Raw genomic sequence first — 72089 nt, 5'->3', positions numbered from 1 at the left:
GGTACTTATTCTAGATGGTGATCATGTTGAGTCTTTAATAATCAACACACATTCACAATGAGCCATCTTTCTTCTTCAGAGATAAGATTGAAGCTCCTGATGGTGATTTGGAATAGCATGTAAATTTCTTGGCCAAATTTTCTTCAATATATTCATTGAGTTCAGCCAATTCATTTTGTGATAAATTATAATTTGGTCCAAATGGTAGTTGTGCTCCTTAAAGGTCAATTGAGCAATCATAGGGACAATGTTCTAGAAGAGTATCTACATTCTTCTTCTCAAATACATCTTAAAATTCTTGATATTGGTTGGGAATGCCACTTGAAGTCTTTACATCATTAGAAATAGGTGTAGCATAAATGACACAAAGTGATCCTTCTTTTGTAACATGTAAGAAAGCTCTTGTATCTACAAACATAAGTTTAATTACACTAGACTTATGACTTTTTACTAGATTAATTTCACTCTAAATTATGCTTTTAGAGATGTCAAGGATACGAGAAATCCAATCTAGGTAAGGATTATATTTTTTTAATCATAATAAACCTAAAATAACTAGATTAGAAGGAGATCTAATTATATTAAAGATTATGCAACTACTATGATCATTTATTGCTACATCTATAAAAAGTATTTTATGAGTAACATCTCTAGAAGGCAACGGACAACCATCTATGACTTCTATGTGAACATGTTTGATTTTTTGTATTAATGATATTTTATGATTTTTAACAAATTCTATGTCTAAGAAACAAGTTGAGGCTCCTAAATCTATCAAGATAGAGGCTTTATAATTATTAGGTCCTAAATATACATCTATTATAAAATAAGTAGAGGGTTCTAAGGAGAAGATAGGACCTTTATTAGAAATTGTATAAGATTACAACCGCACGGTCTCTATAGAAGTTGGACAAATTTGTTTTCCAACACATTGTCTTTTTTGACTGATGTGCTCTTCATTTTGTGATTTTGTCACTTTTTTAGATAATATTGAGCAGTGTGTTTAGCTTCTCTATAATATAAGTATAATCCTTTTTAATGGCCATGAGTCTTTTCTTGCTCGATAAGAGGTTTAAAATATATTGCATCAATTTGTATATCCTTTTCTTTTGAATATATGTGTTAATAAAATATTGGTATTGCCATCAAATTGTAGTAACGTTCAGGTTTCTTTGTATGACTTTCAAATTAAAATTCAAAAAGTTGATTGTTGTATTTTACAGCAAAATCAATTACTTGAATCAATATTTGAAAATCAGGTAAGTTGAGCATCAATTTCTTTACTTCATATTATAATCCACAGAAAAATTACCTAATAAGTACAGCATCATTCCACTTGATATCAGTTATAAGTTGTCAAAATTGTAAAGCATATAACATTACAAATTGATTGCCTTGTCGCAAAATATGGATCTTCTTGGTTGCAATACGAATTGCATCATGTTCTCCATATATGGCCCAAAATTCTACCAAAAATACTTCTAGATTATCTAATATTGAATCTTGTTATTTAAGAAAAGATGAAAATTACAATAGTGCTGAACCTGAAAGAAGTGTATCATTGAATCTAACTTGTGATCTTGGACTTGAATAGCTTTGAGGTTGAAGTTCAATCACAAGTTGTACTTGATTGATAAATCCTCAAAATTTGGATCTTGTACCATCAAACTTCTTGAGCAGGGCAACTCTTGGTTCTCCAACACTTGAAGAATATTTCATCATAGATAGAGGGATATGATTTGGTACAGATGTTGAAGCAACTTTAATCATCTCTATATCCTTACTTCCTGCCATTTTTGTTGATCCTTGTGGTGGTAAGCTAAGTTGATGCATCACAAGCATCAACTCCTTCAATTATTCTTACATTTATACCATTGCACTTTTCATTTTAACAAGCTTTGTCATAATAATACTCAAAAAAATATCTAATATCACTTAAGTTAAGTAGAAGAAAGGACTTGAGGACAAAAAAAATATTAAAAACAATATCAGTTTAAAAGAGGATAATCTGCAACTTTTAATATGTTAATGTCTTATTATGAGAAAGCGATAATCTACTCTTAATCAAGACAAGACAAAGCTCTGATATTGTAAGTGTACTCTTATCAATCTATCAAGGACATAAACTAAAAGATAATACATAAACTAATGAAATCTATGTCAAAGAGTGATAAAATAAAAATAAGAAAATACATATATTAAAAGAAACTGGAAAGGTTTATTGCCAAAAGATAAGAAAACTTGAGACTCTTGAAACTAGACTAGAAGTAAAAAAAAAGTTGACAAAAGTGAAGAAGGCTTCACTCTTGGCTCTATATACACTATATAACTAGGGGTTATATAGTGATGTTCTATAGGACCTCCAATATGTGTTGACTTTGTAAGATACATGTCTTGACTTATAAGGCAAGTTTTTCTACGTGTAGTCTACATAATTAGCTTGGTCTTCAAGCTAACAACATGTGTGGCACATGGCTAACTTATTGACTATATTTTTAATCCAAAAAGTTAATTAAAGACACCTACAAAGACAAAGCAGCATCTATAAAGCTTCTAGGAAGCTTCTATATAAGATATTATAGAATTAACTTGCTTTTACTTACTTCTACTTACTTCTACTTATTTATACAGGTAATTATTGGCTTACATGTATATATCTATAATAGTGACCTAGCATGAACTTTAGTATCTTGCTTATGGAATTTTTGCAAACACTCTTTTTAGACGTCCTACATAAGTAAGTTCTATCTTAAACATAATTATCAATGACCTAGTATTAGGTATCCTTCGAAATCTTCATGGTTCAAGTGGCTCTTCATCTTGATGTCATCTCCGTGAGCTACTTCATTGAGGTGGTATAATCGACAGGGCAGCTATCTCTTGAGTATTCATATCATGTAAAGTAGACAAGACCAAAAGAATATAAACAGGCTATAGTTGTGAACTCAAGCTACTGACTTATATTATTCTAAATATTTAAAAAATACTATATCTTCAGAGGTTGTCTCCTCTCTTTCTTTATGAGGCCAAGAATTAAGATTCTTCATGGTGAAGCCATCTTACCAAGCTATTGTGCTTACTTTTTTTGCTTTTGATCTAGATGGATGTTGTTGATGGAACTTTTGAATCTTCATTTGTGCATTTATAAGATTGCCAATTGGTTCTTAGATGCAATCATTGATATCATATTCATGGTAATGGACCAAATATTCAATTCTTTCATATTTTATCCTTGAATTTAATACTTCTTTTACTTCAAATTCAACATGAACATTGATTTCAACTATAGGAGGTGGTGGTTATCTTTAACCTTATATGTTCAATTCTTTATACCTTTTCAAAAGTAAAACATGAAAGCCTAAATGAATCTTTATGGATGAAGGTAATTCCAAGCGATAAATTACGTTATTGATTTATTTTTGAATTCTAAATGGTTCCAATCTTCGATAGTCCAACTTATCACATGGCATGTTGATTTTTATATTGTGCCAAAGAAGCCACACTTTATTACTAACTTAAAATCGAAGATGTTCCTTCTTCAATTCATCCATTAGTAGATACTAATATTGTTGAGCCTTTTTTAGATGAGTCTTCAATGCTGCTTGAAGTTCGGCCATCTTTGTAGCAAATTTTGCTATTATTGGATTTATTAATTTTGAAGGCTCTATCAAAACTAACTTTGGATGATGACCGTAGTTTGTTATATGCAAACTCTACCAATGTCAAGTTGGAAATCTAATCCTCTTATTGATAGTTGATGGTGCATCTCAAATATTGCTCAAGAACTTCATTGATTTGTTATTGTATCACGTGATTTACTATCTGAGAATACATTGGGCATCTAATTATTTTAAATTTTTATATGTATCTTGTCTTAGATTCCAAAACTCCTTTATTTTATATAAAATTCAAAATATAGCAAAATTCCTTCAAAACATATTTTTTCTATGAATGGTTTTCTCTTCTAGAACTTTAGAAATTCATAACTCTTAATCCAACAATTCAATTTATTTCAAATTTATAAGTTAGGTAGAATTCACCTTTAAGTTTTACTTAAAAAAAATCCAATTGTAAATTCACTCCTGATCTTTTAGCATCTAAGAAACCCTAGCAAATGCTCTAAACCCTAATTTACAAGCACTTAAGCACTATTTTCTTAATATCTCAAGAATCTAATATTTAAATGCCATTAAAAATATTTATAAATTTTACTAATATAAATATACACATTTTCTAAAATTTTGAGCCAAAACCTTATCAAATTGCTCAAGATATAGCTCAAGTCACAACCACTAGTAAATCAGATCACTTAGTACCCTTAGATTGCATATGCTGACTTCAAAATCCAATATCTCCTTCACTTTGACTTGAAATCCAGCAAACAGTATGCAAAAAGTGTAGCTGCAAAAGTGCTCTCTCTAGTCGCAATCGCCAATCCTCAATTTCCCTTTGTACCCGTACATTATGTCAAAAAGAGTGATAGTAGCTCTCAAATCAATACTTTAATTTTGAGCGCCTATATCTCCTTCATATAAGCTCCAAATCATATAAGATTTGCACCAAAACCATAGTCAAAAACTTGAGCTCTTCAATCCTAGTCTTCAAAGTTCAAATGGCTCCAAAAAGCTAACCCTAATTCCTAATATGGCCTCAGGCAGCCTCCTTTAAGCCCATTGGACATGATTTTTAGCCCATAGGAATAGAGATTTATATCATCCATCTCCATTCATCCATATTGGTGCTCTTATTACTCCTTTTGCTACCAAAACTCTTCTTCAATCCTTTTTCTTATAAGATTTATATAATTTATGCTCTAAACAGCAAATAAAAGAATCAAAATAAGTTTTCAAAAGTCACCAATTTCTAACAAAGGTGACTCTAAATATTTAGAAGTTACTATCAACCAAAACCAATCTTTAAAGCCACTATCAAAAGAAATTAAAGTTATACAAATTCTATAGTAATCTTTTTAAACAACCTCTTTTTAAAGTAATAATTTAACCATATTTTATAACCAATTAAAATCTACTAACATAGCTCTCACTATATTACTTAGTAAATTATATATTAAGTATATAATTACATTATTTTCATATAGCAATCGAATCACAACACGACACTACTTTTTTTGGCCATCAATTTTTGGATGGAAGACAGAGAAAAGGTTGATGTCAATCTTAAGTAACTTAAAGAGAATCTTCCGAAACCTTGATACAAATTATGGCCCATGATCTAACATAATGACATTTAGTAACCCATAGTAACAATAAATATTGTCAATAAAGAGTCTTGCCATCTCTTCATCAATAATTGACTTTTTGCAAAATATAAAATATTCTATCTTGGTCATCTGATCAACAACTATTAAAGTAGTATGAAATGAGCTTGATGGTGGAAGATCTATAATAAAATCCATGGAAATAAATGACCATGGTTGACTTCAAATAGGAAAAGATTGAAGAAGTTAATATGGCCAATGTCGAGGATTTTTTGAACTTGAATAAGTATCACATGATGGTACAAATTCTTTAATGTCTTTCTACATTTTACGCCAATAAATTTTTTTGGATAGAAGTTACAAGATCTTATTAAATCCAAAATATCTAGCTATAGGGAAGTCATGGCACATTTGAAGAACTTGCAAGTAAGTTAGTCCTTCAAGAATGAACAAATATTTTTTAAAGAATAAGAAGTTATCTTTATACTTGAATTTAGAATATTCTTTAAAAAGGTTGTTGGCAAGATGCTTGATATTAAGAACAAGAAGTTTTGTATTAAAGGCTTTACAAACTTGATCAAAAAATGATAAATCCATAAGTATTGATACATTGGTTGCTCAAAGATGAAATTGCTTAGGTTTTAACTTGCTTGTTATTGATTATATGCTATCTCACATTTTTTTGATTCAACATATGAATGTCTTGATAATGCATCTCATAACTCTTGTTGATCCTTGAGTTGATACATGATGAAAAAGTCAAATTATCATAGAGATATACTCTAACATATTTGATGATAATTCAAGACTTGAACTGACATGAAATATTTAAGATTCTTATGATGTGTACATACAGTCACTTGTTGAGAAGTACCTTCAAGAAAGTGGCATCATTTTTGGAAAGAATTTCTAACGGCAAGCAGCTCTTTAACATGGATTTTGTAGTTGATTTCTATTACTAAGAATTTTTTAGAATGGAATGTAATTGAATGAAGTTTTCCATCTTCTCCATATTGCAATAAGACTGCTCTCAATACAAAGCCTAAGGCATTGATCTCTATAAAATAGGGCTTATTGAAATGTAAATGCATCAAAATTAGAGCTGTTATGAAAGCATCTTTTTAGCTTTGAAAAGCTTTCTTTACTTCGGGGCTCTAATTTAGCTTGTTCTTATATGTCAATTATATAAGTAGAGCAATGATCTTGGAATAATTTCTAATAAAAATCTTGTAGAAGTTTACAAATCCAACAAAGCATTGGACAGTATGTATACTTTTTGGCTTTATCCAATCAATGATTGCTTGTACCTTCTATAGATCCATAAAAAGTCTTTTGTTGGAAATAATATATCCAACAAATTTGACTTGAAGTACATAAAATATATACTTCTCCAGTTTTACATATAGCCTAATACTTCATAGCTTTTTCAACACAAGGTAGACATATTTTTTGTGGTCTTGCAGATTCTTAGAAAAGATTAGAATACCATCTAAATAAATCACAACAAAATTATCGAGATGCTTGCAAAATATGTCATTCAATAAGTATTAGAATATGGTTGATGCATTGATAAGTCCAAAAGACATGAAATTGTATTCAAAATATCCATACCTGGTGTAAAATGATGTCTTTTATTCATCTCCTTCCTTAATACATATCAAGTTATATATGCCTTATAGATCAATCTTTGTAAAGATCTTTGCTTGACTAAATTGATCAATAAGTCCAGATATCAATAGCAATAGTTATTGATTCTTTATTATGATTTTATTAAGACCATGATAATTGACTTATATCTATGAAGATCTAGCTTTCTTCTTCACAAATAATATTAGAGCACAACTAGCAACTTGGAATGTTGAATAAAATTTTTAGTTAGATTTTCTTCAATGTACTCTTTTAAAGTCGTAAGCTCATTTTGAGATAAATTGTAGATGGGTCCAAATGGTGGTTGAGCACCTTCTTGAAGGTCAATTACACAATCATAAGGATGATGCTTCGATAGGATGCCCACATTTTTCTTTTCAAATATATGTAAAAAATCCTTGTATGCCTCTAGAATTATTGTTGTAGCAACCACAGATTTTGATTGTACTTTTGCATAGATAACAAACGTAATACCTTGTTTGGCCACCCTCATAAATGATCTAGCTCCAATAAATAAATTTTGTTTATATTTTGGCTTGTTGGATGTTAGAAGCTTTTTCATAGATCTGGAGGTTCTATGATCTATTAGAAGAAATTTTAACTTTCGAGATATCCAATCTATTTGTGGATTATATTTTTTAAGCCATGAGAGTCCTAAAATGATTGGACTTGATGATAATCTGATGACATTGAATACTACTTGGCTTCTATGGTTATCAAAGATTATTTCTAATAGAATTATTTTATGAGTGATGTCTCCAAAAGATAAAGATAAACTATGTCTTACTTCTATATGTGCAGCTTTGGATTTTTTGACCATATAGATTTTGTGTAATTTAGAAAATTCTTTATTAATAAAATATGTAGAGGCTTTTAAGTTAAGTAATGCATGATACTCTAATTTTGTGACTCCTAACTATATAAGTATAGTAAAATAACAAGAAGAACTAGAAGAAAGTCCAGGATTTTTTTTGATTTGTGATAATAAAGAATTTAGCCACATGGTCTTTATTGTGGCTAGACGCCTTCTTTTTCTTACAAAGCTTTTGATGATGTAGCCACACTCCTCATTTGATATATAAGCTGGAATTTTTCTTAACAATTATTAACCTTGTGGCTAGCTTTTTTGCAATATAAGCATAGGCCAAATTTCCTTCAACACTTTTTTTCTTGCTTAAAAAGAGATTTGAAGCAAACTGCATCAATTTACATATCTTTTTTTTTCAAATGCTCTTTAGAATTGGATGGTGAAGAAGCCATAGAATAATTAATATATACATATGGTGTAATTGAAGAATATTTATCTTGTTGTCATTTAAATAAACAGTTATTGTACTTCACAGCTTGACTAATGGCTTTATTGACTGTTTGAGGATCTAACATAGAAAACATTAAGTTCTTGATATTGTCTCTTAATCTCCAATGAAATTGGCTCATCAACACATCTTCTCCTCAATTTATATTACATGTTAATTATCAAAAATTTAAAGCATATGTTGATGCAAAACACGTATCTTATTGAAGGCTTTGAATTTTAATTGTTAAAGAACAAACCTTATTGTATTCACCAAATGCTTCTGCAAATACTACCAAAAATACTTCAAAGTTGTACAATATATCAAAATTCTTTTCAAATAATAGAATAAACTAAGATAAATCTTGACCTGAGAGTAACATTCCAACCAAATCAATATGAGATGCTTTAGTAGAATATCATTGAGGTTGAAGTAAGGTGATTACTTGTACTTGATTTACAAAGCCACAAAATTTTGAGTAGGTGCCATCAAATTTATTTGAAAGGTTGATCCTTGATTCTTTTACTGTTATTGTTATTAGATCATTGCTTTGAGTGGATGCACCTCTTATGTTTAAAGTACACATAGTCATTTGAGAATTTGAAACCACTATTACTATTTGATGTAGAAGTTGAAGCACTTTGGTTCTTTGACCATTATATATGGTCATATATAGTTCTTAATTTTGCTTCGACAAAGTCTCTATCTTGATCTTCAATGCTTCAAGGATATTAATAATAGAATCTAATTTGATCTTTTTAAAATATATCATATTGACTTTTCCACCTATTGCCATAGCAAATTAGAAAAACACACGCATTCAAAAAAAAAACCTGATCTATGGTATAAAGAAAAAACCAAAAAAATATTGAAAAAAAAACAACATTAGTTTAGAGGAGGATAATCCACAACCTTTAGAATGCTATAGTACTTTCAAGAAGAGGGGATGATTCATTCTTTATCAAAAAAGATCAAGCTTCTAATATTATTATATTGTAGTATCGACAAATTATTAAGGACCATATACAAGACAAGGATTTAAGATCAAGAAATGGAGTTAGCTTGACATTAGAACAATAATTGAATACAAGACAAGTGTCACGGACACAAAAATATAGACTCGAGATCTATTAAGAAGTTCAAGAAGAACTCACAAGAACTAGATTAATCAGATGAATATAAGAACAACACCACAGAAGTGAGCTAGAGCTCCAAGAAATGTGTTGTCGAGACTGAAAAACTCTTCAGCCTTGATTCCAATATATACTCCTATTTAGGAAGCTTCTCAAGTAACTTCTACCAACTAGGAAGCTTCTAAAAGGTCCAGAGACTTACTTCTAGAAGGTTCTAGAAACTTATCTCTAGAAGGTTCTAAGGACTATGTCTCTAACATCTTCTACTAACTAAGAAGCTTCTAGAAGGTTCCAGAGACTTACTTCTAGAAGGTTCTAGAAACTTGTCTCTAGAAGGTTCTAAAGACTATGTCCCTAACATCACCCCCTCCTTTAGCTTCGAGGTCTCTGAGAAGCAATATTGTTGTTAATCAGTACCAACGTAAGAAAATGAAGATCAGTCGCATAACGTCTGCTATGAATACCAACTGTTGTTCACAAGGCAAGTGGTTCATTGGCCCTTGAAGCCAACAGTAGTGGCCCACTCTTTCAACTTCTGACCAAGCATGAACTTCTGTGTCCTCATTGTGAAATTGCCCTGCAAATATGCCTTCTGGCTGACCATCGTAAGTACGCTCGGACTCAAATACAATCACCAGTGATCGGTTACTCGGTATCCTCCATCGTCGTCGTGGTGTAGGCAGTTCTTCATCTTGAGGTCACCTTCGTGAGCTAGTCGGTTGAGATAATCTGACTGGCATAGTATCTATCTCTTGGCTATCCTTAGCAAAAGACCAAACTATGGCTACTGAAAAAATTCTATTTAATCTTGGAGAAAATAACTACATCAACTACGAATTTTAGTGGTGTTCTCTCCCTTTCTTATATTCTTGAGTGAACAAGCTTCAGAAAGCAGCTATCATCGAACCGGCTTAGATTTATGAGGATGTTGTTGATGAAACTCTTGTACTTTTTGTGGTGCATTGGCAAGATTTTTAGTTGGCTCCCACGTTCGCTCATTAATATTGTAGCCCCACCAATGAACAAGATACTCCAACTTGCTCCATCTTTGTCGTGAATCCAGTACCTTTTCAACCTCGTATTCCTCGTGGTTCTTGATCTCAATATTAGGTGGTAGACATTGCACTCTTCCAGAAAAAGACGACTCTCGATAAGGCTCCAACAGAGAAACATGAAAGACTGGATGTACCTTTATAGAAGCCGGTAATTCCAGATGGTACGCCACTAGATTGATTTGCTTCTGGATGATAAATGGTCCCAATCTTCGATAGTCCAACTTATCACATGGTCACTTGGTCTTGATATTCCATCGAAGAAGCCATGCTTTATCTCCAATTTTGAAAGTAGGTGCTTGATTCTGAAATCTATCTGCACACGCCTTGTAGGATTCTTGAGCAGATTGTAATTGAAGCTTCAAAGTATTTTGAAGCTCTGATAGTTGTTTTGCAAATCCTTGAGCTGTTGGATTGTTATTTGTTGACGGACTCAATAAATCAAGCTTCGGATGATACCCATAGTTGGAAAAGAATGGTGTGTATTGAGTTGACGCATGGAGGGTGTTATTATATGCAAACTCGGCTAGCGACAGATATGTGGTCTTATCGTCTTGCTGATAGTTGATGCTGCATTGTAAGTATTGTTCCAAGACTTAGTTGACCCGTTCCGTTTGGACGTCAGTTTGAGGATGAAAAGCCAAAGAAATCTTGATATCCACCTTCAGTATCTCAAAGAGAGATCTCCAAAACTTTGATACGAATTGGGTCTCTTGATATGATACGATATCATTTGGTAGTCCATGATATCGATACACATTATCGAGAAAGAACCTTGCTGTGACTTCACTAGATGATGCCTTCTTGCAAGGGACAAAGTATGCCATCTTTGTAAGCCGATCTACTACAACAAAGATGCTGTCAAATGAATTCGATGATGGCAGGTCTGTGATGAAGTCCATGGAAATTAAAGACCATGGTCGACGTGAAATCGACAATGGCTGTAGGAGTCCATAAGGGCGATGCCGAGGATTCTTGGATCTTGAATAGATGTCGCAGGAGAGGATAAAATCTTTCACATCCTTCCACATTTAGGGCCACTAAAAATCTCAAGAAATAAGCTCCAAAGTCTTGTTGAATCCAAAATATCCCGTAGCTGGAAAATCGTGGCGAGATTGAAGAACTTGGAGTCGTGCTAGTCCTTTAGGGATATATAATTGCTCCTCAAAGTATAAAAGATCTTCCTCCACCTTGAACTTGTCGTCATTGGCAGGCTGCTTAATATCAATGGCTACTGAATCTTCAATGGTCACGGCATGTACCTGATTCAGGAAGTCAGCATAAATTAGCACAATAGTAGCACAAAGCTGAAATTAATCTGACTTCAACAACGTCGTACATTGTTGATCAAACGCTGCTTCTCTGGCCTTTGGTACAAGATACGATCTCCTTGATAAGGCATTAGATAGTCTTTGTTGCTTTCAAGGTCGATAAGTGATAACAAAATCGAACCTAGATAGCAACATACTCCACCGAGCTTGACGTCAATTTAGAACTCGAGTCGACATGAAATACTCCAAATTCTTGTGATCTATATATACGATCACTGAGTGTGCAACTCCTTCTAGAAAGTGACGCCATTCTTGGAAAAAATCCACTATAGCAAGAAGTTCCTTATCGTGGATCTCATAATTGATTTCAGTATCAGAGAACTTTCGAGAATAGAATGCAACCGGATGGAGCTTCTTGTCTTCTCCCATTTGTGAAAGTACAGCTTCCAAAATAAAATCCGAAGCATCAGTTTCTAAATAAAAGGCCTTTATAAAGTCTAGATGTACCAAGATTGGAGCCGTAGTAAATGCGGTCTTCAGGTCTTGAAATGCCTTCTCCGCTAGAGGTTCCCATTCCACCTTATCCTTGCATGTCAACCGAGTGAGAGGAGCAGCAACTTGAGAGTAATTCTTGATAAAGATCCGATAGAAGTTGGCAAAATCAAGAAAGCATTGTACGTCTCTAACCGTCTTCGGAACCTCCCAAGACACGATTGCTTCGACCTTCTTAGGATCCATCTTCAAGCCTTCCATAGTCGCAACGAATCCCAAAAACTCCATCTCTATTTGATGAAATAAACACTTCTCCAACTTGGCATATAGTCCTCACTCGCGTAGTTTCTCCAAGATCAAACGAATGTGCTTTTCATGCTCTTCCTCGTTTTTGGAGAATATCAAAATATCATCCAAATAGATGACAACAAAATCGTCAAGGTGCTCTCAAAAAATATCATTCATCATATGTTGAAAGACCGCTGGAGTATTAGTAAGACCAAAGGGCATGACATTATATTCAAAATGGCCATACCTTGTACGGAACACTATCTTCCACTCATCTCCTTCCTTGATTCGTACGAGGTTGTAAGCTCCCCTTAGATCAATTTTTGTAAAGATCCTTGTACGTCCAAGTTGTTCTAAGAGACCAAAAATCAAGGGTAACGGATAAAGATTCTTTTTTGTTACCTTGTTGAGGCCTCGATAGTCCACGCACATCCACAACGAGCCATCTTTCTTCTTCACAAATAAGATGGGTGCTCTAGTTGACAATTTTGAATGACGGATGAAGTTCTTGGCTAGATTCTTGTCGATGTACTTTCGCAACTCCACCAACTCCGTCTACGATAGATTATAGATTGGGCCAAAAGGCAGTTGTGCTCCATCCTACAAGTCTATGGCACAATCATATAGTCAGTGTTCTCGTAGCATGTCTGCATTCTTCTTTTGAAACACGTCTTTAAAATCCTTATATTGCTCATGTATACTTGTTGTCGAGATCTTCTCTCTAGTAGTTGGAGCATCATAAATGAAAAATGGTGTGCCTTCCTTAGACGATCTTATAAATACCCTTGCTCCAATAAATAAGGATTTCTCTATTCGGGGTTTTTTACTAAGCTTGCTCTTGGATGATTTTGTAGGAAAGGTCATCTTCCGCAACCTCCAATCTATGGATGGATTATACTTTTCTAACTAAGAAAGACCAAGAATAATACAATTTGATGGGGTTCTAATAATATTGAAAATAATATGACTACTATGGCCCTTAAACGTCACTTCTATAGGTTTTGATTCATGGATGACACTACTAGACAATAAAGGTCACTCATCTATGATCTCAACGTGAACAAGTTTGGATTTTTGTACTAAAGGGATCTTATGACACTTCGCAAATTCTTTGTCTAAGAAACAAGCAGATACTCCTACATCTAATAATGCTAAGGTTCTCAGTTTCTGAGGGCCAATAAGCAAAGAGATTGTAAAGCAAAGGGCATGTTGAGTAGAAAGAAAGGAATCTAGTTGTTATTGCGATATTTCATTGTCTATTTGCACGGTTCCTATTGTGGTTGGGCATCCTCATTTTCCTGAACAAACGTGCCCCTAGTCCTGACAATACGTCGATTTTGCTTCTTGGGACAGTTTCTAACTTTTTGGCCTTCTTTACCACAATACAAGCACAGACCTTCCTCTATACGCCGCTTTTTTCTTCTATAGTAAGAGTTTTGACACGTACCACATCAATTTGCATGTCTTCTATCTCTGAATGTGAATTCACGCTGCTTGTCGACATAGTTGGGGCATGGCGAACCGTATGTTGTCTTGAACGTTGGTCTTGGCGACGTTGGAATAGGAAATTATCGCACTTCACAACTTGGCTAATAGCTTCGTTGAGTGTTTGTGGATCAGGAAGAATTAATAGCAAATCCTTCACATCATCCCTTAAATCCCAATAGAATTGACTCATCAACGCTTCTTTGTCCGAATTGATGTCGCATGCTAATTGCCTGAAGTTCGATGCATAGACTGACGTAGAGCGCATCCCTTGTTGTAGTGACCAGATCTTTGTTGTAGTCCATCGAACCTTGTCGTGTTCACCAAATACTTTCGTAAACACCTCCAAAAAGGTTTCAAAGTTGTTTAGTATGGACGATCGTTTCTCAAACAAAGGAGCAAACCATAATAGAGCTTGCCCTGTAAGTAAGGTTCCAACAGGCGTAACACATGACTCCTCTGTTGGATAGCGTTCGGGCTATAAAACTGCTATCAACTTAATTTGATTGACGAATCCTCGAAACTTGGAATGCGTACCATCGAACATGTCCAGAAGGCTAACTCGGGGCTCCTTATGTTGTAGAACTAGCGGTGCTTATCGAACCTGAGGCAAAGTTGCTTCTCCAAATGCAGAAGTTTGAGGCTGGTGCAACCTAGATTGTGCCATCCCAGATGCTCCATCATTATGAAGCCTTGCCACGACTCCTTCAATCTTTGCAGTTCTTTGCGATAACGTAGCAAGGGCATTCATGATAGCATCCAACTTGGACTCTGAACTTTTCGTCATACTAATGTCTTGGCCTCCGGCCATTCTAAGAGAAGGACAGAAATGACTCTACAAGAAGACAATATTGGTTTAGAAGAGGATACTCCGTAATCTCTAAAATACCTTAAGAGCTTCAAAAAAAGAGGTAATCCACTCTCTCCAAGAAGAATAAGACTCCAATATTGTAACAAAAGAAGTATCAGTTTAGAGGAGGGTAATCCACAACCTCTAAATTCCTAGTATACTTCCAAGCAGAGGGGTAATCCGCATTCTAACGAAGAAGAAACTAACTCTGATATCTGAGGTGATTGAAGTCTCGACAAACTGTCACGGATACAGAAATACAGACTCGAGATCTAACAAGAAGTTTAAGAAGAATTGGCAAGAACTAGATTAATTAGATGAATACAAGAACAATACCGGAGAGGTGAACTAGAGCTCCAAGAAATGTATTGTCAAGATTGAAGAACTCTTCAGCCTTGATTCCAATATATACTCTTATTTAGGAAGCTTCTCAAGTAACTTCTACCAACTAGGAAGCTTCTAGAAGGTTCTAGAGACTTGCTTCTAGAAGGTTCTAAGGACTATGTCTCTAACATCTTCTACTAACTAAGAAGCTTCTAGAAGGTTCCAGAGACTTGTTTCTAGAAGGTTCTAGAAACTTGTCTTTAGAAGGTTTTAAGGACTATGTCCCTAAAAGTAAGAAGGTTCTGGCTAAACTACAAGAAGTGAGTTGTTGAAACTGAGGATCTCTTAAGCCTCGACTCTTATATATACCAGGTCCTAAGAAGCTTTTTGAAAAGTTTCTATAAAGCTTGGGAACAAAAAAAGCCTAAGATCCTTCTTTGGAAACTTCCTAAATCATCTGAAGCCTCCTAGATCCTTTTAGGATGAGGTTTAGGGTTAAAAAAAAAATGCTAAAGATAACATCAGATTAGAAGAAGATAATCTGCTATCAGGATAGAGAGAGTTTGCCTCAAGAAAGCACTGGGCTCTTGGCTATCATTAATTGCTCAATCAAGCTTGAAAATAAAAGAAGTCCTAAGTTCATATATAAAATTTCCCATTTGAAGCAATTACACCAAATACATAAGCCTCAAGTAACCAATAACATCCAAAATATGCTAAAATCTTCTAAATCCTTGCATACCCTTATGTGAAAATTTTCTCAAACTTTAATACCTCAAAAATCCTGATTCAACAGTCCAAACTTACTCAAATTTTACATGAAGTATTGATGTATTCTTATCAACTTCCACAACAAATTTCAACTGCAAACTCATTGCAGATCTTGAGATATCTTGAAAATCCTAACATTCACTTCAAACCTTTGTCTTTATATACTCACATGCAATTTTCTTTATATCTCACAAAATAAAAGCTCAAATACCACGAAATTTGAATGTATAGCTTTATAACATAAAAGTTTTTATTTTCCAAAAAAATTGAGTCAAAGATTTTTCCAAAAACTTAAGTTATGGTTCTAATCATTACTATAAATAAAACCACTCACTTATTACCTTTGATTTGAAAGCATCACCTTCAACTCTTTATATCTCATTTATATGAATTCCTAAAGTAATAATTCTTTTATAAAAGATGTAGACCTTAAAATCGTTGTTTTAGCTGCTTCTTTTGATCTTCAAAAACTGTCGTGTAATTCCTTGTATTTGCAAAAGAGTAATAGTATATCTTAAATTAACACATTAACATCAAACGTCTATAATTTCTTCACCCTAACTCCCAATCTTCTAATTTTTGCATACAAATTGTAGCCCAAATTCTAAATCTTATAATCCTCCCTTCTAATTTCGAAATGCAATCTTTAAAGTTGCCAAAACCCTTATTAAGGTCATAAGCAATCTCTCCAAAGTCCATTGGGCATGGTATTCAACCAATAGGAATGAAGTTATCCATTCTTTGCCTTCATCCGACCATGCCTTGCTTTCATTCCTCTCAATTAGCCTTCCACTAGTTTGGATTTTCTTTCTTAGGCTTCTACCTTCTTCGAAGGCTTCATACTAAATATTTAGGTCCTATATATATATATATATATATTTTATGCCAAAATTAAAAAAAGTAAAAAAACAAAAAGTAAGCTTTTTTATACCAGCTCTTTTTAATTTAATCTACTAACCACTCTAACACACATCTAGATTTTTTAACATATAATATGTTTTAATTATTTTTTTACATATTTTAAGCATTTACAATATAACACTATAATTCTTAATACACTTAAGTCTTATTAAGAGAAAAGAATAATCCACTTTTAATCTAAAAAAAATAAAGCTTTGATATTGTAATAATACTCTTGTCAATTTTTCAAAGACAAGAATTTAATAAAAGCAAATAAACAAATAAAAATCTCTCAAAAAAATATAATAAAATAGAAATATAAAAGTATGTATATTAAAAGAAGAAACTTGAATGGCTATTGCTAAAGGACAAAGAAATTAGATAGTCTTGAATCTACACTAGAAGCAAGAAAAAAATTGGCAAGAGAGAAGAAGGCTTCACTTTTGCTTTTATATATACTATCTACTTAGAATTTATGTGATGACATTCTATAGGACATCCAAAAATGTGTTGACTTTATATGATGCATATCTTAACTTAAAAGGCAAGTTTTTTATATGGATGCTACATAGTTAGCTTATTTCACAAGCTATCAATACATGTGGTATGTGATTAGCTTATTGACCAAGTTTCTAATCTATTAATTAACTACAAGTACATGTAAAATCAAAAAAATATTTTGGAAGCTTTTAGAAAGCTTTTTTAAAAGATATTATGGAATTAATCTACTTTTATTTATTTTTACCTATTCATGCTATTTAAGTAAAAATTATAGTAGATATATATTCGTGATGCCATTGTATGTAACAATTAACTCTTACTAAAATATCAAAAATAAATTTTTAATTGAAGAGGTACAAATCAAGTTATGGCAATAATTTTTAAGTTTACAAAAGTTTATTTATAAAGATTAAAAACTATGCAAATTGACATAATAAATTTCAAATTTTTTAGTAAGGATAAAAGAATTTTATGCCTTCAAAAAGGATTATACTTATATTATGTAGAACCTATGGACATTGCTTAATATTGTGCAAAGAAGCAATTCAACTACAAAATAAGGAGTACAATTATCAAAGATGACAATGTGTCAAAAAACAAGTTTTTCTAGCTACAAGAGAGATTGTGTATCTAAAATCTTTTATAATACCTAGTAAAATTTTTATTTTTTTATCAAATCCTTCATCTTATTTTATAATAAATAATTTTTTTGAGACCAAAAACTCACAAAGCCTTTTTTTTACTAGATTTAAGAATCTTAGCATGAATTTTATATTTGTCTCATGTTATAAAAACTTAAAGATGTATAATTATATGCCAAAATTAAAAAAGTATATATTTTATATTATTCAAGTTAATTTTTTAAAATATATTATATCAAATAATAGCCTTATAATAGATTCAAAGATTCCAAAAACAATCAAAGATGTGTAATATTTTTTAAAATTTATCAATTGTTATTAGATTTTTATTAAGAATTTTTTTAAGTTTCAGCTCTTTTTATACGTCTAATATAAAAAGACAAACTTAAATAGAATAAAGAAATTGAAGCATCTTTTGAAGATTTGAAGATAATATTTTTTTCTATATCAATCTTGTATCACATTGATTTTTTCAAGATATTTTTTATGGAAAAAAATATATTAGACTTTCCTATAGATGCAATATTATTACAAATGAGAGAAATTAATAAGTTCTATTTAATAGCTTTCTATTTGAAGAAATTTTTAGCAATCAAGATTAATTATGAGATCCTCAATAAAGAACTTCTTATAATTGTAGATTCATTTCAAGAATGGTGCCATTATCTAGAAGGTATTTTTATTCTAGTCACTATATATACATATGATAAGAATCTTAATTACTTCATATTGGTATATGATTTGAATCATTGTCAAGTCCATTTGAGCATGTCTTTATCAAGATTTGATTTCAAATTTACTTATTGATTCAAAAAAATAAGATTTGTTAGATGTCCTTTCTATATGTTCTTATCTTGCATTTAAAATAACATATACAACTTTTGATATTAACTCTAAATTCTTATTATATCCACAATATTTAGTTGTTTGAAAGCCATGATAAGCTTAAAGAATATGTAATCATGCTTCACCTTTTAGATCATATAATTGTCTCTCAAAATAGAATACATTATTTTTGAACTTAAACCTAGAAGTTGCATGAGACTTAGAAGAATTTTTAGTAGCTTCAAATGTAGAAGGTAATCAAAGATGTTGCACAATCATGTAACATTTATTTAAGATGAAAAACTGTTCATCATTGATCTTATAAACTTTTTCAACCATTATCTATTCTAAAATATCTATGGTTTTTTTTTTCTATAGATTTTATTGTATTGTCATATTTTGTAAAGTTTATTTGAGAATGCATGAAGCACTTGGTTGTAGAAGGTAAAATATAACTTACAACAAAAAAATCCTAACAACTCTAATAAAATTCTAAATAATATTTAATTAAATTATAATAGTATTAATTAATCTTTAATTAAATTCCAAAAAAAATTTAAATAATTTATAAAAATAGATAAAAAATTTATATATATTAATTAACCTAAAAGAAATATATATAATAAAAAAATTATAAAATATATCAAAGAAATATTTAAAAAATATTTAAAATAAAAATCCTAATTGAATCTTAATTAAATTCTAATGTAATCCTCAATAAATCCTAATGATATTCTAAACCAATACTAATCAAATCTTAAACAAATCTTAATCAAATCTTTAATCAATCTTAAAAAAATTCTAATCAAATCTTAATAAAATATTAAATAAATCCTAAAACTTAATTAAATCCTAAATCAAATTCTAATAAAATCCTAAATCAAATCCTAAATCAAATCTTGATGAAATTTTAACCAAATCCTACACAAATCCTAAATATATCCTAAGTAAATTATAAATTCTAAATCAAATTTAATCAAATCCTAAATCTTAAACAAACTCTTAACAAATCCTATAGCAAATTAAGACTCTAATAGCTAATGATTACACCATTGATATGGACTGAAAATTTATAAACTTTTCAAAAACTTAATTAGAAACTAACATAAGAAATATGAAATCAATTGCACTTACCAATTCAGAGAAAAATAAGATAATCCATTTGGGTATTGGATGGCCTCTTTTTCCAACCTTACTGCCAAGCTCTTAATATTTATATTTCCTTCTTAAACCATTGAATTTCTTTCAAAATTCATAAAAATATTAGAAATTATGTTTTCTATCCATATATAATTTTACTTTAATCCAACTAGCAAACTACTAAATATCTTAGAAACTATCATTAGTCTTTAAACTTTAATTTTTGAGACCTCAATTCTCTTAAACTTTAATATTCTTCAACCTTATTATTTAATTGAGCTTAAATTTATAGAAAAATTTTATTATAATTATTTTTACAAATCCAAAAAAAATTATTTTTTGATCTATTAAAAAATTTATAAAATTAACCAAAATATCAATCCTATTTTATTTTACAAAACTTGGAGTCATCTAAAACAATCATGACTTTGCAAAGCTCTTACAAAGTCATTACAAATTTAAATTCTTCAAATTTAATACTCAAAGGAGTTTAGCCATGTCTATTCTCAAATATCTTTCTTTAATTTACAAAATGATCTTAAAAATTACATAGATACTTGATTTTATGATTCCAGGTCTAATTTTGTTTCTAGTTGGCAATTGATTCTTTCCATGTATCAATTCTTTTTTTTTGAGGTAATTTTTACTAAAATAAATTTCTAAATCCTTACATATGATTATATATTTTATTTTTTTAATCTATCTTTTTTGCCTTATTTATGGCAATAAAAAGTATGTAGAATCTATTTTCATATAAGGCGGTTCTAACACTACAAGTTTTTATTACTTATCTATCTTTTATCTATATTTTTCTATTATATCTTATTAATTAGGCTCTTCTTTAATAATTTTTTTTTTCTTCTTTCACCTAATAATTATGTTATTATATAAGAAAAGATCTTTCAATTTCAAATTCATATGATTTTATATTTGAGATAATAGATCATTTTATTAAAATAATATATTTTGTACAATGTACTAAATCTATCATATGTAAAGAAATAACTAAGCTATTTCTTGATAACATCTATTGTTATCATAAATTTTCTAAGAATATTATATTGGATAAGGAGATTCAATTTGTATTAAGATTTTAGAGGATCTTTTTTAAGATTTTAGAGATGGACATAAAACTATTTTTGATTTTTTATCTTAAAACCAATATAGAGATGGAGTATATAAATCAAGTTTTAGGCAATATTTGAGGTGTATCATCAATTAGCAACAAGATGATTGAACAACCTTTTATCATTGATAAAGTTTATTTATAATAATATCATATATTTTTCTACTTAATAAATATATTTTTTTTCTAATTATAATTATCATCCATAACTTGATACTTTTGACTTCTCAAAAGTTGTTAATCATGCGGCAAACGATTTGGCAAATCATTTATTGGAGCTAAATACAAAAATAAAAGGACAACTAAATGAAGCTCAAAAACAACAAAAGACCAATGTAGATGCCTATTGCAAGGAGGAATTTCAACTCCATATTGGCAATAAGGTATAATTACTTTGTCACAATATCAAGTTTAATTGCTTTTATGATAAGTTGGATTATTCTAAGCTTTGATCATTTCTTATTTGTGAAAAAATCAATCCAATCACTTATTGATTACATCTATAGGAATCTATGAAGATCCATCTTATATTCTACATGTCTCTTTTTAAGCAATATAAGATAGTGAATAGTTTGAAAAGAAGACAAATGCCACTTCATTCTATAGAAGGAACAATAATCAAGAATATGAGGTCAAAAAAGTCTTAGAATCAAGATAATACTGAAATAAATTAAAATATCTTATTTATTGGTAGAAATATGATATTTATGAATTCACATGGAAGCTAATTAAGAATCTTGCAAAATGCATCAAAGAAGGTTGATTATTTTTATCAATAACATCCATCAAAATTAAGATGAAGAATAAAAAATCTTTACTATAAAAAAAAATGTACTTCAAGAAAAAAATTGCATTTTATCTTTTATTTTTATTTGTAATTTTTATTTATATGTAGTGCTAAGAAGATGGAGAAATAATAACTTGCATATTCAACTTAAGAACTATTATTTATAGACTTATTAGATGAGACATTATGATAATCACAACCTTTAAGACAATATAATTGAGATGAAGATCTTCAAAAATAATAAGTTCTTCAAATAGATGGCATCATATGTTGCATATATGGATAGCATAAGATATAAGTTAATAATGTGGTAGGTATATATGAAACTTGCCTTGCAAGTTAAGACATCTATCTTATAAATTGGACATGTATTCGAGGTCTTATAAGACATTGCTAAGTAGCTCCAAGTTGCATAGTATATATAGAGAGACAAGAGTGAAGCCTTTTTCACTCTTGTCAATACCTTTCTAGTCTTTAGTCTTGTTTCAAACCTTTCTAAGCTTCTTGTTTTTGGCAATAGCTATTCTAGTTTAATATATTACCATCTTTAAATAATTTTCTGATCTTTTTGAGTGATATTAGAGTATATTTAATTTTTCTTTCTTTGAAATTAATATCCTTGATATTATCTAGAAATTATTTTAATATATTCTAAAAATATAAAAAAATATAAACTTAATATTTGGCATATATTACAAAAACTAAAAGATATAAGATCATGTGCCAAGATTAAAAAAAAAAGATGTATGTTTTATACAACTTAACTAGACTTTTAAGATACATCATTTTAAATAATAGTCTAATAATAGATTTAATTAAAGTTCAAACTATCATAAATTCAAAGATTATAAAATTAATAATGAATATTTAATATTTTTTAGAATATATCATTTATTTTTAAATATTTATCATGAATTTTTTTCAAGTTGTAGCACTATTTACATGTTTGACTTTATGAAAAAAACTTGAGTAAAATAAAGAAATTCAAGCAACATTGGAAGTTTTGAAGGTAATTTTCTACTTTTGTATCAATCTTATATTTTTTTAATTTTTTAAGGTTTTTTTTATAAAAATAGATACATCAGATTTAGCCTTGGATTTAGTATTGTTACAAATAGAAGCAAATAATAAACTTCATTATATAGCTTTTCATTCAAAAAAAGTTTTAGCAACCAAAATCAATTATAAGATTCAAAATAAAGAGTTTCTTATAAGTATAGATTCATTTCAAGAATGGCACTATTATCTACAAGATTCTTCTAATTTAGTGATTTTTTATATAGATTATAAGAATATTGAGTATTTTATGTCAATACATGATTTAAATTGTTTTTAAGTCCATTCGAGCATGTTTTTGTCAAGATTTGAATATAAGATCATGTATCTATTAAAAAAATATCAAGATTTATTAAACTTTCTTTTTAAATTTTTTTATCTTATTAAAAGAAAAAAATATAACTTTTGATTAATAATAAATTATTCTTTTGAACATAGAGAAATTTCATCTTCAAACTATAAAATCAACATTTATTATTGATTCAACTTTTCTTAAGTAAATTCAATCAAATATGTCCTTAGATCTTATTGTTCATGATATTAGGATTAATTTTCCAAAATCTCCTCATACTTCTTAGTTTAAATTCAAAAAAATATATTTATATTTTGAAAGAAATATATTTCAAAAGATAAAACACAATTAAATATTCTTTAAGTTTATTATAATTTGTTAATTATATGATATGTTTTACATAATAAGACTTCAGAGTTAATATCTTCAAATTTTTAATGGCCTCAAATATGGAAGGCAATTAAAGACTTTGTGCAATCATATAATATTTATTTATAATCAAAAAATATTTATCATTAAATTTTTAGACTTCTTCAATAATTACTTATACCAAAAAAAACATGGTCTTTTGATTCTATGGATTTTATTACAAATTTTCCAAACTCAAATTTATATGATTCTATATTTTTGAAAATAGATTTTTTATCAAAATGATATATTTTTATTGTGTATAAATTTATAATATGTAAAAAAAATAAAAATAAAATTAAAAAGATACTTTAAAATGATAATATTTATTACTATTATGGATTGCCTAAAGATATTATATTAGATAGAGGGATTTAATTTGTATCAAGGTTTTGGAATTTTTTTTTAAGATATTGGAGGTGGATATAGAATTCTCTTTGATATTTTATTTTTAAAATAATAAACAAATAAAATAAATGCATCAAATTTTGGAACAATATTTAAAATATACCATCAATTACTATGAAGATGATTGGATAATTCTTTTGCTATTGGCAAAGTATACTTGTAATAATGTAAAAATTTTTTTTCAATAATTTTTTTTTGTTAATTATAATTATCATCCATAATTTAATATTTTTGACTTTTCAAAAAATAATAATCCTATATCAAAAGATTTGAAAATTTTTTATAAAAAATATATACAACAATAAAGACATAATTAAAAGAAAATCAAATACAAGAAAAGATCAATCCAAATGCCTATTGCAAGGACCAACATCAATTTTGTATTGGCAATAAGATATAGTTACTTTATTATAATATGAAGACTAGTTGCCTTTCTAACAAGTTCAATTATCATAGACTTAAATCATTTTTTATTTGTGAATAAATCAATCAAGTTATCCATTGATTACACATGGAATATAGAGATTTATTTCATATTTTATATGTCTCTTTTTGAGCCATATAAGACAATGGATATATAAAAATGTATATATATATATTTTTTATAAAAATAGATAATAATCAAAAATTTGAGATTGAAGAAGTTTTAAAATTAAAGAAATGCCAAAAAAGATTGAAATATCTTGTATATTAGAGCGGATATGATATTAATGAATATATATGAGAGCTAGCCAAAAATCTTGTAAATGCAACAAAGAAGGTTAATGCTTTTTGTTGACAACATCTAAGAAAAACAAGATAAAGAGTTAAAAAATTTATTGCTATAAAAAAAAATTAATAAAGAATATACTTTATCTTTACTTATAATTTTTTTATATTTATAGAACTAAAAAGATGAAAAATCAAAAACTAATAGATACAACTCATGAGTTACTATTTTTTGACTTATTAAACAAAGTATTAAATTGTTATAACCTTTAAGACAACAAAATAGAGATGAAGATCTTCAAAAAAAAAAAAAAAAAAATTATAAATAAATAGTAAGATAAAATTTATTTGATATTACAATCTTAAAAGGGATTTTTAATGTTTGGTGATATTATTGGAGGTAGAAACCACCTCTAATGGTATTTTAAATATTTTGTTTGAAAGAAGTTACAAAGGCATCAACAATGATCAAATAATAAGATAATCTTCTTAACTTGGTGTAAAACATTATCATTGGTTGAAAATACTTATTAATTATCTTTAAAAATAATAAAGTTAAAAATATGCATTAAATATAATTTGTAGAATCTTAGACTTCTTCAACATGTGATTATTGCTCTTTGTAGAACTCAACCTTAAAAAAAAAAAAAAAAAAAAAAAAAAAAAAATCACAAAGATACATATTTAATTAGATTAAAGAAAAAAAAATTACCTACAAAAAATCTTAAATAAAAAAGATTGGTATTACAAACAAAAATATTTACTCAGATTAAAAGAACCAAATTGAAGTAAGTAGAAGTAAAAAAATATTGATAATACCTTAAGTAGAAACTTCTTAGAGCTTTGTAGATATAGATTTGACTTTCTACGTGTTTGTAGATAATTGATTGATTGAAAATTCAATCAAAAAATTGGCTATGTGACGCACATATAAAAAACTTGTTTAGCAAGTTAGACACATGTCTTGAAAATTGGACATATATTAAAAATTGGACATATATTGAAGCATATATAGAACGATGGTACATAATTCTTAATTAAATAATATATATGACGACAAGAGTGATGCATTCATCACCCTTATTAAGATCTTTAATGTTATTAGTCTTGTTTAAAAATCATTTATCTTCTTGTCTTTAATAATAGTCATTCTAGTCTTATTATTATACTACTTTTGAATAATTATCTACTTTTTTTTTATGATACAAGAATGTATTGATCTTTAGGTTCTTTGTGGTTTATGTCCTTAAAAATTGGTAATTAATCAAAAATATATTAAAACATAAAATAATATGTATTTATATATTCATTATTTTATTTTTTATTTTATTTCTTTAAAATTTTATAAAATATTATATCACTAAGATAAAACTTTTAGGTATAAATTTCTTAATTTTTTTATTAATTTATAATCATATTTTTAATCTAATTATTAATTTTTAAAATTTTAATAAGATACTTAAATATATATATTATAAATTAGCATTAAATATAATATTTTTATTAAGCTTCATGTTGTATTATTGACATTGATCTTAGTTACATATGTATTTAATAGAATATTTTTTAATTTTTTAATTATAATTATATATTAAAATTAAAATAGATCATAACTAAATTAATTAATTCAACATGTTATTAAATGAAATAAAAAATAAAAATTTATATATATCAAATTTTAAAATTTTAAAATTAAAATAAATATTTATTTATTTATTTAAAATATTATTTATATATTTAAATTTTTATATCAAATTTTGATTTTAACTTTAAATTATTAATTTTTTAACTAAGAATAAATAATTAAATTATAATTTTCATAGATATAGGTTTTTAGATTCTTTCAAAATATTTTTGTACAACAAATGATTGTTTTGAATCTAAAATATTTTTGTATAATAAATAATTATTTGTGAAGAAACAATGAAATTCTTTGTAGATAATATTTATTGATATCATAGACTTTGAAATGAAATTATATCTAAATACAAGAGATTCTTTAACATAACTCAAGTTGATATTAAGTAATTTTTAGCTTTTCATCTCCAAACTGATAGATAAACAAAATGTGAAAATCAAATATTTCAAAAGTATTTGCAATGCTTCATCAACTACCACCAAGACAATTGAACAACTTTCTTATAATTAATAAAGTTTCTACATAATAATATAATACATTCTTTAATTTATTTATTTTTAATTATAATTACTATCTATGATTTGATAATATTAATTATTTAAAATTTTAAAATTGAGTACCAAAAGAATTAGCAAGTAGAATAAAAGAACTTCACATAATAATGAAGTTATTATTAAAAGAAGCTAAAAAATGACAAAAAATTAATACAAATCTTTTTTAAAAAAATAATAATCTTCATTCAAAGTTGGTGATATAGTATAATTTTTTTGTTGTAATATCAAGACTAATTGACCTTGTGACTAATTGACCTTGTGATCATAGATTATTAAAGGCTTGGCTCATTTTTTTTTATCTAAAATAAATTATTTTAATTACATATTATTTATAATTATTTCTATTAATAGAAATATATTTTGTATTCTATGTGTATCTTATTGAGCCTTATACAACAATCAATATATTTAAAAGAAAGCAGTTACCACTACATATTGCTGAAATAGATAACAATCAAGAATTTGAAGTAAAAAAAGTCTTGGATTCTAGATTGCACCAAAAAAAATATAAATACCTCACACTTTGCTTTCTATTAATGTCATCCATTAAAACCAAAGACTAATTATTGACAATAAGATGCTATAAATAAGAAAGAAATAAGTTCAAGAGTCAAGTTATAAGATTCCTTTGCAAATATGAAAAACCAACAACAAGCAAATTCACTTCAAGAATTTTTATTTGTAAAATTATCAAATGATGCACTTGAATTGTCTCAATCTAGACTATGTTATAATCATGACATGTTTTTCATTGAATAGATGGCAAGATATAATATATTAGATATCACAATCTTAAAATAATCTTTTGATTCTTAGTAATATTATTGGAGATTGGAATTAGACTTAATAGAATGTAAAATGTATCATTTGAAAGTAGCTATGAAGGCTTTATTAAGAAAAAAAATAACTAGATATTTTTGTCTTAGTATAAGGTACTAATAATGATAAAAAAAAAGACCTATTAACTACCTTCATGTGAAACAAAGATCAAAGTTTGTTGCTAATATTATTCAATAGATATTAAACTTTATCAACTTATGAAATAATCATATACCTTCTTGTGGAACGTATTACCTAGAAGAAGGAAAAATATAAAAAATAATTAAATATATTTAAATAAGAATAACTCAGTAGAAATAATAAAAAAAAATAGATTAAATTGTTAATATTGTTTTGGAAAGCTTTTTAAAAGCTTTGTAAATTGTACATGTGTTTATAAGTAATTAATAGGTTAATAAGTTGGTTACTTATTATATATTTAGCCTCTTGTATTACAAGTTGGTTATGTGGCTTACATATCAAAAACTTGTCCTATAAATTAAATAAGTCTATTATAAGTTGGACATATTTCATATGACATATAAAATATTACTATATAGTTATTTGATAGATCTTTATCAAAATACTATATGTTTTATCTAAATTAGAATTATATGTTTTTAAATTTTTTTTTATAAATAATAGACTATGTAAAATCAAAATCAATATTAATATCAATGTAAAATTTTCACTAAATTTGCTATAAGCTTCTATTGAATTCATATTGAATAAAAAAGGAATAATATATATATTAATAAGTTAAATTTTATATTAAATTTTTTTTGTTTTTATAATATTTTAAAATACATTGCATCATTAATATATTATATAAATAAAACCAATATTTATATACTATCAAATTATCAATGATATTCATACATGAGTTATTTAATTGTAATTTAAATATATTTTTAATGATTATATATTACTTTAATTATATTATTTCATCATGTTAATGTATTATCTTGTTAAATAATATGAATTAAATATGTTTTTCCTAAAAAAAATTCTAACTTATTTTTTAAATGCTAATGCTCTTATTTAGTAATATGCTAACATCATATATCTTTGAGAACTAGTTCTTTATTTTCAAAATCTTTTCTTTTTAATAAAACAAACACTCACATACATATAATTTTTGACAAATTTCTGTACAACTAATTCAAGAATGAAAAACTAAAAAAAATGTAACTTCTAATGTTTAGAGAATTAAGATTGATTATTTGTGTTATAAGAGACAACTGTTGACTTAAAATCTAAAAATATCCACTAAATACTTCTTAATCACTTCTCTTTTTTTCAAAGCAAACGTTAAATTACATCCACGAGAGTTACATCCTATCAATATAACACATTTCAATGGCAATATCGAATCATGGCCATCAGTCTTTGTCAACAATGATTAATGACCATCACCTAACAAGAAACTGTTATTCCACTCATGTTGGTACAACAGATTTACATATTTCTTCCTTCACCTTCATAAAATACATAAATGGATTTACCTCAATAAGGACTTTCCCCAAAACAATACAAAGCAAACCCTATCTCTATTTTCACAGTAACATCATCACTGAAAAAACTTCAATGCTCAATGCACATAAGGAATAAAGAATAAAAAACCTCTGTAATTCATAATGAAATTCAAAAGAAAGTCTAAATGCTGAGCATCCAGCATTGGAAATGAAGATGCATGGATCGGAAAAACCCTAAAAACGACGTTTTCACAATAGCAGATGAGGCACAGAAGTGGAGATGGAATTGCAGTAGACATTGAATGGTGTGGCACTGACCACCATTAGGATTGTAGCATGGGCGTCTTTTGCCATCTCCCCACATCATCAGACTCTTCTTCTTGCTGATTACAGCAAGAATTCGGTGCATCGACCAGTCGCCAACTCTGAATCACAGGGTGCTGCATGCACAGTAGTGTGTCAAAACCCAGGTTTCATCTCTGACGGTTATGGCCTCTTTTGTGATCTCACAGGATGCGTTTCATGCACCCATTTGCAGACCACACTGTGGCAAATGAGGGCCTTCATGTTTAGCTGTTGCTCGGGATGGACCACCCAATGGCGGTTCAAGAGCATGCAAGTGGACAAGAGTGAGAAAGGAGTAGGATTTCATGCACGATATGGCTGTGTCTATTCCGCTTAAAATTCTCAACTCCCCATTCGAGTTATTGGGGTCAACGTGGTCTCTCGTGTCGTGGCTGCCTTGTTTTCATTTGTGTGGTGAATACCCCGACATGTTGTGCTTTGTGTTTGCTCTCGTCGTTGGAAATCTGCCCATGTAGTTTCTTACGACGAAACTGTGACGAGGGCGGAGTAGAATCAACATTGAGTTCTACGGAATATTCATGGAAGTGGAAATTCTCACAACCACCCGCATCCAGCCTGATGCTGTTGAAGAACGTTTCGAGTTGTAAGCACACCTGATATATAAGTTGTCGTTTAGAAAAACTAAAAAAGTTCCTTTGTTTTGAAAATAAGGGAACCTTGAAGCCCAAGAAAGTTCTGAATTGTGTAGTTACAATTACCAAGTCACCGGGTACATGACACTCCAAGAGGGAAAGATATCAACCAATGGACACTGAAGGACATACCTAACAACGAGACTGATGAAGAAAATCAAAAGGACAATATCTGAAGAAAGTTCATCTTCCTCCCATGAAACCTTTCAGAACAGGTTCTACTACCTTTGAATCGCAGTGGACATTAGCAAGACGTCCAGACTTGAGAGACAAAAAAATTCCCTATGAAACAGAAATATGCTAAAACCTGCGAATTTGTCCATGAAAGAATTGCAACTTTGAATCGGCGCAATACTCAGAGTTGCGATAGTTTATATTAATAGAATCGTGTACTTTAAAAAAAAGGGGGAGGGGGGTTTAATCCACACCAAGCAAAGGTTCACTTGTGTAGTTAGACTTCGAATAAGCAAGGATGAAACTGATCACCCAGGGACCCAACCAGAGTACTAGAAGCGTCACCAGCATGGGCCAACCGATTGGCACCACGAACGACAATATGAACAGCAAGGTGCCGCATAACTCAAATATCAACCCTGATGAGCAGAAACACACGAACGTCGTCAATTGAGATGCCCTCAAATTAAGACATCAGACGTGAACTCTGTGATACTACAGAGCGTAGGTTATGAAATTGGCAGTGCAAAGTGAAGAAATTTATACTGAACGCTACAGAAAGATAAAAAGGAACCCACAACACACCTGCTTGGGAGTGCAGTGCATCCCAATTAGCATCGGTCGTCCAGGGGCTGATGATTCCAACCACGTTGTTTTGCTCCACATACTACAACCCCACATCCCAAAAATAATTTTAAAAATTTATGTCTTGGCAATAGAAGCTCGTAAAACCACGAAGTACCCTACAGCTTAAGCCTCAAGTCAAAGTAATCAATATTTGCTTGTGCTGTTAATGAGCTTCCAGGGAAAACTGCGTCTACGGTAAGGTGAAATTAGGGCCAAGAGTACAACAGACTTACTTTAAGATTGTGACCGAACCACACGAGAACCCAAATAGCAGTATTTGACACAAAAATGCGAGCAGGAAATTTGTGGCTGGGATCAGTTTCGGCCGGGAGGATCACGTATGCCTGGATGGTGAAGAGGAACAATGCTGGCAGGACGATGATGTTGAACACTGACTGCTTGGATGCAGCTCTGCCCATTGCAAGCAATACCACGGTTAGATGATAGAGAAGTTGTAATGCATACACAAAGTGGAAGAGAAAAAAGAAAAAGAGGAAGATTGTAGCATACCAAAGAGCTAAAATAAAAGCGTTTCAATCATCTGAGAATTGAGTGAATGGTAACAAAATGACTAACCCATGGTGCAGAAGATTGTAGTTGCGGAGAGCAGCCATGTTATAAAACAAGGGCACCAACAAAGTTAGCACTGGGACGGAGAGCAGAGCAACCCAGCGAGGTCCATAGATCCACGGATTACCTGTCAATGTAACTCAAATTTGGATCAATGCCCACTTTCACAATACGAATAATGAAGGAAGCACATCTAGGTCGTCACGCATGTGAATCTCCTGAAATTCTGCATAGCAAGTTTAAAACCAATGGGTACGAAATCAAGGTAGAAAGTCCAAGGAACAAAATACGCGAATTTGTGTGTTGGCACGTAGCACAGAAGAAGGGCTTGAAGTGGACAAGACATGAACCACAGCCATTGGGATAAGATTGGACATTCTTGTGGACGAAAGTCGGAAAGAGAGTTCAACGAAGAAGCAAACCAATGTCGCATAACTAGAATCCAATGGAGGGAATAAAAGAAACAAGACGCCTAGGTTATCATACCCTAACAGACTAAATCTCCACCGAGGACTCAGGACAGATCATTGCAACTCAGTACAATTCCAAAGACACAGCTTCGAATATAAAATCCAAATTCAAGGCAATCAGAGGTACAATATGAAAAGGGTCCCAGATCGAGCAGAGAGACTAACCAAACAGATCCCACCAGATGGGAAGATGATGCCATGGCGCACTGTGCGCATTATACAAGGTGATGGCCAGACTCCCCAGGAACAGCAAAACTGCCAGCACCACCGGACTGGAGCCCATTCTCCTCACCTTGAAATCCCTCTTCCACTCTACCCCGGAAATCTCCCACCTCCACTGCTTCAACAAAACAAGCTAACCCTTCAATCCCAAAACACCCCAGCTCCTCGATCCCCACGGGACAACACGGGGTCACAGGACTCTTCGACGGCTACATTACTACGCGAGATGGAACCCCTGATTTGAAGCTTTGAAGTGTATCGGTGTGCACAAGCCACATGGATGACCTCTAAAATTAAAACCCCTACGACCAGCTAGTTTCTTCAAAAGCAAATGCTTACCAAATCCTTGTCACCGCGACCTTCCGTTGCGGATTGCCAGCTCTGGCACGTTCTATTGTGATGCCTTTTAACTAAATTACTTTCACAAATTCCGATCGCCTCTACCGACCAGTGGTCATTTCAAGCGACCACTAATTGACCATCTGCATTCACGTAGATGGCTTATTCTATACATCTGCCACCAAAAAAAACAATGAAAGAGTACATTTGAGGTCAGAGATGGGTTCTGTTAGTTGGGATTGTGATCGACGCTTCTCCTTGCTTCTGGTGTTAGTATAACCTGCGTTTTTAGTATTCGTATACATACTAAATATATACTCACCTAATTAGGGTTAATAAAATTAATGTTAGACGGTTGCTGAGTGCCACCATCTAGTGTATATATACTCGTGGCCTTGCCACCTAATATCCTTGACAAGACTATGCTAAGATACTAACATGGTATCAGATCAGTTTTGATCCAAGGACAATTTTTTTTTTTTTTTGTTGAGCTTAGTTCCAAAAAAAATACTTTAAGGCAAAGGCCTTGTGTTGTAGAATTACAACCTATGCTTAGAGTTAAGACATAATATGAAAGCCAAAAGATGTGTTTGTAAGACTATACTAGTTAAGTGAGAAAAAGTATATAAGAATTTGCATAAGAGTAACTTATTACAAGAGTAGCTATTTATTTCTTCAAATAGGAGAAATGGTTAGAGTAATTTTTGCTTCAAGAATATTAGCTGATATTGCAAACTACACAAAATGGAGAAACATTATCACAAATGTTTTGTTGAAAGATGATTCTTTTAATGACTTAGATCATGACAATCCAATTGTCAAAGCTAAACTTACAATAAGGCTTAGGAGACCAATGTTGAAAAAGAGGGCATTACAACTTATGTTGCTTCCTACTTGCAAAGCTGAGATAGATATAGGAAATAAGAACAAAGAGGCTCAGACCTCTAGTGCATAGTTAGCATAGATTGATTTGCCTTCCTATCTTCTTATTAAACTTGTTAAACTAAAAGAATACAAAAGGAAGTAAGACAAGGTATTAGGCGTGATATGTTTATCAATGTGAAAACTTCTTAAAGAACAATCAAAGGTATAAAAGACCCACTTAAAATATGGATCAAACTACAAATCTTATTCTACACAAAAATAGTGGCAATCAACATGAAAATATTAGATAAATGGAATAATATGAAGATGGGAGATAACATGACTATGATGACTTATCTTTAAGAAATTAATTTGTTGCTAAATCAACTACTTAACATTGATGAATATCCAAAAGAATCTACAATTATATAGAAGATCTTTTAAGGCTTGCTAAAGCAACTTGATATGTTTAGAACAATAGTTCAAAATAAAGAGCATATTTTAGAATTGAATGCACTAATTGGTTTATTACTTGCTAAAGAAATGATTCTACTGAAAATAAAAGTTAGAAGAAAAGATGAAGACAAAGTACCTATAATATACTTTAGAAATATGATAAAAAAATAATCAAGGATGATGCAAATTCATACAAAGACGTAATAATAGTTTAAATGGCTACAAAAGGTTCTCATTTGGCACTTCTTGTGATATGAACAAAATTATTTGTCCCTACTATCTAGAAAAAGGGCATAGTGTATGTAATTGCAATACACCAAAACCAATATACTTTGTAATAACATCTACATGAAATGATATATCAATGAAAATCATCCTTGATTATATTTGTGACAAAAGCATCTAGAGAGAATTGAATCATAGACTCAAATGTGATCCATAACTATATTGGACACTTTAGCAATTTTTTATGCATGATTAGTATAAATGATATTTTATTAGTCAAATCTATAAGAAGTTAATTAAATATTCTAACAACAAAAGAAAATGTATACCTTTGTAACATAGATGGAGATATAATACAACCTATTGATTTTTGTTATATATTTGGATTAAGTCAAAACTTATTTTCAATAAGGTAGTTCTTTAACTAAAGAAAATTGGTCTTTTTCGAAAACTTAAATTATATTGTAGTAACAAAAAAATCACCTTTCAAGGCTATTACGAAAGAGATGTAATATCCAATGGACAATATCAACTTACAAATATATACAAACATAAAGAATAAATACTATTCACTAAGAAGGATATAAATAAAGACATTACAAAACTCTAATATCACAAAATGAGGCATTTGAATTATCAAATCCTCATTTATATGAGCTTAGAATTTATGTCAAAGATATTCCTTATCTTACTCTTTTAAAAATAGTTTGTTCAAGATGTTAGCTTAAAAGTTATATAAAGAAAGAAATGCTAAAAAAAACCAATTTATGCCACAAACATCTTTTGTATTAATTTATATTGATTTGTATGGATTAATAATAAAATCATTAGAAAGATCACAATACTTTGTTATAACAATTGATGTATTTTTTAGAAATATTTAGGTTTATTTTTTAAAAATTAAAAATTAAACCATCAATAAATTTAAAGATTTTTTTTGGTATATAAAGAAATAATTTAAATAACATATTTAATTTCTTAGAATAGATAGAAAAGAATATTTTATATCCCAAGAGTTTAAATAATTACTTAACAATCAAGAAATTAAAATGGAATTAATAGATCCATTTAAACCTCATCTAATGATGTCTTTGAATGCAAGAATTATATCTTTATAGAAAAGATGTGCAATATGATACTCATGGCTTAAGCACCAAATTATTTTTATATTGAAGCTATCTTATTAAGCCTTCAAATAACTAATTTTTTTCTTAAAAAAGCTAAAAATACAATTATTCCATACAAGAAATTATTTGAAGACAAACCCTTCTTAGTTACAATTTGGAATTTTGATTGCATAATCTATGTGCACAATACATCCTATTGAGCCAAATTAAAACCAAAAGCAATGGTGTGCAGGTTTGTGGACAATGATGAAAATTTTAGAACCTAAAAATGCTTTGATCCTATATAAAAAAAAATATTAATCTTTTGAGATGTCCAATTCATGTCAAGGATATGAATCTCGAAGAAAGGGAATCCTCAATACACTCTTCTATCACTGAAGAGAACTAGAAAGTCACTCAAAAGGTGATGTAATATTAACTAAAATGGCTCTTGCCAAAAAATAAAAAGACTAGAAAGTCTTGAAACAAGACTGAGACTTAAAAGGCATTAACAAGAGTGAAGAAGGCTTCAATCTTGCCTCCATATATACTATCTAATTAAGAGCCACGTGGTGATGTCTTATACGACCTCCAACATGTATTGACTTTGCTAGCCATATGTCTTATCTTGTAAGGCAAGTTATCTATATATGTGCCATGTAGTTGACTTATTCCACAAGCTACTACATGGAGGTAACTTGTTTCACAAGCTACTACATGGAGGTAACTTGTTTCACAAGCTACCAATACATGGTTAACTTTTTGGCCAAGTTTCTAATCTACGAACACATCTAAAGTCAAAACTACATCTATGAAGCTTCTAGGAAGCTTTTCTAAAAGATTTTATGAAATTATTCTATTATACCTACTTCTACTTAATCATATAAGTAACTATTGAGGTAAATATATATGTCCATGACATTACCCCCCTCTTCTAGGGACGAGTTCTATGAAGAGCAGTCTTCATATGTATTGTCTGATAAGTCCGCAAATCAAAGCTCTTGAGTTGAATCTGCTAGTTGTTGGTGCTCCATCTCATTACAAATACATAGAAGCTACAATGAAAGATAAAAGGTAGAATGTTATTTTCCTTTGATCTTGTTTCTTTTATAGCAAAGGTTTGTAATTCTTCATCTTGGTTTTGATGGATGTCGTTGATGAAAGACTTCAATTTCCTTTATTGCATTTGTAAGATTTTTTGATGGATCTCATGTATATTCACTAATATCATATCCGCACCAATGAACAAGATATTCCAACTTGTTTCGACACTACCTTGAGTCTAAGACTTCTTCCACCTCAAACTCTTGGTTATTATCCACTTCTATAGCAGGAGGTGGCATTTGTCTTCTTTCCAAGATATTCACTGTCTTATGCGGCTCCAAAAGAGACACATAAAATATAGGATAGATCTTCATAGACTCCGGTAGATGTAATCGATAGGCAACAGAATTGATTTGTTCACAAATAAGAAAAGGGCCGAGCTTACAATAATCTAATTTATCACAAAGACGAGTAGTCTTGATATTACGATGAAGTAACCATACCTTGTTGCATATATTATATTATGGTTGCGCCTTGCGATAAGCATCTGCATTGATCTTTTGTTGTTCTTGAGCTTTCTTTAATTATATCTTTATTATTATATGTAGCTCTAACAAGCGATTTGCTAAATCTTTCGCCGTAGGATTATCAACTTTAAAAAAGTCAAAAATATCAAGACATGGATGATGACCATAATTAACAAAGAAAGGTGTTTGTTGACTGGAAAAATATACCACATTATTATATGTAAACTCTGCCAATGGTAAAAAAGTTGTTCAATCATCTTGATGATAGTTGATAGTACATCTCAAATACTACTCCAAAACTTGATTTATCCGTTCTGTTTGTCCATCTGTTTGAAGATGAAAAGTTGAAGAAAGCTTTATATCCACATTTAGAATCTTGAATAAGGTTCTCCAAAATCTTGACATAAATTGAGTCCCTCTATCCGATATAATATCCTTTAGCAATCCATGATAGCAATAGATATTGTTAATGAAAAGCTTTGCTGTTTCTTCACCTGTGATAGATTTTGTACATAGTACAAAATGTGCCATCTTGGTAAAACAATCTACGATCATAAATATAGAGTCATAAGAACATGAGATTGGAAGATCTATGATGAAATCCATAGAAATAGAAGACCATGGTTGTTCTGGAATAGGTAACGGTTGAAGAAGTCCGTAAGGTCAATGACGAGGAGTTTTTGATCTTGAGCAAACATCATAAGATTGTACAAAATCTTTAATTGCGTTCCACATTTGTGGCCACCAAAAATCCCTAGATATTAGTTCCAAAGTTTTATTGTGCTCAAAGTGTCTTGCTGCTAAAAAGTCATGACGAGATTCAAGAACATGTAATTGGACTTCACCTTCTGGAACATATAGGCGCCCTTCAAAATATAATAGATTATTCTTGAATTCAAACTTGGAAGTATTACGAGACTTAGAAGAAGTATCCTTGATATCCCAAAGAAGAGGATCAGAGGACATGCTTGATTGAATTTGCTTCACAAATAATGAATCAACAATCAATGTTGATTTTATAGCTCGAAGATAAAAATGCTCGAGCTTCAAGAGAATTGATCTTTATTGATCAAAAGATACATCTCTTTTTTTTGGTGCAAGATTAGAATATCTAAAAAGAACAACTGATAGACCTTGTTGTTTTTCGGGTTGATAAGTGATCTTGAAATTGAATCTAGATAAAGACATGCTCCAATAGGCTTGACGACGATTCAAGATACGTTATCATGTGGCATGATTTGCTATCTAGGAATACACTAGGTATCTAGCTATAGAGAGTGTAGCTTAAATCTTTATATGAATCTTGTATTAGCCTCCCAAAACTCCTTTATTTTGCATAAAACTCAAAATATATCAAAATCCCTTTAAAACATATTTTTTCCTCGAAGGGTTTTCTTGTTCCAAACTTTAGAAAATCATAACTCTTGATCTAACTGTTCAAGCTATCTCAAATTTATAAGATAGGTAGAATTTATCCTTAAATTTTATTATAAAAAAAAGTTCAACCACAAATTCACTCCCAATCTTTTGGAATCTAAGAAACCCTAGCAGATGCTCTAAACCCTAATTTACAAGCACCCGAACACTATTTTCTTAATATCTCAAGAATCCAATACTCAAATGTCATAAAACTTGTGCACAAAGTTTATTAACATGAAATTACACATTCCTTGAAATTTTGAGCTAAAACCTTGTGAAATTGCTCAAGATATAGCTCAAGATACAACCACTAGCAAATCGGGTTACTTACTACCCTTAGATTGCATGTGCTGACTTCAAAATCCAATAACTCCTTTACTTCAACTTAGAATCTAGTAAGCAATATATGAAAAGTGTAGCCGCAAAAGTGTTCTCTCGAGTCGTGGTTGCCAATCCTCAATTGCTATCCGTACGCGTGCGTTAAGCCAAAAAGAGTGACAGTAGCTCCCAAATCAATACCTTAACTTTGAGCACCTATAACTTCTTCATAAAAACCCCAAATGATACAAAACTTGTACCAAAACCATAGCCAAGAACCTAAACCTTATGACCTTAGCCTTCAAAATTCGAATGGCCTCGAAAAACTAACCCTATTCTCTAATTTGGCCTCGGACAGCCTCCTCAAAGCCCATTGGTCATGATTTTTGACCAATAGGAATGGAGATTTTCATTATTCATCTCCATTCATCTATATTGGTGCCCTAATTACTCCGTTTGCTACCAAAATCCTTCTTCAATCCTTTTTCTCATAAGATTTACATAATTTATGCTCTAAACATCAAATAAAAGAACCAAAAGAAGTTTTCAAAGGTCACCAATGTCTAACAAAGATAACTCTAAATATTTAGAAGTTATTATGAACTAAACCAATCTTAAAAGCCACTATCAAAAAGAAAATTAAAGTCATATAAATTCTATAGTAGTCTTTTTAAACAACCTCTTCTCACGATAATAACCAAATTATAATCTACAACCAACTAAAATCTACTAACATAGCTCTTACCATGTTACTTAATAAATTATATATTAAGTACATAATTATATTATTTTCATATAATAGCTGAACCACAACACGACAACGTGCTGATATGAAGTACTTGAGGTTCTTATGGTTTGTATATATGGTAACTGGACTTGAGGTGCTTTTTAGATAATGATGCCATTCTTGAAATGAATCCATGATTGCAAGGAGCTCTTTGTCATGGATCTCATAATTTATCTTGGCTGCTGAAAATTTCCTTGAATGGAAAGCTATTGGATGGAATTTATCATCCATTCCCATTTGTGACAACATGACACCTATAGCAAAATTTGATGCATCTATTTCCATAAAAAATGCCTTGGAGAAGTCAACAGAATATAAGATTGGTGTAGAAATAAATTTCTTCTTTAAAGCATCAAATGATGCTTCTGTTTCTTTATTCCATTCAAGTTTGTCTTTACAAATCAAACGTGTAAGTGGAGTTACAACTTGAAAAAAATTCTTGATGAAGATTCGATAGTAATTAGCAAAGCCCAAAAAGCATTGCACATCTCATACTGTTCTTAAAATCTTCCAATCTATGATAGTTTGAACCTTCTTGGGATCCATCATAAAGCCTTCATTGGAAATGATGTATCCTAAGAAGTTAACTTGAGTAGTGTAGAATACACATTTTTCTAATTTGATATATAATCTTATATCTCTAAGTTTCTGTAACATGCGGCGAATATGAAGTTCATATTCTTCTGTGTTCTTAGAGTAGATTAGAATGTCGTCTAAATAACAAACAACAAAATCATCTAAAAACTTACAAAAAACATCATTAATAAGATGTTGAAAAGCGGCCAGTGCATTCATGAGTCCAAAAGCATGACATTTTATTCAAAATATCCATACCTAGTTCGAAAAGCAGTCTTCCATTCATCTCCTTCTTTGATACAAACTAAGTTGTATGCTCATCATAGAATATTTTTAATATAGATCTTTGCTTGATTGAGTTGGTCAAGAAGTCCTGAAATCAAAGACAAAGGATACCTATTTTTGATGGTGATCTTGTTGAGTCCTTGATAATCCACACACATTTGTAGAGATCCATCTTTCTTCTTTACAAATAAGATAGGGGCTCCGGTTGGAGATTTAGAATGGCATATGAAGTTCTTTGCCAAATTTTCATCAATGTACTCCTTTAATACAGTCAACTCATTCTGTGATAAGCTATAAATTGGTTCGAATGGTGGTTGAGCTCCTTCTTACAGATCAATTGAACAATCATAAGGTCAATGCTCGAGAAGAATATCTGCATTCTTCTTTTCAAAAATGCCTTGGAATTCTTGATATTGCTTAGGGATACCACTCGATGTTGTTTCACCATTAGAAATGGGTGTAGCATATATAGCAAAAGATGATCCTTCTTTTGCAACATACATAAAAGCTTTTGCACTTATTAGTAAAGGTTTGGATGTACTAGACTTACATACTTCTACTTTGCTAATGCGAACTTGGATTATACTATCAAAAAAGTTAAGGCTATGAGAAATCCAATCTATTTGAGGGTTATATTTTTCTAGGCATAATAATCGTAAAATAATTGGATTAGAGGGAGATTTTATTATATTAAATACTACTATATTGTTATGATCTTTAATTGCTATATCTAAAGGAATAATTTTATGGATAACATTTTCAAAAGACAACAAATGACCATCTATGACTTCTACATGTAAGGATTTAATTTTCTTCATTAAAGGTATTTTTTGATTTTTGGCAAAATCTTCATCTTTTAAACATGCTGAGGCTCTTGAATCTAATAAGGCAAAGAATTTGTGATTATTAGGTCCTAAATATACTTCTATTATAAAACAAAGTGAGGGATCTGAGGAGATGATAGGACCTTTACTAGGTGTTGCATATGATTCCAACCGCACGGTCCCTATTGTAGCTGGAGAAACTCGTTTTTCGACACACTATCTTCTTTGGTAATTGTGCTCCTCATTTTGTAATTGTATTGCTTCTTTGGATAATATTGAGCAATGTGCTTAGCTTCTCCACAATATAAACACAATCCTTCTCGGCGATGTCGAGTCTTTTCTTGTTGTATAAGAGATTTAAAATATATCATATCAATTTGTATTGGTTCTGACTTTGATGAATACGTTTTAGAAAACTTGAGAGTTGCAGCCATTACTTGACTTATTCATGTTCAACTAAATCTTTGTTCTTGACGTCTTTCAAATAAATGATTATCGCATGCAATGACTTGAGTAATAAATTATTCCAAAGATTCTACTTTTGATATTATTAATAATAAATCTTTGATGCTATCCTTCAATCCATATTGAAATTGGTTGATAAGTGCTTTGTTGTTCCAGTCCACGTTGCAAGCAAGATTTTGGAATTTGGTAGCATATGTAGTGGCTGATCGCGATCCTTGTTGTAAAGATAGAAGCTTGGTTTTTGCTACTCGTTCTCGATCACTTTCTTTGAATGTGCTTGTAAACACTTCTAGAAATGAATTCAAATTGTAAAGGAGTCTTGAATCTTTTTTCACTAAAGGTACAAACCAAGAAAGAGCACTTTCTCATAGTAGTGCGCCTATAAATCCGACTTGGGTAAATCCATCAGGATATTAGAAAGGATGTAACCTTTGATAGAGTTTGACTTGGTTCAAAAATCCTTGAAATTTTGATGTTAGTTTGTCTAAACAAATATATTACTCTTAACACTCTTTTCATTGAATTATCACAAACATATATATTTACCTCAATAGTTACTTATATGATTAAGTAGAAGTAGGTATAATAGAATAATTTCATAAAGTTTTCTAAAGAAGCTTCCTAGAAGCATCATAGATGTGGTTTTGACTTTAGATGTGTTCGTAGGTTAGAAACTTGGCCAAAAAGCTAACCATGTATTGGTAGCTTGTGGAACAAGTTACCTTTGTGTAGTAGCTTGTAGAACAAGGCAATTACGTGGCGCATACATAGATAACTTGCCTTGCAAGATAAGACATGTGGCTAGTAAAGTCAACACATGTTGGAGGTCCTATAGGAAATTGCCATGTAGCTCTTAGTTAGATAGTATATATGGAGGCAGAAGTAAAGCCTTCTTCACTCTTGTCAACACCTTTCTAGTCTTGGTCTTGTTTCAAGACTTTCTAGTCTTTTTGTTTTTTGGCAAGAGCCATTTTAGTTAATATTACATCACCTTTTCAATGACTTTCTAGTTCTCTTCAATGATAGAAGCGTGTATTGAGGATTTCCTTTCTCCAAGATTCATTTCCTTGATAGTTTGACAAGAGTGCTAACATATTGTTTCTGTCTTGTTCTAGAAGTGAGTGGATTATCCCACTTCTATTATTGTATTTTGAAGGTTACGGACTATCCACCTTTAAACAAAAAATCTTATTTTTTAACAGAGATATTTTCTTTAAAGAGAGTGGATTACCCCTCTTTATAGAATTTATTTTTAGAGGTTGCGGATTATCCTCCTCTAATTTAACTTTTGAATTTGTTTAAGTCGTTTATGGAAGGAAAGATTATGGATGCTACTTTCAATGGAAGTGAGAATAGATTTGCAACCATAGCAGATCTTCATGACCTTATCAATATTCTAAGAGTGGAAATATCATGTATTTCCAATGTGAATCATAGAAGTACTATACCTATACCTATAGAAGAAGTTCAGAGTCTACGACAAGAAGTTGTGCAGCTGAAAGAAGCAAATAGATCAACGTCACAACTAAATCCAGGGAGTTTTGCTTCTACAAGTATGACAAGGATAAGGATTAGTATGCCTGAGAAGCTAGGTTAGTGGCATGAAAATTTGAATGAATTGACAAAATTAACTTTGAGAGATTTTTGCTCTTCTAGCACAATTAAGTATATGTTTTAAGTTTGAGCTTGATCAAATTTTTGAATTAAAGGCTATTGAATTTCAAGTAGATTGAGGTCTCAAAAATTGGACTTTGAAAGGCAATCAAGCTTTGTAAGATCTCTAGCAATCTACTAGTTGAATTGGAGTAAAACTTATACTTGAAGGTAATAGACTTGATTCTCTAAAAATATGTGAAATTTAAAAAATATTAAACAATTTGATATGGAGATATTGGTAGTGGAAGTTCAACATTCAGATTGGAATAGGAGGCCGACCAATACTTAAGTGGATTTTAGGATTTTTCTTCCATTTGATAAGTGCAATTATCTTCAAATTTCATATGCTCATTACCAACTTAGTTATTGAAAGGTATGTAAATTTTTAAGCAAGATCAATGGTCCAATTAATAGATATTGAGATTCTAGATTGTGCTAGAATTAGATTGAATAGGATTAAAGTTTGGTTTAGGATTTGATTTAGGGTTTAGGATTTGTCTAGGATTTGATTTAAGGTTTAGGATTTATTTAGTATTTTATTTAAAATTCAGTATTTATTTAGGATTTGATTTAAGATTTAAGATTTATCCAAGATTTTATTTAGGATTTGATTTAGGATTTAAGATTTTTTTGAGGTTTGATTTATGTTTTGGTTTAGGATTTAGCATTTGTCTAAGATTTTATTCAAGTCCAATAGGATTTCAATCACGATTAAATTAAAACTTGGTTGAAATTTATTTAAAATATATTTGTAATTATTCTAATATTTTTTAAGACTTCTTAAGAATTCTTTTTAGATTTATTATAGATTTTCTTTTAACTCTTTTAAGATTTCTTTTTGTTACTTTTTTAATTTATTTAAGATTTTTTTGAATTTGATTAAAGCTTATTTAGCACTATTAAGGTTTAATTATAGTTTATTTAATATTCAATTACAATTAAGATTTCTATTCTACCTTCTATAGTTAAGTGCATGGTATACTCTTGAGCAAGACTTCACATAATATGATAGTAGTCATCATATGTTGATGAAGTCTAAGATGTGACAAATTATATTTGCTATATATTCTAATCTTTGTTTCTTTCAAAGATGGTTGATAGATCTTCTTTGCTGTCGATAGCAATCCATACTAAGGCACAAAAACCATCCTATTATTTGATCATTGTTGAGGCTTTTGTAACTTCTTTCAAATAAAATATTTAGAATATTGTTAGGAATTATTTCTACCTCCAATGAAATCATCAAACATTAAAAATCTCCTCTAAGGTTGAAATATTAAATATGTTATATTTTTCTATTTATTTAAATAAAAATATTTTATTCTTGAAGATCTTTATTTCTATTAAATGTCATAGATATATTTATTCATTTTAATAATTACCTATATGATTAAATTAAAGTAAGTAAATATATATTTATTTCATAATATCTTCTAAAAAATCTTTTAAAAAACTTCATAGAAGTAATTTTGACATTATATGTATTTGTAGTTGATTGACAGGTTAAAAGCTTAGTTAATAAGTTAATTACATGCCATAAATGTTTGTAGTTTGTGAAACAAGCTAATTATGTAGTGTGAGCCCAAAAGTTGGTTCACATTGTTGGTTAAACTAAAAAAATCTAAAAAAATGAGGATTTTGATTATGTTTTGTTATAATAAGTTAGTTATAGACATTAATGTTAGTGGCTTATTGATGATTAGTAGTGGAAAGAAAAATCAAGGGAGAAGGGAGTGGTGAGAAAGATAAGAAAAAGAGCCAAAAGAAAAAAAAAAAATTAAACAAAAAACAAAAAACAAAAAGGCCAAGAAGAAAGAAGGAAGAAGATGAAGAGGGACAAGGAGAAGAAGAAAAAGGAGAAGAAAATAATTAGAAGTAAATTTATTGTAATGGGTTTGTCAAATTGTTGGTTCTTAATGATCTAGAACTTAGATTTGGATGTATGAATAGTCAAACTTGATGTTTAAATATGTTTTAAACACATTGGTGGAGTTATTTTTGTCAAAAAACGCTTCAAATTGGGAATTTTGGGCATGTCCAGCACTAAAATCGGGTTTAGGACTTAGGGTTAATGTGGGCCCTTGATCTTGATTAGGGTTGGTGGATTCGGATGGTGGAGATGTGGCTGCCACCCTTTGGTCTCTTCCTACTTGGATAAGAGGGTGGAGGTGGCCACACTTGCTCTCTCTCTCTTTTTTTTTTGGGGGCGAAGCCATGCCAAATTGCATCCCCACGTACCCTTGTTTCTATAGAGCTGCAATTGCGCAGCTGTAGTGTATTAGTTATCTGGAAATAGAATGTCAAACTTTACCAATAGTTAGATCTTGTCGTTAGCTTCCTCGGGACAGTAGACACGCTTTGTTTGGAGAGAAAACAAGAAAATTGTGGTGGTTTTAGTGACAAGGAGGTCAGCTGCCGGCCAGATCTGGAGGTCCGACTTTGGAAGGCGAGTGTTGGCAGAAAATATTGAATTTGGAGCTGAAACTTTTGTGGAAGATGGTTCTTGTTGTCAGCTTTGCAAGGACTATTTGCACGCTTAGATTGAGTAAAGGCCAAGGAAGTTATGGTGGTTGGAGTGAAGAGGAGTCGGCCGTGGTGAAGATGTAGCACTCCGCCAACTCAAGCTACTTTGGAAGGTCATATCTTGGAATTCACTCAAGATTTTCAAGAAAAAATTATTGGAGGTGATGCGGCTTCAATTCTAGTTTCTGGAATGCTAAAGCATATGCATTGCACAACTGGAATGGAGCAAGGGCAAGGGTTTTTGTGGCCAGGGGTGCTCTGACTAGGCCGAGAAAGTCAGGCAACTTTGAGGCAAGATTTCTTTTAGCTTAATTGTTGTTTTGCATTGAATTTTGTTGGAGGACAAGCGCTTGTAAGTCTACTTTCTAAAATAGCAAAGCTTGTTATAAACAAGTTAGTGATGCAACCATTGTAGTGGAATTCGTGCAAGGGGGTCGCTACCATGACTTGGAAGGTGGCGACTTCCAATTTTCTTTAATTTTTAGGATGAATCTTGGATGAATTAGGTCAATTGCACGAATTGTCAGTTGGATGATAAGTTGACTTATGATTGGATGAATGAAACTTTGAATGAATGAATGTTATAGGATGAATGAGATTTAAGGGATGGATGATTGATGAAGGAAAATTTAGGATGAATGAACTTAGGGTTTATGGATGAACTTAGGATTTATGGATGAACTTAGGGTTTATGGATGAACTTAGGGTTTATGGATGAACTTAGGATTTATGGATGAACTTAGGGTTTATGAATGAACTTAGGGTTTATAAAAATTGCATGTGAGTGAAGTTAATCCACTTGACTACTAAACGCAATTAAGGGTGGAGGAATTTAGCTCACATAAATGGTGCGTTTGTTGGAAGCCGATCTTAGAGACGTTGTTTAACATTTTTTTTTTTTTTTTTTTTTTTTTTTTTTTTGAGTTGAGATGATTGATTACATGGAGGAAGGAGATAATAGGAGCAAGATGATGGGGTCGTGATTGGAAGGAGCACAGCAGAAGGTATGTGGGTCCTGGGGATATCTATGGTAGTTTTTGCTAGAAATCTTAGCATGTGATCGAGAGGCCGGTGGTATACTAATTGTGCAGGAAGCTGGAATTGCATGAGGTAAGCCATCATACATTGAATGATCTATGTTAACTTAGGATTGTAATTCGTCGTTGTCGTTGCCTTGTTAGTAGGTAATGCCTCGGCAGTGAGCTGAATTGAGAATGAGGGGGGTTCTGGCCACGAAGGCAGAATCACAGTGTCTCGTTTACTGACCGGGTAAGCCCCACAACATAGGTTGTACCGTATGCCAAGATTGGACTAGCGGGCTGGTTTGTCTTGGTGAATTCCATGTCATCGCCCGTAAATACTATCTTGGTGGTTTGCGTTCTCTATCCACCTGAGGGTAGGCTAGATTATTAATTATCAATTTAAAAATTTCAAAAAAAAAAAAAAAAAAAAAAAAAAAGGGTTGGTAGGTAATGAGAGAAGGTCAGTGAGGACGTTTAGATGTTCCCAAAAACTAGATCTCAAAAACCTACTTTGAACCAAGGACTTGAACATATTGAAAGACGTGGGGGCAAGGTCGTGGATAACAAAGAAGCAGCCCCTTCTCGGAATACACTCATTAATAGTAGAAGCAATGAAGAATTTCTTGGAGGAGACATTAGAAGGAATTTAGAAAAGGCTTTAGGAGATGTCGGGGGCAGCGAGCTATTGGAGGAGTTGGAAGTGGAGGAGTTAGAGATAGAACATGTAGACCCTGAAGACGGAGTGTTTGGAGACGTGAACCTTAGGGAAATAAGAGAACAGGATAGGACCTTGGACTTTGTGCCTGTGGTCGAAGGATTTGTTCACGAGATGGCGACGGAGCGACTTCCAGCTTTGGATCCCTTAGTTAAGCCACGAGGTTTGCCCGTGGCTATGCCAGTAGGGCTATTAGCGGCCACAGTTCCAAGGAATCTCCCCAAGTTCTATGGCACCAAGGACGAGGATTCAACCCTACACATGGAGAGGTGCATAGAGATTTTGACAACATCCCTCATTGGGAACGAGGGGTATTACCTGGTTTGGTTCCCCGGAACCTTACATGGTGAGGCTTACAATTGGTACCGGGACCATGATGAGGGACATTTTATCACGTGGTCCCAGTTGCAAGTAGCCTTCTTAAACCACTTTAGGCCGGAGGTTGGATAAAGTACAGCCTTGAGAGCACTGGGAGCGGTACGACAGCAAAGAGACGAGGAAATGGCTAACTACATCAGGAGGTTTGACTTGGTCTGCATGCGTTATGTAGGAGGATTGTTGAATGGTGATACGTTAAAGCAATTCTTCATTGAAGGATTTGCTAATCGATCTACAATCAAGGGAGTATTAGAGAGAAACCCAGCCACTTTGGAGGAAGCCAAAACAGCGGCGCACATTGTAGATTTAATCGAGAGAAGTTATGAAAGGCATTGGAGGAAGGAAGATGAGTATATCCTGGGATTTATTCCAATTAATCTCGTAAGCCAAGCGGTAGGACCAAGCACATCAAGTACACCTCCGATAGTCGACAATGGTGCCCAATATTACAATGTCATGCCCACGGCCACCAGAGCTCCGGTACTCTTATTGGCGTTACCAGAGCCACAATTGGAGAGGAGAGTGGAGGACTTGGAGAAGAAAATACAGGCCGAACAAGAAGGTTTTCAAGACTCCATGATGAAGCAGATCCAAGCCTTGACTGAGCAGATGGCATTCATGGTAAAGAATCAAAATTCAAACACCCCACCTCCTCGAATAGAGTCTGGTAATCATAACTCGGGGGTTTGGGGCACTACTTGTCGCCAAAATGGGCATTCATCTCTTCAGTGCCGAGTAAGGCCTCAAGATAATCCAAATCCTCAACCATACCAGCCAACACAGGGCTATGGAAGAGATAGAGGACCTCAGCAGCGGCAAAGAGGTTATCAAGGTGGTCCTCAAGGATATGGTAGAAGTGGCAAGCCTCGGAAGGAGTACCATGAGCTTTGCAGGAGATGGCATGAGCCGGGTCAGTGCTGGGATGATGGCCAACCATGGCCGTGTGGCAATTGTGGTGGCAATCACCCTACCCATGAATGTAGACAACCTGATAAGGTAATTCAACTACCACCACCAATAACAAATCCTTATGAGAATGCGCGAAATAACATGAGAGATCAGAGACGACCTCATGGTGATGATCAGAGGGGCCTAAAACCTCCTAATCTCTACTACAACTATGAAGATTTTAGACAAAACCATCAACCTCCAGAAGGGTTACAAACCCGCCAAGGTTATATCCCAGTTGCCCAAAATCAACAAGGCGGCTGTCGAAACTATGCAAACCAGAAACAAGGTCCATCTTCTAAGCAAGATGTTAGAGTAGCAGAAGAGGTCTTATTGAAGGGTCCTGCGCCATCTCTAGCAAAGACCACAGTGGTGATTGAAAAACATGAAGCACCTTCTAATTTAGTGTCCCACGAATTGAAGAAAGACGGAGGCGGTGGCCATGAGAATGCTACTTTGGCTATGATTACCCGAGGGCAAGCTCATAGACAATCACCAATCGATGAAAAAAACTCAGATAGTAGTGAGTCTGAAGAGTTGTTGGATTTAGTAGCTCTTGAGGCGGCTGCAAAGGAGGCGGTAAGAATTACAAGGGAGGTAGGCGCCGCGGTAGGTGATGAAAGGTCATCTGAAGGCTCTGATCCAGGTAAAGGCTTAGAACCGGGTGAATGGGAGGGTCCAGATATTCCAGAGGAGGAGTTTAGAGGGTTGGGTCATACGACGCCAACCTCTTACCAGAAATATGATCTCTGGAGGGACTTGCGGAGGATAAAGGCTGACATCTCAATTGCTCAACTATTGGAGATATCTCCTTTGATGAGGAAGTGTCAGGGACAAGAACTCGATGAAAGCTAAAGAGTAAGTGAGACTTTTCTCAAAAAGAAATAGGACAAAATAAAAATATGTATATTAAGAAAGAAACTGGAATGGCTATTGCCAAAATACAAGAAAACTAGAGACCCTTGAAACTAGACTAGAAGCAAGAAAGGAGTTGACAAGAGTGAAGAGGGCTTCACTCTTGCCTCTATATATACTATCTAACTAGAAGCCACGTGGCGATGTTCTATAAGACCTGCAATATATGTTGACTTTCTAGGCCACATGCCTTTGCTTGCAAGGCAAGTTTTCTATGGATGGACCACGTAGTTAGCTTGTTCTTTAAGCTTCCAACATGCGTGGCACATGGCTAACTTGTTGACCAAGTTTCTAACCTAAAAGTCAACTATAGACTCCTATAAAGTCAAAGCAGCATCTATGAAGCTTCTAAGAAGCTTCTCTAGAAGATATTACACAATTAACCTACTTTTATCTACTTTTACATACTTTTATCTATTCATATAGGTAATTATATGTATGTCCGTGACATTATCCCCCCTTCTAGGGACGAGTTCCACGAGGAGCGGTGATTATATATTGAGAAAATCTAATATGCGGCGAATTGTATTTGCTACATACTCTGATCTTTGTTCTCTTCGAAGATAGTTGATGGGTCCTCTTAGCCATCGATAGTGTCCCATTCCAGGGCGAGAAGACCACCCTGTTATTTGATCACTGTTGAGGCCTTCATAACTTCCTTCAAATTATACATTTGAAACACCATCAGGAGTCGTTCCTATCTCCAATAATATCACCAAACATCGAGAATCTCTTCCAAGGTCGTGATACCAAACGCGTTGTATCTCACCATCTATTCGAGGAAGAACATGTCGTTCTTGAGGGTCTTCATTTCGGTTGCATCGTCTTGAAGGTTGTGACAATCGCAATGTCTCATCCGGTAAGTCAGCAAACGAAGGTTCTTGAGTTGAATCCACTGGTTGTTGGCTCTCCATCTAATTAGCGTCACAAAATGCAAAGAAGTTACAAACAAGGATAGGAAATTGAATGTTATCTTGCCTCAATCTTGTCTCTTTTATAAGAGAGGTTTTCATCTTGGTTTTGATGGATGTCGTTGATGAAAAACTTTGACTTTAGCTGATGCATTTGCTAGATTCCTGGATGGCTCCCATGTGCGCTCACTAATATCATATCCGCACCAATGAACAAGATATTCCAGCTTATTTCGGCGCCGCCTTGAGTCTAATATCTCTTCCACCTCAAATTCTTCATTATTATGTACTTCTATAGGAGGCGGTGGCATTTGTCTTCTTCCTTGTATATCCACTGTCTTATATGGTTCAAGAAGAGACACGTGGAATACAGGATGGATCTTCATTGACTCCGGTAGATGTAACCGATATGCAACTGGGTTGATCTGTTCAGAAACAGAAAAGGGGCCAAGCCTACGATAGTCCAATTTGTCACAAGGTCGAGTGGTCTTGATATTGCGACGAAGTAGCCATACCTTATCACCCACGTTGAGTTGTGGTTGCTCTTTACGATATACATCTGCATTTATCTTTTGTCGTTCTTGAGCTTTCTTCAACTGCGCCTTCATTATTGCATGTAACTCTGACAACCGATTTGCCATATCTTCTGCTGCAGGATTATCAACTTTTGAAAAATCAAAAGTATCAAGTCGTGGATGATAGCCATAATTGGCAAAGAAAGGTGTTTGTTGCGTGGAGGAATGTACCGTATTATTATAAGCAAACTCTGCCAATGGCAGAAGGTTTGTCCAATCATCTTGTTGGTAGTTGATGGTACACCTTAAATACTGTTCCAAGACTTGGTTTACGCGCTCTGTTTGTCCATCAGTTTGAGGATGGAAAGCTGAAGATAGCTTTATGTCCACTTTTAAAATCTTGAAAAGAATCCTCCAGAATCTCGACACAAATTGAGTTCCCCTATCCGATATGATATCTTTAGGTAATCCATGATAGCGATAGATATTATCAATGAAAAGCTTAGCTGTTTCTTCACCTGTGATAGATTTTGTACATGGCATAAAATGTGCCATCTTGGTGAAACGATCTACTATCATAAATATAGAATCATAAGATCTTGAGTTTGGAAGATCTGTGATGAAATCCATAGAAACAGAAGACCATGGTTGTTCTGGTATAGGTAATGGCTGAAGAAGTCCGTAAGGTCGATGTCGAGGAATTTTTGATCTTGAACAAATATCACATGATTGTATAAAGTCTTTGACTGACTTCCACATTTGTGGCCACCAAAAATCTCTTGATATGAGTTCCAGAGTCTTATTGTATCCAAAGTGCCCTGCTGCTGGAAAGTCATGACGTGCTTGAAGAACACGCAAACGTACTTTTCCTTCTGGAACATATAGGCGTCCTTCAAAATATAATAGATTATTCTTGAACTCAAACTTAGAAGAATCATGAGACTTGGAAGAATTATTCTCGATATCATGAACAAGAGGGTCTGAGGACATACTGGATTGGATTTGCTTGAGAAAAGTTGAATCAACAGTCAATGTTGATTTCACTGCTCGGAGATGAAATTGCTCCGGTTTCAAGAGGACCGTTCTTTGTTGCTCAAAAGCTGCATCTCCTTCTTTTGGTGCAAAATAAGAACGTCTAGACAGGGCATCGGACAAACCTTGTTGTTTTCCTGGCCGATAAGTGATAATGAAGTCGAATCTTGACAAAGACATACTCCAACGAGCTTGACGACGATTCAACACGCGTGCTGACATGAAATACTCGAGGTTCTTGTGATCTGTATACACAGTGACTGGACTAGAAGCACCTTCTAGATAATGACGCCATTCTTGAAAGGAATCCACGATTGCAAGAAGTTCTTTATCGTGGATCTCATAATTGATCTCGGCTGCTGAGAATTTTCTTGAATGAAAAGCTATCGGATGAAGTTTGTCATCTGTTCCCATTTGTGATAAAACTGCACCCAAGGCAAAATCCGATGCGTCTGTTTCCATAAAAAATGCCTTGGAAAAATCAACACGATATAAGACTGGTGCAGAGACAAACGATGTCTTCAAGGCTTCAAATACTGCTTCCGCTTCTTGATTCCATTGGAATTTATCTTTACTAGTCAAGCGTGTAAGTGGAGCTGCAACTCGTGAGAAGTCTTTGATGAAGATCCGATAGTAATTGGCAAATCCCAAGAAACATTGGACATCTCTCACAGTCTTTGGAATCTTCCAATCCATGATTGTTTGGACTTTCTTAGAATCCATCATAAGACCATCATTTGAAATGATGTATCCTAAAAAGTCAACTTGAGTAGTGTGAAATACACACTTTTCCATCTTGGCGTACAATCCTGCATCTCTGAGTTTTTGTAATACTTGACGAACATGTATTTCATGTTCTTCAACATTCTTAGAATAAATCAGGATATCGTCTAGGTAGCAGACGACAAAATTGTCTAAGAATTCACGAAATACATCATTCATGAGATGTTGAAAAGCAGCTGGTGCATTCGTGAGTCCAAAAGGCATGACATTATATTCAAAATGCCCGTACCTGGTTCGAAACGCAGTCTTCCATTCATCTCCTTCTTTGATCCGTACTAGATTATATGCTCCTCTTAGATCTATTTTTGTATAGATCTTAGCTTGATTTAACTGGTCAAGGAGTCCTGATATCAAAGGTAATGGATACCTGTTCTTGATTGTGATCTTGTTGAGTCCTCGATAGTCAACACACATTCGTAAAGATCCATCTTTTTTCTTTACGAATAAAATTGGAGCTCCTGCTGGAGATTTTGAATGGCGTATGAAATTCTTCGCTAAATTCTCGTCAATATATGTCTTGAGTTCAGCCAACTCATCTTGCGATAAACTGTAAATTGGTCCAAATGGTGGCTGAGTTCCTTCCTTGAGATCGATTGAACAATCGTATGGGCGATGCTCAGGAAGAATATCTGCATTCTTTTTCTCAAAAACGTCTTGATAATCCTGATATTGACTTGGAATGCCACTTGAAGTCTTTACGCTTTCAGAAATAGGTGCAGCATAAATAGCAAAAGTTGATCCTTCTTTTGCTACGTGTATAAATGCTTTTGCACCTATAGGTGTGAGTTTTACTATACTAGACTCATGGTTTTTTACTTGGTTAATAGAACTGTTACTAATGCTCTGAGGAAAATCAAGTTTACGAGACATCCAATCTATTCGAGGATTATACTTTTCTAACCATGATAAGCCTAAAATTACTGGATTAGAGGGAGATCTAATTATATTAAAAATTACGCAACTACTATGACCATTTATTACTACATCTACAGGAAGTGTTTCGTGAGTTACATCTCCAGAAGACAACGGACGACCATCTATGACTTCTACGTGTACAGGTTTAGTTTTTTGTATTAATGATATTCTATGACATCTAGCAAATTCTTCATCTAAAAAACAAGATGAGGCTCCTGAATCTACCAAGGCAGAGGCTTTGTAATTATTAGGTCCTAAACGCACATCTATTATAAAACAAGGAGATGGTTTTGAGGAGAGGATAGGACCTTTATTAGAAGTTGTACAAGATTCCAGCCGCACGGTCCCTATTGTAGCTGGACGTACTCGTTTTCCGACATACTATCTTCTTTGACAGCCGTACTCCTCATTTTGTAGTTACGTCGCTTCTTTGGACAATGTTGAGCAGTGTGCTTAGGTTCTCCACAATATAAGCACAATCCTTCTTGTCGACGACGAGACTTTTCTTGCTCAGTAAGAGGTTTGAAACGTACCGCATCAATTTGCATATCCTCTACTTCCGAAGGTATGTGTTGAGGAGACGTCGGTGTTGCCATTGAATTGTAGTAACGTTGAGGCCCACTTGTGCGACTCTCGGATCGAAATTCAAAAAGTCGATTGTCGCACTTCACAGCAAAGTCAATTGCTTGACTCAATGTTTGAGGATCAGGTAAATTAAGCATCAATTTCTTTACCTCATATTGTAATCCGTAGAGAAATTGACTCACAAGTGCGGCATCATCCCACTTGATATCAGTTGCAAGTTGTCGAAATTACGAAGCATATAATGTTACTCATCGATTGCCTTGTCGCAAAATATGGATCTTGTTGGTTGCAACACGAATTGCATCATGTTCTCCAAACATGGATCGAAACTCCGCCAAAAAAGCCTCCAGATTATCCAATATTGGATCTCGTCGTTCAAGAAAAGATGAAAACCATGACAATGCTGAACCTGAAAGAAGTGTACCAATGAATCTTACTTGTGACCCTGGAGTTGGATAGCTCTGGGGTTGAAGTTCAATCACTAGTTGGACCTGATTGATGAATCCTCGAAACTTGGATCTGGTACCATCAAACTTCTCGGACAAGGCAACTCTCGGTTCTCTAACACTCGAAGGGTGTTCCATTCTGGGAGAAGGGACATGGTTTGGTGCAGATGTTGAAGCAGCCCCAATCACCTCTATATCTTCACTTCCTACCATTCTTGTTGCTCCTTGTGGTGGTAAATTGAGTTGATGCATCGCAAGCATTAACTCCCTCAATTGTTCTTGCATCTGTGCCATTGCACTCTTCATTTCAACAAGCTCTGCCATAGTAGCACTTACAAAAGAGAAGATGTCTAACAACGCTCAAAATAAATAGAAGAGAGGAATTGATAACAAAGAAAATACTAAGAACAATATCAGTTTAAAAGAGGGTAATCCGCAACTTCTAATGCGCTTATGTCTTATCAAGAAAAAGGGGTAATCCACTCTTAATCAAGAAAAGACAAAGCTCTGATATTGTAAGTGCACTCTTGTCAATCTGTCAGGGACAAGAACTCGATGAAAGCTAAAGAGTAAGTGAGACTTTTCTCAAAAAGAAATAGGACAAAATAAAAATATGTATATTAAGAAAGAAACTGGAATGGCTATTGCCAAAATACAAGAAAACTAGAGACCCTTGAAACTAGACTAGAAGCAAGAAAGGAGTTGACAAGAGTGAAGAGGGCTTCACTCTTGCCTCTATATATACTATCTAACTAGAAGCCACGTGGCGATGTTCTATAAGACCTGCAATATATGTTGACTTTCTAGGCCACATGCCTTTGCTTGCAAGGCAAGTTTTCTATGGATGGACCACGTAGTTAGCTTGTTCTTTAAGCTTCCAACATGCGTGGCACATGGCTAACTTGTTGACCAAGTTTCTAACCTAAAAGTCAACTATAGACTCCTATAAAGTCAAAGCAGCGTCTATGAAGCTTCTAAGAAGCTTCTCTAGAAGATATTACACAATTAACCTACTTTTACATACTTTTATCTATTCATATAGGTAATTATATGTATGTCCGTGACAGGAAGAGTTTGAAAGAAGGATTGCCTAGGACGAAGAGGAAGAAGAAGACTCAGAAGAGGACAGTGGCTAGGGTACAAGCATCTATTAGGCCAGTGGATGTGAAGGCAGTGGAGATCGAGGTCACTATCGTGGACAAGGTGGTTCCGAATGTGCTCATTGATGGAGGTAGTGGGCTTAACATCATGCCACTTCATACCATGGAGAAGTTGAGGTTGAATTTAACCGGACCTTCACCATTTGTATTAAACATAGCAGATCAGAGTCCTGCTAGGCCTTTAGGCCAGATTACGAATTGTAAAATCTCTACAAGAGGGGAGGATTACTTAGTGACCTTCCATGTTATCAGGATGCACACTTCCAAAGAATCTTTTCCACTTCTCTTAGGTCGTCTGTGGTTGAGGATGGCCAATGCCACCATCATGTGGGGTGGTGATAAGCCCTCTATAGTTTACGGTCCATATGAAAACTCCACTAAAGTTAGAATCAAGCCTTTGATAGGACTCGAGGTGGTTGATACCATATCTATTGGAGAAGGCACACCATTAAAATCCATGGATGGGATGACGTCTGAAGCTGAGATTCAAACCTTGAAGTATCTTGGTCCAAATCTCTACCATTGGTCAGACAATGGAGAGTATGCCAAGTGGCTCCAAGACAACCCTGATTCTTCATCAGAATTGATGGCAGGATTGAATTTCATTGGAATGGAGTTGGACGATGGTTTGACACCTTTAATTGAGGTAGATGTCCATTTGATTGGAATAGAGGATGTTGAAGGAGTAGAGGTTTTAGAGGAAAGTGAGCATTTGGGAGGATCATTGAAATTTAAGACTGGTTCTTTGGGAATTACGATTGGTGAAGACGTTTTCAGTTATCCCAATGTGCCTTCGGATTGGTATCGAGATAATAATGAGCAATCTCACGTTGCTAAGGAAGAGTGGAAGTATGTGACAGTGGAGTTTGAAAGAGAAGAATCAAGACAAATGAAGATGGGAAGCCAACTAGAGGATGAAGATATCAAGGCCTACTGTGAGTTGGTAAGAGAGTATCGGGAGGTCTTTGCATGGTCTTACAAGGAGTTAAAGGGGATTCCTCTTGAGATTGTAGAACATCGAATTTCTTTGATGACCGGTGTAGTGCCGATCAGGCAAAAGGAGAGGAGAATGAATCCTTAGCTTCAATTGATTGTGAAAGAGGAACTGGAGAAATTACTCCAAGCAGGTTTTATTAAACCTGTTGAGATCACAGATTGGGTCTCTCCCATGGTGCTTGTAAAGAAGAAGAATAGTAAACTTAGGGTGTGTGTGGATTATAGGAAGTTGAATTTTTGCACCCAAAAAGACCACTTTCCCTTGCCATTTATCACTAGCATCTTGGAAGAAGTGGCAGGTCACGATTTATACACATTTATGGATGGATATTCTGGATACAACCAAGTGTCTATTGCACCTGAAGATCGACACAAGACTACATTTACAACACCTTGGGGGACGTTTGTGTGGCATGTGATGCCATTTGGATTATGTAACGCCCCTGCTACTTTCTAATGTCTGGTGATATCTATCTTCTCAGACTTGTTATACAAATCAATGATCGTGTTCATTGATGATTTCAGTACCCAATCTGATGCAGATTCTCACATTCATTTGGTGAAAGAAAGCTTAGAGAGGTGCAAAAAAGCTCGAATAGCCCTGAATCCAGAAAAAACCTATCTTGCCTTGACTAGAGGCATTTTATTGGGATATATGGTTAGTAAGAGGGGTCGTGAGCCCGAGCCAGAAAAGGTGAAGGTAATTCAGAATTTATCACCTCCTATCAGTGTGAAGGAAGTGCAACGTGTATTGGGACACACCGGTTGGTATAGGGAGTTGATTGAAGATTACACTACTATTATCCTTCCTATCACTAGCCTTCAGAAGAAAGGCACCAAATTTATATGGACTCAGGCTTATAATGATGCTTTCGAGGTTCTAAAGAAGAAATTGTCTTCTTATCCAATATTGAGGCCCTTGAGGTGGGACTTGCCTTTCCACATTTATTGTGATGCAAGTGCAGTGGCAGTTGGTAGCATTCTGTGCCAACTTGTAGAAGGCCCAAGCAAGGGCAAGGATCATCCAATTGCCTATGCTAGTAGGCAATTAAATCTTGCAGAGAAAAATTATTCCACCACTGAGAGGGAATGTCTAGCCATGGTGTTCTCAACTAAGAAGTTTAGACATTATCTGTTGAGCAACAAAGTGGTTTTTTATGTGGATCATATGGCCATCAAGTATTTGGTTAACAAACCTGAGTTGAGCGGTCGGCTAGCTAGATGGGTCTTGTTGCTACAAGAGTTTGATTACACTGTGGAGTACAAACTGGATCCGTACACAAACAAGCAGATCACATGTCGAGATTGCTTGGAGGAATGGAGACCCACCCGATTGATGATAGATTGATAGACGAGAGTCTTTTCTTGGTGACAGCTAGATCAGCATGGTATTCTAGGATTATTGAGTTCTTGACTACTCAACAATTGCCAGTGGATTTATCCAAGGACGAGAGGCGGAAGATTCGGGTCAATAGTCGTCATTTTGTGGTGTTAGGGAACCGGTTGTATCGAAGTGGATTGGATGGAGTGTTAAGACGTTGTGTGATGGAAGATGAAGTTCCTTCCATTTTGTCGGCTTGTCATAACAGTGCGTGTGGCGGACATTTTTCTGGCCAATTGACTAATCAAAAAATTCTTAGGGCTAGTTATTACTGGCCAACACTCTTCAAGGACGCTCATGCCTATGTGAGGCGTTGTGATGCATGTCAGAGATTTGCTAGGAATGACATTCACATGCAGTTGCCGCTTCACATTTCCCTACGATTGGTGCCATTCGAGAAGTGGGGCATCGATTACGTGGGCGAGATTCATCCTCATTCATCTCAAGGAATGGCATATATTGTAGTGGCCACTGAATATCCTACTAAGTGGGCTGAAGCCAAGGCTGTGAGAACAAATGATGCCAAGAATGCTGCAATCTTTCTCTTTGAGAATGTAATTACTAGATTTGGAGTCCCGAAGATCCTTGTGAGTGATCGAGGTACTCATTTCCTCAACGAGGTGATTGAATCCATGACTAAGCGATTCCAGATTGATCACCGGAAGACTACATCCTATCACCCTCAAACCAATGGTCAGACAAAGCGAGTCAACCAAATACTTGGTACTATATTGAGGAAAACTGTTAGAGACTCCAAGCGTGATTGAGATGTGAAACTGCCAGCCGCCTTATGGGCATATAGAACAACATTCAAGGTCACCACGCAGGCTACGCCATTCTCTCTAGTCTATGGACTGGAAGCAGTTTTACCAATTGAGTTTGAGGTTCCATCCTTTTGGATTGCAGTAGATTCCAGATTGACTGACAGACAATCTTTAAAGACAAGGTTGTACGAGCTCGAGGCGTTGGATGAGAGCAGAAGACGAGGGATTCAACACATTGAGGCCATCCAGAGGCGGCGCAAGGTCGTGTTTGATAAACGGAACAAGACTCGGGTCTTGCAACCTGGTATGCTAGTATTGTTACAAGATGCTTGGAAGATCGACTTTCCAAGCAAGTTTGATGCCATATGGTTGGGTCCTTATCTTGTCAAGGAGGTGTTTTTAAACAACTTCGTACAATTGGAGACCTTGAATGGTCAATTGTTTCCCACACAAACATCAGGTAGCAGGTGTAAAGAATATAAGACATGAGGAAGCGCAATTTTGGGCAAGAGCTCCACCTTTCTATCTTATGACAAGGCGATAGTATGAACTGGCATGGTGAAAATACTTTAAAGGACAAAAATTGGCAAGTACAAGTTGGATTCATCCCTTGATGGTCGCCAATTATGTGAGCCCAAAAGTTAGTTCACATTGTTGGTTAAACTAAAAAAATCTAAAAAAATGAGGATTTTGATTATATTTTGTTATAATAAGTTAGTTATAGACATTAATGTTAGTGGCTTATTGATGATTAGTAGTGGAAAGAAAAATCAAGGGAGAAGGGAGTAGTGGGAAAGATAAGAAAAAGAGTCAAAAGAAAAAAAAAAAAAAAAACAAAAAACAAAAAAAAAAAAGGCCAAGAAGAAAGAAGGAAGAAGATGAAGAGGGATAAGGAGAAGAAGAAGAAAAAGGAGAAGAAAATAATTAGAAGTAAATTTATTGTAATGGGTTTGTCAAATTATTGGTTCTTAATAATCTAGAACTTAGATTTGGATGTATGAATAGTCAAACTTGATGTTTAAATATGTTTTAAACACATTGGTGGAGTTATTTTTGTCAAAAAACGCTTCAAATTGGGAATTTTGGGCATGTCCAGCACTAAAATCGGGTTTAGGACTTAGGGTTAATGTGGGCCCTTGATCTTGATTAGGGTTGGTGGATTCGGATGGTGGAGATGTGGCTGCCACCCTTTGGTCTCTTCCTACTTGGATAAGAGGGTGGAGGTGGCCACACTCGCTCTCTCTCTCTTTTTTTTTGGGGGGCGAAGCCATGCCAAATTGCATCCCCACGTACCCTTGTTTCTATAGAGCTGCAATTGCGCAGCTGTAGTGTATTAGTTATCTGGAAATAGAATGTCAAACTTTACCAATAGTTAGATCTTGTCGTTAGCTTCCTCGGGACAGTAGACACGCTTTGTTTGGAGAGAAAACAAGAAAATTGTGGTGGTTTTAGTGACAAGGAGGTCAGCTGCCGGCCAGATCTGGAGGTCCGACTTTGGAAGGCGAGTGTTGGTAGACAATATTGAATTTGGAGCTGAAACTTTTGTGGAAGATGGTTCTTGTTGTCAGCTTTGCAAGGACTATTTGCACGCTTAGATTGAGTAAAGGCCAAGGAAGTTATGGTGGTTGGAGTGAAGAGGAGTCGGCCGTGGTGAAGATGTAGCACTCCGCCAACTCAAGCTACTTTGGAAGGTCATATCTTGGAATTCACTCAAGATTTTCAAGAAAAAATTATTGGAGGTGATGCGGCTTCAATTCTAGTTTCTGGAATGCTAAAGCATATGCATTGCACAACTGGAATGGAGCAAGGGCAAGGGTTTTTGTGGCCAGGGGTGCTCTGACTAGGCCGAGAAAGTCAGGCAACTTTGAGGCAAGATTTCTTTTAGCTTAATTGTTGTTTTGCATTGAATTTTGTTGGAGGACAAGCGCTTGTAAGTCTACTTTCTAAAATAGCAAAGTTTGTTATAAACAAGTTAGTGATGCAACCATTGTAGTGGAATTCGTGCAAGGGGGTCGCTACCATGACTTGGAAGGTGGCGACTTCCAATTTTCTTTAATTTTTAGGATGAAACTTGGATGAATTAGGTCAATTGCACGAATTGTCAGTTGGATGATAAGTTGACTTATGATTGGATGAATGAAACTTTGAATGAATGAATGTTATAGGATGAATGAGATTTAAGGGATGGATGATTGATGAAGGAAAATTTAGGATGAATGAACTTAGGGTTTATGGATGAACTTAGGATTTATGGATGAACTTAGGGTTTCTAGATGAACTTAGGGTTTATGGATGAACTTAGGGTTTATGGATGAACTTAGGATTTATGGATGAACTTAGGGTTTCTAGATGAACTTAGGGTTTATGGATGAACTTAGGGTTTATGGATGAACTTAGGATTTATGGATGAACTTAGGGTTTATGAATGAACTTAGGGTTTATAAAAATTGCGTTTGAGTGAAGTTAATCCACTTGACTACTAAACGCAATTAAGGGTGGAGGAATTTAGCTCACATGTAGTGCTAATATAGAAAACTTTCCTTACAAGATAAAATATGTTTCTATTAAAATCAACATGTAATGAAAGGCCTATAGAACATTGCCACATAGCTCCTAATCAGATAGTATATATAGAAGCAAGAGTTAAGCCTTTTTTACTCTTGTCAATATCTTTGTAGTCCTTACTCTTGTGTTAAGACTTTTTAGTCTTCTTATCTTTGGCAATAGCCACTCTAATTCAATATTATATTATCTTTGAATCATTTTATATTCTTTTTGAGTGATACAAGAGTGTATTGATCTTTTAGTACTTTGAGATTTATATCTTTCATAGTTTGATAAGTGTACTAAGTTATTGTTCTTGTCTTATTTTAAAAGTAAGTGGATTACTCCTCTTCTATTGTTAAGTTTTGAAGATACAAATTATTCACTTTTAAATAAATAATATAATTTTTTAATATTTATTTTTCTCTTAAAGAAAGTAGATTATTCCTCTTTATAGAAATTTTTATTTGATATTAGAAGTTATATATTATTTCCCCTAATTTAACTTTTTGAATTTATTTGAGTTGTCTATAAAAAAAAAGATTATAAATGCTACTCTCAATGGAAGTAAGAATAAATTTGTAACTATTGCAGATCTTTACAATCTTTTTAATGCTCTAAAAATAAAAATCTTCTATATTTCTAATATAAATCATAGAAATAATATTTTTTATACATATCAAAAAAGTCCTGAATTTAATTTAAAAAATTATGCAATTGAAGAAAGTAAGTAAATTAGGCTTACAACCAAATTCAAAAAGTCTTACTTTTATTAGTATAAAAGAGGCAAGGATTAGTATACCTTAGAAGTTTGATGGAACAAGATCAAAATTTCAAAGATTTTTGTAAAAAATTAAATTCTATTTAATATTACATCCTTTTCAATATCTTGATGGATTTACTCTAGTTGGATTTATAGGCGTACTTTTGTTAAAAAATCTTCTCTCTTGATTTGAATCTTTGATGGAAAAAATTTACAAATATTCTACAATTTGAATTCATTTTTGGAAGTATTTATGGCTTTATTTGGAAAAAATGATTAAAAAAAGATAACAAAGACCAAACTTATATTTCTACAATAAGAATTAGGTTCAACTACTATATATGTTGTTCAATTCCAAAATCTTTCTCGTGACATGTATTGAAATGACAAAGCGCTTATGAATTAGTTTTGATATGGATTAAAAGATAATATCAAAGATTTGTTATTAAAAATACTAAGAATAAATTTACTAGAGCAATTTATTGCTTAAGCCATTGCATGTAACAATAATTTCTTTGAAAGATGCCATGAGCAAAGATTTTTTTAGAAAAATATAAATCAAGCTATAGTGATACCTTCTAAGTTTTTGGAAGCTTACTTGTTTAGGCGAGAGCCTATGAAAATTTTCATGATATGTTTTAAACATCTTATTAAGTAAGAAAAGATTTGTCATCATTCAGAAGATTTGTGCCTATATTGTGGAGAATCCAAGCACATTGCTTAATATTTTTTAAAGTAGCAATGCAATCAAAAAATGAGGAGCATGGTTGCTAAAGAAGACAATATATCAAAAAATAAGTTTTTTCAACTATAATATGAATCATGTGGTTGGAATCTTATATAATATCCAATAAAGGTCGTAATCTCTTTTGAGATTCTTCACCTTGTTTCACAATAGAAGTTCATTTAGAATAAAAAAAACACAAAGTCTTAGCCTTGTAGAATCAAGAACCTCAGCATATTTTATAGACATAGATTTTGTTAAAAACCAAGAGATATCATTAATCAAAAAAATTAAATCCATACATGTAGAAGTTATAGATCTTTTTTTTTATTTTTTAGAGATGTTACTTGTAAGACTATTTCTTTAGTTGTAGCAATTAAAGATCAAAATAATGTAGTAATATTTAATGTCATAAGATCTTCTTTCAATCCGATTATTTTAAGATTATTATTGTTGAAAAACTATAATCTTCAAATAGATTGAATTGTTTTGTAACCTTAACTTTTCTTCTAGTTTGATGCAAAATTTTATTAGTCAAGTAGAAATATACAACTCTAATATATCCAAATCCTTATTGATAGGTATAAAATCTTTCATTATTACAACAAAAGAAGAATTATCTTTTGCTATATATACTATATCTATTTCTGATGGTGAAAAGACATCAAGTGATATTCTTAGCTAAAATCAAGATTTTTAGGACATTTTTTTTACAAACATTTTTTCAAAGCATCAATTTTATGATTGTTCCATTGATTTTTAAGAAGTACATCAATCACTATTTGGACCAATTTATAGCTTATTGCAAAATAAGTTAACTACATTAAAAGAATGCATTAATAAGAACTTACCTAAGAATTTCATATCCCATTTGAAATTTCCAATAGGAGCTTCTATCTTATTTGTAAAGAAAAAAGATGGATCTCTGGAGATGAGCATAGACTATCAACAACTTAATAAGATCACCATCAAGAATTGGTATCCCTTAACCTTGATTTTAGAATTTTTTGGCCAATTCAATCAAGTAAAGATCCATACAAAAATAGATCTACAAAGACTTGAATAAAATAAAAAATATAATCTTATCCATATTAAAGAAAGAAATGAATAAAAGATTATTTTTTGAACTAGATATGGATATTTCAAATATAATGTCATATCTTTTGAATTTACAAATGCATTAGCTTCTTTTGAACATCTTATAAATGATATTTTTTGTGAATTTCTTGATATTTTTGTTATTTATTATTTAATAAATATTCTAATCTAATCTAAAAATATAAAAAGCATGAATTTCATATTTGTTGTATATTATAAAAACTTAAAGATACAAGATTATATGCCAAGATAGAAAAGTATGTATTCTACACTACTCAAGTTGACTTCTTAGATACATTATTTTTAAAAAAGGACTAATGATGGATCCAAAGAAGATCTAAACTATCATAGATTAGAAGATCTCAAAAATAATTAGAGATGCACAATATTTTTTGAATTTTTTTAATTATTATTAAATCTTCATGAATTTTTTTTTCAAGTTACGACTCTTCTTTTATGGTTGATATATATATATATATATATATATATATATATATAAACTTGAATAAAATAAAAAAAACTAAAGTATCTTTTGAAGCATTAAAGACAATATTTATTTTTGTACCAATCTTGTATTACATCAATATTTTCAAGGCATTCTTTATAGAAATAGATGCATCAAATTTTGCTATAGAAGCTATTTTGTTATAAATGAGAACAGATGATAAGCTCCACCTAATAGCTTTTCATTCTAAAAACTTTTTAATAGCTGAGATTAATTATGAGATCTATGATAAAGAAAATTTTGTAATTTTGGATTCATTTCAAGAATAGTATCAGTAATTAAAAGGCACCTTGAATCCAATCATAATATATACAAACTATAAGAATTTTAAGTACATCATGTTGGTACATATTTTGAATTATTGTCAAGCTTATTGGAGCATATCTTTATCAAGATTTGATTTTAAGATCATTTATTGATCCAAAAAATAACAACGTTTGCCAAATGTCATTTTTAGATATTCTTATCTTTCACCAAAGAAGAAGATGCATCTTTTGATCAATAAAAAATAATTCACTTGAAGCCAAAGCATTTTCATCTTCAAGCAATAAAATCAACATTGATTGTTGATTCAATCTTTATTAAAAAAATCCAATCAAGTATGTCCTTTGATCTTCTTCTTTATGATATTAAGAATAATTCTTTTAAACTTTATGATACTTCTAAGTTTGAATTCAAAAATACTCATCTCTATTTTAAAGAATGATTATATATTCTAAAAGGTGAAGCATGATTACATATTTTTCAAGCATGCACAACTTTTTAATGTCTAGATATTTTTGATACAATAAGACTTTGGAGCTAATATCTAAAGATTTATGGCGGCTTCAAATGTAAAAGGGAGTCAAAGACTTTGTACAATCATGTGATATTAATTCAAGATTCCAAAGTCTTTGTCATTAATTTTATAGACTTCTTCAATTATTACCTATTTCAGAATAATCATAGTCTTTTGTTTCTATAGATTTTATTATAGATCTTTTAGTCTTAGGTTTATATGATTTTATATTCATGATAGTAGATCATTTTACTAAGATGTAATATTTTGTACCATGTAAAAAATATATCACATGTGAAGAAATAGCTAAGTTTTTTTTTGACAATATCTATTGCTATCATAAATTACTTAAGAATAGTATATCAAATAAGAGGATTTAATTTTTATCAAGATTTAAAAAAATATTTTTTAAGATATTAAAGATGAATGTAAAACTCTCTTTGATTTTTTATTTTTAAACTAATAGACAAATAGAATAGATGAATCAAATTCTATAATAGTATTTGAAGTATACATCAATTATTATTAAGATGATTGAACAATTCTTTTGCCATTGATAGAGTTTGTATATAATAATTCAATATTATATTATGTATTTTATTTAGAAATGTATTGGATACCTGACTATAAAAGGTGAAGTTGTATTTTACATATATCCAAGAAAATCTAATAGGTTTCACCTATATAAGCCCTTTGTTTTTAAAAGCTAGCTATCCAACTTTAGTTGCCAATCTAAAAATGTCTACATCTTTTGTCCTAAGTAGCCATTTTAGGGGCTAAAGATTTAATTTTAATCCTATTCTACTAATGGTTGATCTCTAAGTATAAATCTAACCTATCTTAGGAGTTTTTAGTTCAATCTTATTCTCAACTTAATCTTAGTATCAACCATATTAATTATTTATTTCTTTTATTCTATTTTTATTAATTTATATTTTTTTTAATGTAATAAAAGAATTTTTGTAATCTAAAAGGTAAAATTATTAACCAACCTTTAATCTATTAGATTAATATAAGATAAGAAAATAAACTATAAACCTTTTATAAAAATCATATTTAAAATTTTTGAATTATTATTAAATCAAGATGATTAGATATTAATTAAAATTTTATTTTTGATTATATTTTTACTATATAGTTTTATTACAACATAATATCCACCATCTTTGAACTTGCACATCCTTTGATATGCACCAAATAAATTATATGTTATAATTTATATCATACCATTTCTTTATTTCTTACATCAAATCCTTCATTATTATTTTCATCATCCATTTTGATATAAATATCTTTTTCAAAAATATTGATATCTTTAGTCTGATCTTCTATATTGATTTCTCTATCTTGTCTTTTGACAATCTTCACTTGCTTCCCAACAATAGATATCTTCAACCTTGTACTATCTAACTTCTTCAATGAATATGTAGCATTATCATGGACTGTTACAACTACATATGGTATAAATTAATGTTTTAAAAAGTTTTATAAAATATTATTCTAGTTATCCAAACTACTATCATAAATAAGTATCTAATCACTTTTTCAATTGTTCTAGGCTTCAATCAATGTTATTTATCAAATCAAGCTTTGTTCTTTAATTTAGCCTTTTGTAATTTTTTCATTGCTAGTTTCACAAAGAAAAATGCCACAAAAAGTAGTAGCTCTAGTTTTCTTCAATAAAATCTACATAAATATCCAATATTTATGACTTCTTATATTCTAAATTTAGATTTTTATCCAATAATATAAAACAAACTCCCTCAAGCTGAGTTAATATTTTTTAAAATCTTATATAATCAAAAATATACTTGCAACATCCTTTCTTATCTAAAGTTTCATCCTTGTCTTCTTCTTTGCACTCCTTAATAAAAAAAATCATCTAAAAAAGACATAGTCTTTTCAAAAATAAAATCTTTTAATACCTTATTCATCTCATTTATTATATATATAATTGAATTAATAAAACTTTGAAAAAGAATATTCATTCTACCCAACCTAAGTGGTATTCTCATTTTAGTCATATTTCTATTCACTTTTGCAAGTTGAAATTGGTCATAATTTGAATATAAATCATCCATTGAATAGATTTTTCTTTGTACAAATATTTCACCAAATTCATCTATTACTAATCCAATTCTTGCAATCTTAATAGTCATTGCATTCATTAGCTACATATCTTAAATAAATTGTAATGATTCATTTTTTTTAGGTACTATAGACTATCAACTGAAATATAACTTATAAGAGGGCTCTAAAATCTTTATCTTCATCTTTTCTTTTAATAATTCTACTAAACTTGATAAATATATCCTTGGCATTAGAATTACCTTCAAATTCTAAGATACATGTGATATAGTGAAAATAACCATAGGAATTATAATATTTGGATCCATACACCTAATTTCATAAAATTCAAAGGAAAATGATTTATTTTATTTTGCCAATATTTCTTTGAAGTACTAATTTCCTCTGGTAACAAAGAATCATCAAAATCAATCTTCAATTCTTAAAAAGTTTCTTTAATGAATTTGTGCCTAATATTTCTTAGTTCTCTTCAGCTCTTTCTTTTATTAACGTATCTTTTATCTATTCTTTAAAATATTCTAACAAAGATCTAGCAATTAATTTTAACTTCTTATCTAATATCTTACATTTTGTTTCAACCATGACTTTTGATACTTGAAAAGATTCAATCATATCATAAATTTTTCTATAATAAATTTGCATGATTTTATTATTGTCACCTTATCCAATAGATGCAATTAATTCCAAAAGATTGTTTTTCAATTAATTCCAAAAGATATTTTTTTAACTAGTTCTAAAATAATAATTTTATTATAATATTAATTGAAATCCTAATTAAACTTTAATCAAATCTTAGATCAAGTTCTAATTGAAATTCTAATTGAACCTTAATTAAATCTTACATCAATTTTTAATAAAATTCTAATGAAATCTTAAATCCTAAACAAATCCTATACTAATTGCAATCAAATCTTAATCAAGTTCTAAACCAAATCTCAAAAAAATCCTAATTCTAACCAAATCCTAAGCCCTAATCAAACCATAGACAAATCCTAAATCAAATCCAATAGTAAAATAGAACTTCAATAATTAATGATCAAACTATTGATATCAATTCAAAATTTGCACACTTCTTACTATCTTAATTAGGAACAAACATAAGAAAGATGAAATTGATTGCAATTATTAATTGAGAGAAATTCAAGATAATCTAATTGGGTGCTAGGCAGCCTCCTAATCAAACCTAAATATTGAACTTCCAACACAGATACCTCCTTCATAAACCATTAAAATTCTTTAAATTTTCATTTAAAATTTGTAAATTAAGTCTAATACTTGTGAAAAAAATTTCACTTCAATTTAATTGAATAATTGCTAAAAATATTAAAAATATTCTCTAACCTTTAAACTCTAATTTCTAAGACTTCAACCTACAATAACCTTTATATACTTTGATCTAAGTATTCGATTGGCTTCAAAATTTACACACACATTTATAATAAGCATTGAAATAAATTGTCTAAAATTCATCAAACATACCAAAAAACTTAAGAAATCTTCAAATTTACAAACAAATTTTTATTTTTTAAAATCTAAATCAATCCAAAATATTACTAACTTTGAAAATCCTTCAAATATTCAATATTAATTAAATTAATATAAGACTAATGTCTAAAAAACTTTCCTCAAGTTTACTCTCAAATCTTATTCTTTGATCTACTAAAGAACCTTAAAGTCATTATATAGGTGTAGTTTTATGCCTCAGGGTCTAATTTCAATCAAAGTTGACAACTGTTCTTTTCTAGGTATTAAATTTTGATAATATGAAGAAAGTTTTACTTTATTCTATTCTTAATTTTTTTCTTAACATGATTATATTAATTTCTTATTTCAATTGCTTAAATTTGGCTCATTCATACTTCTACAAAATAAATAAAAGTCCTTTTTACAAAAAAACAGCATTAAGACTAAATCATTTATTATCTTTCTATCTTTTATTCTTAATTTTTTATTACATCTTTCTACTAGGCTCTTCTATAATAATATCTATAAAGATATATATATATATATATATATATATATATATATTTACTATATAGTTGTATTACTACATGACATCCATCCTCTCTATATTCGTACATCTTTTGGTATCTATCAAATAATCCAAATCTTATTTTATTCATATTATGTTCTCTATATCTTTATCCAAATCTTCTTCATTACTTTCATTATGAAAGTCAAAATCATATTCTTATCTTAAAATATTTTTTTCTTCTATAAGATCTTTTATATTTATTTCCATATGTCTTCATTTGAATATCATAACTTACTTCTCTATAATTGGTATTTTTAACCTTATTCTATTTTGTTCTTGTAATAAATAAGTTGCATTATCATAAAAAAATTTTACTACATATGATCAAAACCATTGTTTTAAAAACTTCTTTTAAATACTATGTTGATTGTCCAAGCTACTATCATAAATTAAAATCCAATCACTTTCTTCAATTGCCTTAGGTTTCAATCAATGTTATTTATCAAACTGTGTCTTATCTTGTAATCTTGTTCTTTTTAACCTTTCTAATGCTATTTACAAATCTTTTGGTGTCTACTCAAGTTGTTGAATTCTAATAGCTAAAAGTTCCTCTCTTGTTAATTCATCTTTTCGTAGTAGCATACTTCAAGTAAATACTTTTTCTTCAATTGATATAATAGATTTTTGACCTATCATGAGTTCAATAGGCATATATCTTGTTATTGAACTATGAGTTGTGGAATCAACCTACAATACAAATGGCAAAAGTCAAGGCTATTTTCTAATCTTTCTATTACAAGTTTTAATAAATGCTTTTATAATTCTTAGATGACCATGTTTATTTTTTTTATTTCTTTTAAGTTTATAAGTAATAGTAAATGATAATTTAATTCCATGTCTTTCAAAGAAATCACGAGCTTTTTTAGCATTTAATTCTCCACAATTTGTAGTAATTTTTTTACACATCTATAGCAACAAATAACATCTTTGAGTAAAAATCTATAAATTTTTTTTGTAGAATTTATTCTTAATGATCTACCTTCTACTTGATTTGATAAATCTTTACAAGCCAACTAAATATCTTATTTTTCATAATCCAATTGGCATAATAATCAAATCAATAATCTATTTAAAATGAATAGCCAAAAGATATATTGGACATAGACCATCTCAATGTCATACTTTAGAATATGCTTGATAAGTTTTATATGATTCTAAAAATAAAAGTACATCTCAATACATATTTGTCTACTAATTTTGTTCTTTGAGTTTAGCAAAAGTAACTCAAATTTTCCTATGACCTACCTACAAACTATCATAAAATCATTTTAGTAGTTTTTATTGCTCTTCTTTATTTCCTATCACTCATTGTGGCATTCCAATTTCTTTTTTTGGTCTCTTCTATAAAAACCCTTCTTAAAATAAAAATCCAAATGCCTATTTTTTTAATTATTTAACTTTTTTTATAGACTAATTTTTTTATTTAGTCAAGGTATTCAAAGATTAATCAATATCCAATAATTCTCTTTCGTAAAGCTCTTCAAAAAATATCTTATCTTTTTTATTAAGATTTGATACTAAATAGAATTTTAATCCTACATCATTGATGTTTTCAACCATTTCATCTTTTCTTTCATATCTAATTCAAGACAATATATCTACCACCAAATTATCTTTTATAATAATATGCCTAAACTTTAGATTTAAAAATTTTATATAAGTAATTCATCTTAATATTGCAATATTTGGTGTTAAATAATTAGTAATCATTCTAAGCAATGGCAAGTAATTTATTTTGATTACTACCACTCCATCAATCAAATAATCTTTTTCAGCTTTCATAGTCAAAACAACTCCTTATAATTCTCTTTTGACTTACAAATATGTACATTGATAAGTACTTAAAAGTTTAGCTCGAAATCAAACTGCAAATCTGTTTCTACTTAAATCATCTGGATCTACAACCTATCCAATAGTAATTGGACTAGTTTCTATAATAAATATTATTAGTTTATTACATTCATAATCATTTTTTTAAAATTAGAGATATCAATAATGACACCTTTAGTTTTATATTCTTTTAATATACTATTTTTTTTTTTTTATTATTTAAATTGACAATCTTTATGTAATAATTAATAGAATAGATTTTCTATATGAGCATAATGAGGAATCCATATACAATAAAATATACATGCTCCTAAAAACCTACGTACTTCTATTAAAAAATCACATATATCTTTCATTCTTTTAATTGTATCAATTTTGCTTGGATCCAATTTTCTTCCATAAAATCTATACAAATATCTAACAATGATAACTTCTTGTACTCCAAATGTAGATTTTTCTCCCAAAAGTGTAAGATGAACTTCTTCAAGTCAACTCAAAATATTTTCATAATCTTATATATGATCAATAACATACTTATGGCACCCTCTCTTGTGAAAAGTCTCATCTTTTTCTCGTTCTTTATATCCTTTCATAAGAACATCATTTAAAAAAGACACAATTTTTTTAAGAATGAAGTCTCTCAATACCTTGTTCATCTTATTCATCATATGTGCAACT

The 72089-nt window shown here is 31.6% G+C and overlaps 2 protein-coding genes and 1 long non-coding RNA gene across 4 annotated transcripts; 1 reads left to right on the top strand and 2 right to left on the bottom strand.

The window, feature by feature from the left end:
- Positions 1-30417: 30417 nt before the first annotated feature.
- Positions 30418-32693, bottom strand: LOC112291580 (uncharacterized). 2 transcript variants are annotated; one of them, XM_090249323.1, is made up of 6 exons: positions 32506-32693; positions 32110-32281; positions 31481-31601; positions 31138-31315; positions 30863-30944; positions 30418-30696 (listed from the first exon to the last, which is right to left on the bottom strand). In XM_090249323.1, exons 2-6 carry the CDS (start codon positions 32225-32227, stop codon positions 30521-30523), a joined length of 675 nt encoding a protein of 224 aa, XP_090105449.1. In that variant the 5' UTR covers positions 32228-32281; positions 32506-32693; the 3' UTR covers positions 30418-30520. The 2 variants fall into 2 exon arrangements, with proteins under 2 accessions (XP_090105449.1, XP_024394989.1); XM_024539221.3 differs by lacking the exon at positions 32506-32693 and having other exon boundaries at positions 32110-32396.
- A 12547-nt stretch (positions 32694-45240) lies between these two features.
- Positions 45241-49602, top strand: LOC141045268 (uncharacterized). The gene is made up of 3 exons (XM_073533118.2): positions 45241-45871; positions 46510-46584; positions 46765-49602. Exon 3 carries the CDS (start codon positions 47819-47821, stop codon positions 49496-49498), a length of 1680 nt encoding a protein of 559 aa, XP_073389219.1. The 5' UTR covers positions 45241-45871; positions 46510-46584; positions 46765-47818; the 3' UTR covers positions 49499-49602.
- A 2378-nt stretch (positions 49603-51980) lies between these two features.
- Positions 51981-53555, bottom strand: LOC149989857 (uncharacterized). The gene is made up of 2 exons (XR_016502348.1): positions 53029-53555; positions 51981-52825 (listed from the first exon to the last, which is right to left on the bottom strand). It is a non-coding gene; the product is annotated as an uncharacterized LOC149989857 (long non-coding RNA).
- Between the last annotated feature and the right edge of the window lie 18534 nt (positions 53556-72089).

The sequence above is a fragment of the Physcomitrium patens genome, chromosome 1 (genome assembly GCF_059467195.1).
Source record: "Physcomitrium patens ecotype Gransden chromosome 1, ASM5946719v1, whole genome shotgun sequence".
Taxonomy (NCBI): Eukaryota; Viridiplantae; Streptophyta; class Bryopsida; order Funariales; family Funariaceae; genus Physcomitrium; species Physcomitrium patens.
Note: the sequence above shows the minus strand (reverse complement) of the source record. Positions and strands in the feature narration are given on the sequence as shown.

Excerpts from the sequence above, each read along its gene's own strand:
- LOC112291580 (XM_090249323.1), bottom strand. The coding sequence starts at position 32,227 with ATGGGCTCCAGTCCGGTGGTGCTGGCAGTTTTGCTGTTCCTGGGGAGT. Across the intron at positions 31,316-31,480 it reads TACAATCTTCTGCACCATGG|AGCTGCATCCAAGCAGTCAG; the intron begins GTTAGTCATTTT and ends TGCAATGGGCAG. Across the intron at positions 30,697-30,862 it reads TGCACTGCACTCCCAAGCAG|GGTTGATATTTGAGTTATGC; the intron begins GTGTGTTGTGGG and ends TCTGCTCATCAG.
- LOC141045268 (XM_073533118.2), top strand. The coding sequence starts at position 47,819 with ATGGCTAACTACATCAGGAGGTTTGACTTGGTCTGCATGCGTTATGTA.